This window comes from Vigna unguiculata, chromosome 6, assembly GCF_004118075.2.
Source record: "Vigna unguiculata cultivar IT97K-499-35 chromosome 6, ASM411807v1, whole genome shotgun sequence".
Classification (NCBI taxonomy): domain Eukaryota; kingdom Viridiplantae; phylum Streptophyta; class Magnoliopsida; order Fabales; family Fabaceae; genus Vigna; species Vigna unguiculata.
The window spans coordinates 15,924,107-15,996,195 of NC_040284.1; the positions used below are offsets into that span (position 1 = coordinate 15,924,107).

Below are 72,089 nucleotides of genomic sequence, written 5' to 3' on the forward strand. Positions count from 1 at the left end.
GTGATATTAGATAGAATTATAAAATCTAGGTTAAATTACTCTTGTGGTCCCTCTATTTGTCAAGAAATTTCAGTTTGGTTCTCAAGTTTTTCGTTGTCTTAATTTGGTCCCCATTTTCTTAAAATGATTCAATTTGGTCCTCACCATTAGTTTTGACTAGACGGTGTTAAAGTCAACGCCACGTGTCAATTTCTGGTTTTTTTGATTTTTTTTTTAAATTTTTAAATTTTATTTTTATTTTTTACATGTGTAACTTCATAGTTGTGCCACGTGTCAAAATGACTCAATTTGATCCTTATATTTGTTTTTAGTTTCAATTTAGTCTCAATTTTTGTAAAAGTGAAGCAATATTGTCCCTCCTTAGATTGACTCTCAATTTAATCTTTGTATACAACTTATGATTAGGGGTGGCAATGCGGGCCGGCCCGCCCCGTTTAGGCCCGCCCCGCATAAGGCCCGCATATCGCGGGCCGGCCCGCCCCGCCCCGCACATTTTATGCGGGCCGCATACTCTGGCCCGCCCCGCATACACGTTGGCCCGCGGGCCCGCGGGCCGGCCCGCTTTTTTTTTTAATTTTTTAATTAATTTATTTTTTTTATGATAAAACTTTCAATGTTTAAAAATTGGGAAACTTTAAGAAGTTCGCAAAATTAAGTAAAGACTTTAGGGAATTAGATGATAAATTGATAATTCAACATTTTCATCATATTCATACTATGACATACACAATGTATTCTTTAAATTTTAGCACATTAAAAATTACATAATACTTGTCTTTTCCAATTATACAAGAATTTGAAATATTAATGCAAGAGTCCATAAAAGAAGTAATTAATATACACAAGTACAAGTTTTTTTTTTTTTAAATTTTATGCGGGCTTGCGGGCCGGCCCGCGCGGGCCGCGAGCTAGCCCGTGCGGGCCGCGGGCTTATGCGGGCCGAGCCCGCGCGGGCCTGCGGGCTCAATATCTTGGCCCGCCCCGCGTTTTTTTTGCGGGCCTGCGGGCCGGGCCCGCGGGCCAGGCCCTAATTGCCATCCCTACTTATGATGATATTCTTAATAAAATTGACATTTTTATTAAATATTTGTAGAAATATTTTTAAACAAGCTTTTTTTTATTTATTATTATTAAACAAAGTAAAACCCCAAACTTAATTTCAAAAATTAACAATTTTGTGATCATATATAAAGGCATCAAATGTATCATATTATACAAACTTAGTGAAGATTCAAAATCAAATAACTTGTCACACATAAGTTTATGAACTAAATTTAAAGTTCAAAACAAAACCAAAGTCTAATGTTTTGTATAAAATTTAAATTTAATTTAAAATATTTATAGAAATATTTAGTAAAAACGTTGATTTTAGTAAGAATATCACTATAATATTTATAAATAAGTAAATTTAGTGTCAATTTAAGGAAGGACAATATTATTTCATTTTTACAAAAATCAGGACTAAATTGAAACTAAAAACAAATATAGGGACCAAATTGAGTCACTTTGACACGTGACACAACTATGAAGTGACATGTGTAAAAAATTAAAAAATTCAAAAAAATTCAAAAATAAATTCAAAAAAATTCAAAAAAAAATTTCAAAAAATTCAAAAAAAAAAAATTGACATGTGGCGTTGACTTTAACATCGTCTAGTCAAAATTAACGGCGAGGACCAAATTGAATCATTTTTAAGAAAATGAGGACCAAATTGAGACAACGAAAACTTGAGGACCAAACTGAAATTTATTGACAAATAGAGGGACCAAAAGAGTAATTTAACCTAAAATCTAAGTTGAACTATGAAAGATTGGTATACATATTGATAGTGTAGCAAAGTCAAACGAACTAGAGTCTTACTGTATAGTGGGATGGAGTATTATTTAGAAGTGGGAACTATGATTTGGAGTTGTTTAAGATGAATAGGAGATAACATTCTAGGATAAAGTCTAAGTATGATGTTACATGTAATTAACTGGTGATGGCTGTAATAATTGGAACCAAGGTTAAGAAAAAAGTAAAATGAGTGGGCTGTGGCATATTAGGAATGAGTAAGGTTGACCTTAAGGAAGCCTAATTCTAGTATACTTGAGTGGTTGAACTTAAATGGAAGTAGGAACCTTGATAATAGGTTAACCACTTGAAAAGTGATACAAATGAATTGGTATGAATTATCGTGAGTCTTGATGTCTTGAATGGGGAGTGGAGACTATTTGGGTGACTCTAAACCAATACTGCGAAGGTACTGATACGATGCCTGGCGGAGGTGTTAGACTATCAGACGATACTTGCCAAGTTAGAGAGGTATTGGATATGTGGCGCTTGGCGGTGAGGGTCATTTCGCTAGGCGACGCCTCAAGCAGTGGCACTAGAGGCACTTGGCGCCTGACGGCACGTATCCCCGGCCAAGCGGCCTAGAAGCATGGTTCGCCTGACGACTCAGGAGCAATGCTAGGCGATATTACTGGAACAGAAATTGTGTTTGCTTTCTTTAGATGTGTGTGGTCTACAAGGCTTAGATGATATCTGGAAGGTCGACTTGCTGGTGTTCCTTGAGTTGTGTCTCGGAACGTATCCCTTAAGTTGTGGCTCAAAATGACGTCTCTTAAGTTGTGGCTCAGGATGACGGATGAACACAAGGCACTCTTGAGTTGTGGCTCAGGTTGGCGAGTGTTGCTGGTGTGAGTATGCATGTTGTGGCGCGTATGGATGGGTCTAGTTAGATTGCCCTCCTCAGTATTAAGCCGATGAGTTTGGTAGTCTTGGGACGTTACGAATGTTATTCGTATTGGAAATTCCACCTGGTGTTACGGAGTGTGGTCCGTAACATGGTTTCCCGCACGTGGTCTACCAGTTGTGGCTGGTAGGTGTGACAGCAAGACATCTTGAGGTACTCATCAGAAGACGCAGAACACGGGTAACATGGTGGTGGCCATGTGACATGAAATCAAAGGATGAAATTCCTTTGGTGTACTTGTATGGTTTATCTGATGTATATATGTGTGTAATTATATATTTTTGTGTAATTGTAAGTTCACCCTATTTGTTTGTGTTTGGCGATGATCGTGTACGCGGTACACGAGAGCCAATGATGTTGTAGGTGGATTCGGTGAGGTATGTGACACCCCGACTACTATACTAAATAATTATTATTTGATAAAAAGATATGGAATTAATTTTTTTTCCCATAAGATTATCCTTGAGAGAACATTAATAATAACATAACTTCATATTCATATATATAGTATACATCTCTATAATTGTTCATGAAATGTTACAAAATATGTATTTGTAAAATATTAAGAGTTCTACATCAGAATAAAAGATTATCTATATTTTTAATATCTCCTAAATATATTAATAGAAATTATCCATGAGTCAATCTTCAGAAGATCCACCAATAATATCCCGAACAACTCTCACTGAGCAGGTTCCTCTTCTGCTCATGCAACAGGTACATATGAAAGAAAAATATGAAAGGAGTGAGGTCTTTATAAGCCTTAAATATCAATCTTAATAAACTCAACAAATAATGCAGACACCGGGGGCCTAGATTTGGACCTATAACCACCAAACTTGATCTTGTTTTACCAGACATATGGATCCATATTCCACTTCTGATGATCCAATCTGGACATCAAAAGTTGCTTTGGGAAGTGATTAGGTAGTTGAGTATTTCTCATAAAATATTGGTACAATCATAATTATTTCTTTCTCGAGAATATTAGCCATTCATCGGCTCACAAAAGAGATATATACTCACTACCTAACCTTGGCGATGCCGAGCAGGTATCGGATAGTCCCAAGTTTGGCCTATGAATATCCTAGCCCAGGGCGCTATTCTGAACTATCCAGATATTCACCTACTTGGTAAAACTTCCTTAGACCCCACCATGGTCCCTGCCTTTCATCCCGCAATGTACCAAACTGTGACTTCCCAAATACAAACACTTTGACACTGGTTTAATCTCAACTTATTGAAACCAGACTTAACTCTTACTTAACTGACACACTCTTGGGTATTTTCAAAGGTCATAAAATGTGATGACTATCAATTCATGTCATTGTATAAACAATATACAAAGAATATAAAACAACGATAAAATGGATATGCAATTTTCTTCTATCCAAGCTCACTAAATAAAATAATATTTACTTTCACTTCACATTTTTTTTTTATTTTTAATTATAAAATAATGATAAAATAAGAATCAAAGCAAGAACTTTAAGTAAATAATTAGATAAGGATTAGAACATTATAATTAAATATAAAAATATAAATTAAACGGGACCAGTGCATAACTTGAGATATATTAATTGAAATAAATAAACAGGACCAGTGCATAACTGGAGATAAAAATAAAATAAATAAATAGGACCAGTGCGTAACTGGAGGTAAATAAAATAAAATAAATAAATAGGACCAGTGCGTAACTGGAGATAAATAAAATAAAATAAATAAATAGGACCAGTGCGTAACTGGAGGTAAATAAAATAAAGTAAATAAATAGGACCAGTGCGTAACTGGAGATTAATAAAATAAAATAAATAAATAGATAGGACCAGTGCGTAACTGGAGGTAAATAAAATAAAGTAAATAAATAGGACCAGTGCGTAACTGGAGATAAATAAAATAAAATAAATAAATAGATAGGACCAGTGCGTAACTGGAGGTAAATAAAATAAAATAAATAAATAGGACCAGTGCGTAAATAGAGGTAAATAAAATAAAATAAATAAATAAATAGGACCAGTGCGTAACTGGAGATAAAAATAAAATAAATAAATAGGATCAATATATAATTGGAGATTAAATAAAATAAATATAAGAGGATAATAAATGAAAGTAAATAGAATAATATATGAGTCAAAATAAATAAAAGATTAATATAAAACCCATGAGCTTATCAAGATTAATATATAAGAGCTTAACCTCACTCCCCCTTACCTTATTGATTGAAGGGCACACTAATAATCTTTGAAGAAGACTAAGATATCTTTGAATCTTTGCTCTATACTTTCTTTCCCTCTCTTCTTTCTCTTCCTCTTTCTCTCTCTCTCTCCTTTCTTTCTCTTTCTCCTTTTTTTTCTCTCTCTCCCTCCTTTCTTTCTTTCTTTCTTTCTTTCTTTCTCACTTTCTCACTTTCTCACCTCACCGTAACTTCTCTCATTCCATATATATATATATATATAAAGCAAAGCATGTGCATGTTTATCGAAATCATCATTATCCTCCTTTTTTTTTTCTTCTTATCTTTTCTTCTTATCTTTTCTTCTTATCTTCTTATCCTTTCCTATTCTTTTCTTTTTTTTTTCTTTTTCTTTTCTATATTATTTTTTTTTCTCTTTTAAAAATTCTTCATATATATTTTATTTTTATTTTTTTTACACACACCTATTTAATTAAAATATTTTTACCTAATATATACATATATATATATACATATTTTATTAGTTTTGTTTTCTTCTTATAATTATTTTTAATAAGTAAAAAGTATATCATGATAAAATATATTTTTACTGTTTAAACTACATTTAGATAAAATATGAAACGTTAGTAAAAATAGAATATTTTCTAAATGTTTTATTTAAAATAAATAATATATTTTATTAAAAATAGGGATGTTACATTTCTCCCCTCCTTTTAGGAATTTCGTCCTCGAAATTCACGTTGTTGTAAAAAGATGGGGATACATCTCTCTCATATTACTTTCTAATTCCCAAGTTGCATCACCTTCATCTTGTTGATTCCACAATACCTTTACCAAAGGTATGTCCTTTCCTCGAAGTTGTTTAATCCTTCGGTCTCCAATCCTCACAGGAAGCACATCATAAGTAAGGTTTTCTCGTATTTGTACTATATCAGGTTCTATCACATGAAAAGGGTCTTGAATATATTTACGAAGTTGAGACACATGAAAAACATTATGAAGTTTTGAAAGGTTTGGAGGTAAAGCAATTTGGTATGCGACAAAACCAATTCTTTTAAGGATTTGATAAGGACCTATGAATTTAGGTGTAAGTTTTCTAGATTTGAGAGCTCTACCAACCCCAGTTACAGGTGTAACTTTCAAGAAAACATGATCTCCTTCTTCAAACTCAATGGGTTTCCTTCGTTTGTCATAGTAACTTTTCTGCCTATCTTGAGAAGTTTTCATCTTTTCCCTTATCATTTTAATCTTCTCAGTTGCTTGTTGAATTACCTCTGGACCCAAAACTAAGGAATTTCCATTCTCATACCAACACAACGGGGTTCTACATCTTCTCCCATATAGAGCCTCATATGGAGCCATTCCTATGCTTGAGTGGAAACTGTTGTTATAAGTGAACTCTATAAGTGGTAGAAATTTCTCCCAACTTTCAGTTTGTTCTAAAACACAGGCTCTCAACAAGTCTTCTAAAGATTGAATAGTCCTTTCTGATTGTCCATCAGTTTGAGGGTGATAAGCTGAACTAAGCCTAACTTTTGTTCCCAAGGATTTTTGTAAGTTATCCCAAAATCTAGATGTGAAACGAGGGTCTCTATCAGAAATTATACTAGAAGGTACTCCATGCAGCTTGATTTTATGTACAAATGAGCTAACTTTTCTAAGGAAAATCTAATGTTAATGGGTAGAAAGTGAGCAGATTTTGTTAACCTATCCACAATGACCCAAATTGCATCATGACCAGACACAGTCTTTGGTAAACCTGTCACAAAATCCATGGATATGCTTTCCCATTTCCATTCTGGTACATCTAAGGATTGTAGTTCCCCATAAGGCTTTCTATGTTCAACTTTTGTTTTCTGACACACTAGACAACGTGCAACAAACTCCACCACTTCTTTCTTCATCCCAGACCACCAAAACATTTTCTTCAAGTCTTGATACATCTTTGTAGTACCCGGATGAATACTTAAGCTACTCTTATGAGCTTCCTCCATTATCAACTTTCTCAATTCTTCTTTTGTAGGTATGCAAATTCTATCTCTAAACGATGATTCCATTTGAATCCTTGTGAAATTCTGATTCCTTTCCTTCAACTTTTGCTATCAACTTTTCTTGTAAAAATTTATCTATTTCTTGAGCTCTTTTTATTTCTTCTAAGAATTCACTTGATATTTTTAACATTCCTAAGCATATGCTATTAGGTCTAAGTTTTACAGCTAAGTTCAAGTCTCTGAATGATTCTATCAGATCCAATTCCTTCACCATCATCATGGATGCATGTATAGACTTTCGACTCAAAGCATCTGCAACAACATTTGCTTTCCCAGGGTGATATTGCAGCTCAAAGTCATAATCCTTAAGAAATTCCATCCATCTACGTTGTCTCATATTTAGTTCTTTCTGATCAAAAAGGTACTTCAAACTTTTATGGTCACTAAAAACTTCAAACCTTGCCCCATACAAGTAATGTCTCCATATTTTCAATGCAAACACCACTGCAGCTAATTCCAAATCATGTGTAGGATAATTAAGCTCATGTTGCTTGAGTTGTCGTGAAGCATAAGCTGCAACTTTTCTTTCTTGCATCAACACACATCCTAATCCTTGTCCGCATGCATCACAATATACCTCAAAATTTTTTGTAGGGTCAGGAAGGATTAAAACAGGTGCAGATGTTAATTTTTTCTTCAACTCTTGAAAACTAAACTCACATGCTTCATTCCATTCGAAAGGTTGTCCCTTACGTGTTAACTTAGTCAAAGGCAATGCTAATTTAGAAAATCCTTCAATGAATTTTCTATAGTAGCCTGCTAATCTTAAGAAACTACGTATTTCTGTGATATTCTTTGGTTGTTCCCAAAGCAATACTGCTTGAACCTTTGAGGGGTCAACTGCAATGCCATTTTGTGATATCACATGACCCAAAAATTGAACTTCTCTCAACCAGAATTCACACTTTGACCATTTTCCATACAATTGTCTCTCTCTTAGAATTTGTAACACAATCCTCAAATGTCTCTCATGTTCTTCATGATTTTTGGAATAAATTAAAATGTCGTCAATGAAAACAACCACAAATTTATCCAAAAATTCATGAAAAATACGGTTCATATAATCCATAAAAATGGCAGGAGCATTGGTCACACCAAAAGGCATTACCAAGTACTCATAATGACCGTATCTTGTCCTAAAAGCTGTCTTTTGAATATCTTCCGCCTTGACTCGAATCTGATGATAACCAGATTTTAAGTCAATTTTGGAATATACCACAGCACCTCTCAATTGATCCATCAAATCATCAATCCTTGGTAGAGGGTATTTGTTCTTAATGGTGATTTTGTTAAGCTGACGATAATCCACACACAACCTCATAGTGCCATCCTTTTTCTTGACTAACAATACTGGCGCACCCCAGGGAGAAACACTAGGTCTGATGAATTGTTTATCCAACAATTCTTCTATTTGTTTTTTCAACTCTACTAACTCTAGAGGTGACATCCTATAAGGGGCTATAGACACAGGTCTTGATCCTGGTACCAAGTCTATAGTGAATTCTATTTCTCTTTGTGGAGGTAACCCAGGAACATCCTCAGGGAAAACATCAAGATACTCACAAACAACAGGAAACTTATTAATGTCTGGAATTTCCTTGACTTTTAAAGAAGTTAAGATCATGTATACTTGAGATCCTTTTGGGATTTCATTGTGGTTGGTAGTACTCTCTTTTAATTCTTTTGAGTCAAAAACTTCACCTATGTGTGATTCAAAAATTAAAGTCTTATCGTGACAGTTTAGGAGAACATGGTTGGAAGATAACCAGTCCATTCCAAGAACAATATCCAAATGAGACAAGGGTAGACATATAAGATTTACAGAAAATTTTATATTCCCTATAGAAATATTGCAATTTGTACATGCAAGTGAAGTCGTGACTGGAACATTGGTAGGAGTAGACACAGTTAAATCATATGGTAATAAAGAGATAGGTAACTTTAAATGTTTGACACACTCATGTGATATGAAAGAATGAGTAGCACCTGAATCATATAGTACATTAACGAGGTGACCATTTATGATACATTTACCTTGGATTAGATCTTCAGATTGAACAGCTTCAGTACCATTCATCGTGAAGACTCTCCCGGTTGTCTTTGGTCTTCCAAGTTGATTATTTCCTTTGTTGTTGCTTCCCCCACTTCCTTGCTCCTTAATTAACTCTTTGCATTCATTACGATAATGACCCAACTTCCCACAATTGAAGCAAGTTACAGTCCTTGTGGCGCAGTTTCTTGACAGATGAGGTCCTCCACAGTGGAAACATTTGATAGGGTGGGTTGCGCCTGAATTATTGGCAGCAGAGGAATGTCTTTGTCCTGAAGAATTCCACAAAGTATGAGATGGACGTTGGTAGGGTTTCTTATTATTAAAATCATTTCTTTTGTGCCTCAAAGGCCCTCCTTGCCTCCATTGAGTTTGTCTTGCCTTAATATCATCCTCAAAAATCCTACAACGGTTTACAAGAGTGGGAAAGGAAGAAATCTCTAAATAACCAACTGCTTGTTTAATATCAGGTCTCAGTCCACTTTCAAACTTGGAACAACGGGAACGTTCATCAATTCTATCATGAAAGTAAGGACAAAACTTTGACAACTCGTCAAACTTTGCTGCATATTCTCCTACAGACATGATTCCTTGACGAAGATTAAGGAATTCAACTTCTTTCCTCCTCCGAAGATCCTCTGGAAAATATTTTTCCAGAAACTTTTGTTTGAAGGTTTCCCAAGTAATTTGTCTCCCTTCATCCTCCAATTGTTGTTTTGTAAATCTCCACCAGTTTTCAGCTTCTTCAACGAGCATAAATGTAGCAAATGTGACTCTATTTGCATCTGCACACGTCATTGCGATGAAAATTTTCTCAATTTCTGCTATCCATGATTGAGCACCTTCAGGATTAAATCCCCCTTTAAATTTTTGTGGATTATTCCTGCGAAAAGTTTCTAATCCTTGATTTTCCATGGGTTCAACATTTTGTTTTTGGCTCATATTTTCCAGGACAATTGTCATTCTTTCCAACAACTCATTGGTAATGTTTGGTCCATTATCCATCTTTTCCTGAAAGAATGAACAATTTCCTTAGTTTTCTTTAGATTTTTTTTTTTAACTATTGTTAAAACTTATCCTTACTACAAGTATTAATTGTTGTTATTACTTACTTTTATTAGTCTACTTATCTTGCATTTCTCCTTTACAAGAAAAATGTAAGAACAAACAACTTGCACCTCTACTTACTAGTAGAGACTACAAACATGGAAGACACCATACCCAAGGTCTTGACAGAAGGAACTGCTCTGATACCACTCAATGTGACACCCCGACTACTATACTAAATAATTATTATTTGATAAAAAGATATGGAATTAATTTTTTTTCCCATAAGATTATCCTTGAGAGAACATTAATAATAACATAACTTCATATTCATATATATAGTATACATCTCTATAATTGTTCATGAAATGTTACAAAATATGTATTTGTAAAATATTAAGAGTTCTACATCAGAATAAAAGATTATCTATATTTTTAATATCTCCTAAATATATTAATAGAAATTATCCATGAGTCAATCTTCAGAAGATCCACCAATAATATCCCGAACAACTCTCACTGAGCAGGTTCCTCTTCTGCTCATGCAACAGGTACATATGAAAGAAAAATATGAAAGGAGTGAGGTCTTTATAAGCCTTAAATATCAATCTTAATAAACTCAACAAATAATGCAGACACCGGGGGCCTAGATTTGGACCTATAACCACCAAACTTGATCTTGTTTTACCAGACATATGGATCCATATTCCACTTCTGATGATCCAATCTGGACATCAAAAGTTGCTTTGGGAAGTGATTAGGTAGTTGAGTATTTCTCATAAAATATTGGTACAATCATAATTATTTCTTTCTCGAGAATATTAGCCATTCATCGGCTCACAAAAGAGATATATACTCACTACCTAACCTTGGCGATGCCGAGCAGGTATCGGATAGTCCCAAGTTTGGCCTATGAATATCCTAGCCCAGGGCGCTATTCTGAACTATCCAGATATTCACCTACTTGGTAAAACTTCCTTAGACCCCACCATGGTCCCTGCCTTTCATCCCGCAGTGTACCAAACTGTGACTTCCCAAATACAAACACTTTGACACTGGTTTAATCTCAACTTATTGAAACCAGACTTAACTCTTACTTAACTGACACACTCTTGGGTATTTTCAAAGGTCATAAAATGTGATGACTATCAATTCATGTCATTGTATAAACAATATACAAAGAATATAAAACAACGATAAAATGGATATGCAATTTTCTTCTATCCAAGCTCACTAAATAAAATAATATTTACTTTCACTTCACATTTTTTTTTTATTTTTAATTATAAAATAATGATAAAATAAGAATCAAAGCAAGAACTTTAAGTAAATAATTAGATAAGGATTAGAACATTATAATTAAATATAAAAATATAAATTAAACGGGACCAGTGCATAACTTGAGATATATTAATTGAAATAAATAAACAGGACCAGTGCATAACTGGAGATAAAAATAAAATAAATAAATAGGACCAGTGCGTAACTGGAGGTAAATAAAATAAAATAAATAAATAGGACCAGTGCGTAACTGGAGATAAATAAAATAAAATAAATAAATAGGACCAGTGCGTAACTGGAGGTAAATAAAATAAAGTAAATAAATAGGACCAGTGCGTAACTGGAGATTAATAAAATAAAATAAATAAATAGATAGGACCAGTGCGTAACTGGAGGTAAATAAAATAAAGTAAATAAATAGGACCAGTGCGTAACTGGAGATAAATAAAATAAAATAAATAAATAGATAGGACCAGTGCGTAACTGGAGGTAAATAAAATAAAATAAATAAATAGGACCAGTGCGTAAATAGAAGTAAATAAAATAAAATAAATAAATAAATAGGACCAGTGCGTAACTGGAGATAAAAATAAAATAAATAAATAGGATCAATATATAATTGGAGATTAAATAAAATAAATATAAGAGGATAATAAATGAAAGTAAATAGAATAATATATGAGTCAAAATAAATAAAAGATTAATATAAAACCCATGAGCTTATCAAGATTAATATATAAGAGCTTAACCTCACTCCCCCTTACCTTATTGATTGAAGGGCACACTAATAATCTTTGAAGAAGACTAAGATATCTTTGAATCTTTGCTCTATACTTTCTTTCCCTCTCTTCTTTCTCTTCCTCTTTCTCTCTCTCTCTCCTTTCTTTCTCTTTCTCCTTTTTTTTCTCTCTCTCCCTCCTTTCTTTCTTTCTTTCTTTCTTTCTTTCTTTCTCACTTTCTCACTTTCTCACCTCACCGTAACTTCTCTCATTCCATATATATATATATATATAAAGCAAAGCATGTGCATGTTTATCGAAATCATCATTATCCTCCTTTTTTTTTTCTTCTTATCTTTTCTTCTTATCTTTTCTTCTTATCTTCTTATCCTTTCCTATTCTTTTCTTTTTTTTTCTTTTTCTTTTCTATATTATTTTTTTTTTCTCTTTTAAAAATTCTTCATATATATTTTATTTTTATTTTTTTTACACACACCTATTTAATTAAAATATTTTTACCTAATATATACATATATATATATATATACATATTTTATTAGTTTTGTTTTCTTCTTATAATTATTTTTAATAAGTAAAAAGTATATCATGATAAAATATATTTTTACTGTTTAAACTACATTTAGATAAAATATGAAACGTTAGTAAAAATAGAATATTTTCTAAATGTTTTATTTAAAATAAATAATATATTTTATTAAAAATAGGGATGTTACATTTCTCCCCTCCTTTTAGGAATTTCGTCCTCGAAATTCACGTTGTTGTAAAAAGATGGGGATACATCTCTCTCATATTACTTTCTAATTCCCAAGTTGCATCACCTTCATCTTGTTGATTCCACAATACCTTTACCAAAGGTATGTCCTTTCCTCGAAGTTGTTTAATCCTTCGGTCTCCAATCCTCACAGGAAGCACATCATAAGTAAGGTTTTCTCGTATTTGTACTATATCAGGTTCTATCACATGAAAAGGGTCTTGAATATATTTACGAAGTTGAGACACATGAAAAACATTATGAAGTTTTGAAAGGTTTGGAGGTAAAGCAATTTGGTATGCGACAAAACCAATTCTTTTAAGGATTTGATAAGGACCTATGAATTTAGGTGTAAGTTTTCTAGATTTGAGAGCTCTACCAACCCCAGTTACAGGTGTAACTTTCAAGAAAACATGATCTCCTTCTTCAAACTCAATGGGTTTCCTTCGTTTGTCATAGTAACTTTTCTGCCTATCTTGAGAAGTTTTCATCTTTTCCCTTATCATTTTAATCTTCTCAGTTGCTTGTTGAATTACCTCTGGACCCAAAACTAAGGAATTTCCATTCTCATACCAACACAACGGGGTTCTACATCTTCTCCCATATAGAGCCTCATATGGAGCCATTCCTATGCTTGAGTGGAAACTGTTGTTATAAGTGAACTCTATAAGTGGTAGAAATTTCTCCCAACTTTCAGTTTGTTCTAAAACACAGGCTCTCAACAAGTCTTCTAAAGATTGAATAGTCCTTTCTGATTGTCCATCAGTTTGAGGGTGATAAGCTGAACTAAGCCTAACTTTTGTTCCCAAGGATTTTTGTAAGTTATCCCAAAATCTAGATGTGAAACGAGGGTCTCTATCAGAAATTATACTAGAAGGTACTCCATGCAGCTTGATTTTATGTACAAATGAGCTAACTTTTCTAAGGAAAATCTAATGTTAATGGGTAGAAAGTGAGCAGATTTTGTTAACCTATCCACAATGACCCAAATTGCATCATGACCAGACACAGTCTTTGGTAAACCTGTCACAAAATCCATGGATATGCTTTCCCATTTCCATTCTGGTACATCTAAGGATTGTAGTTCCCCATAAGGCTTTCTATGTTCAACTTTTGTTTTCTGACACACTAGACAACGTGCAACAAACTCCACCACTTCTTTCTTCATCCCAGACCACCAAAACATTTTCTTCAAGTCTTGATACATCTTTGTAGTACCCGGATGAATACTTAAGCTACTCTTATGAGCTTCCTCCATTATCAACTTTCTCAATTCTTCTTTTGTAGGTATGCAAATTCTATCTCTAAACGATGATTCCATTTGAATCCTTGTGAAATTCTGATTCCTTTCCTTCAACTTTTGCTATCAACTTTTCTTGTAAAAATTTATCTATTTCTTGAGCTCTTTTTATTTCTTCTAAGAATTCACTTGATATTTTTAACATTCCTAAGCATATGCTATTAGGTCTAAGTTTTACAGCTAAGTTCAAGTCTCTGAATGATTCTATCAGATCCAATTCCTTCACCATCATCATGGATGCATGTATAGACTTTCGACTCAAAGCATCTGCAACAACATTTGCTTTCCCAGGGTGATATTGCAGCTCAAAGTCATAATCCTTAAGAAATTCCATCCATCTACGTTGTCTCATATTTAGTTCTTTCTGATCAAAAAGGTACTTCAAACTTTTATGGTCACTAAAAACTTCAAACCTTGCCCCATACAAGTAATGTCTCCATATTTTCAATGCAAACACCACTGCAGCTAATTCCAAATCATGTGTAGGATAATTAAGCTCATGTTGCTTGAGTTGTCGTGAAGCATAAGCTGCAACTTTTCTTTCTTGCATCAACACACATCCTAATCCTTGTCCGCATGCATCACAATATACCTCAAAATTTTTTGTAGGGTCAGGAAGGATTAAAACAGGTGCAGATGTTAATTTTTTCTTCAACTCTTGAAAACTAAACTCACATGCTTCATTCCATTCGAAAGGTTGTCCCTTACGTGTTAACTTAGTCAAAGGCAATGCTAATTTAGAAAATCCTTCAATGAATTTTCTATAGTAGCCTGCTAATCTTAAGAAACTACGTATTTCTGTGATATTCTTTGGTTGTTCCCAAAGCAATACTGCTTGAACCTTTGAGGGGTCAACTGCAATGCCATTTTGTGATATCACATGACCCAAAAATTGAACTTCTCTCAACCAGAATTCACACTTTGACCATTTTCCATACAATTGTCTCTCTCTTAGAATTTGTAACACAATCCTCAAATGTCTCTCATGTTCTTCATGATTTTTGGAATAAATTAAAATGTCGTCAATGAAAACAACCACAAATTTATCCAAAAATTCATGAAAAATACGGTTCATATAATCCATAAAAATGGCAGGAGCATTGGTCACACCAAAAGGCATTACCAAGTACTCATAATGACCGTATCTTGTCCTAAAAGCTGTCTTTTGAATATCTTCCGCCTTGACTCGAATCTGATGATAACCAGATTTTAAGTCAATTTTGGAATATACCACAGCACCTCTCAATTGATCCATCAAATCATCAATCCTTGGTAGAGGGTATTTGTTCTTAATGGTGATTTTGTTAAGCTGACGATAATCCACACACAACCTCATAGTGCCATCCTTTTTCTTGACTAACAATACTGGCGCACCCCAGGGAGAAACACTAGGTCTGATGAATTGTTTATCCAACAATTCTTCTATTTGTTTTTTCAACTCTACTAACTCTAGAGGTGACATCCTATAAGGGGCTATAGACACAGGTCTTGATCCTGGTACCAAGTCTATAGTGAATTCTATTTCTCTTTGTGGAGGTAACCCAGGAACATCCTCAGGGAAAACATCAAGATACTCACAAACAACAGGAAACTTATTAATGTCTGGAATTTCCTTGACTTTTAAAGAAGTTAAGATCATGTATACTTGAGATCCTTTTGGGATTTCATTGTGGTTGGTAGTACTCTCTTTTAATTCTTTTGAGTCAAAAACTTCACCTATGTGTGATTCAAAAATTAAAGTCTTATCGTGACAGTTTAGGAGAACATGGTTGGAAGATAACCAGTCCATTCCAAGAACAATATCCAAATGAGACAAGGGTAGACATATAAGATTTACAGAAAATTTTATATTCCCTATAGAAATATTGCAATTTGTACATGCAAGTGAAGTCGTGACTGGAACATTGGTAGGAGTAGACACAGTTAAATCATATGGTAATAAAGAGATAGGTAACTTTAAATGTTTGACACACTCATGTGATATGAAAGAATGAGTAGCACCTGAATCATATAGTACATTAACGAGGTGACCATTTATGATACATTTACCTTGGATTAGATCTTCAGATTGAACAGCTTCAGTACCATTCATCGTGAAGACTCTCCCGGTTGTCTTTGGTCTTCCAAGTTGATTATTTCCTTTGTTGTTGCTTCCCCCACTTCCTTGCTCCTTAATTAACTCTTTGCATTCATTACGATAATGACCCAACTTCCCACAATTGAAGCAAGTTACAGTCCTTGTGGCGCAGTTTCTTGACAGATGAGGTCCTCCACAGTGGAAACATTTGATAGGGTGGGTTGCGCCTGAATTATTGGCAGCAGAGGAATGTCTTTGTCCTGAAGAATTCCACAAAGTATGAGATGGACGTTGGTAGGGTTTCTTATTATTAAAATCATTTCTTTTGTGCCTCAAAGGCCCTCCTTGCCTCCATTGAGTTTGTCTTGCCTTAATATCATCCTCAAAAATCCTACAACGGTTTACAAGAGTGGGAAAGGAAGAAATCTCTAAATAACCAACTGCTTGTTTAATATCAGGTCTCAGTCCACTTTCAAACTTGGAACAACGGGAACGTTCATCAATTCTATCATGAAAGTAAGGACAAAACTTTGACAACTCGTCAAACTTTGCTGCATATTCTCCTACAGACATGATTCCTTGACGAAGATTAAGGAATTCAACTTCTTTCCTCCTCCGAAGATCCTCTGGAAAATATTTTTCCAGAAACTTTTGTTTGAAGGTTTCCCAAGTAATTTGTCTCCCTTCATCCTCCAATTGTTGTTTTGTAAATCTCCACCAGTTTTCAGCTTCTTCAACGAGCATAAATGTAGCAAATGTGACTCTATTTGCATCTGCACACGTCATTGCGATGAAAATTTTCTCAATTTCTGCTATCCATGATTGAGCACCTTCAGGATTAAATCCCCCTTTAAATTTTTGTGGATTATTCCTGCGAAAAGTTTCTAATCCTTGATTTTCCATGGGTTCAACATTTTGTTTTTGGCTCATATTTTCCAGGACAATTGTCATTCTTTCCAACAACTCATTGGTAATGTTTGGTCCATTATCCATCTTTTCCTGAAAGAATGAACAATTTCCTTAGTTTTCTTTAGATTTTTTTTTTTAACTATTGTTAAAACTTATCCTTACTACAAGTATTAATTGTTGTTATTACTTACTTTTATTAGTCTACTTATCTTGCATTTCTCCTTTACAAGAAAAATGTAAGAACAAACAACTTGCACCTCTACTTACTAGTAGAGACTACAAACATGGAAGACACCATACCCAAGGTCTTGACAGAAGGAACTGCTCTGATACCACTCAATGTGACACCCCGACTACTATACTAAATAATTATTATTTGATAAAAAGATATGGAATTAATTTTTTTTTCCCATAAGATTATCCTTGAGAGAACATTAATAATAACATAACTTCATATTCATATATATAGTATACATCTCTATAATTGTTCATGAAATGTTACAAAATATGTATTTGTAAAATATTAAGAGTTCTACATCAGAATAAAAGATTATCTATATTTTTAATATCTCCTAAATATATTAATAGAAATTATCCATGAGTCAATCTTCAGAAGATCCACCAATAATATCCCGAACAACTCTCACTGAGCAGGTTCCTCTTCTGCTCATGCAACAGGTACATATGAAAGAAAAATATGAAAGGAGTGAGGTCTTTATAAGCCTTAAATATCAATCTTAATAAACTCAACAAATAATGCAGACACCGGGGGCCTAGATTTGGACCTATAACCACCAAACTTGATCTTGTTTTACCAGACATATGGATCCATATTCCACTTCTGATGATCCAATCTGGACATCAAAAGTTGCTTTGGGAAGTGATTAGGTAGTTGAGTATTTCTCATAAAATATTGGTACAATCATAATTATTTCTTTCTCGAGAATATTAGCCATTCATCGGCTCACAAAAGAGATATATACTCACTACCTAACCTTGGCGATGCCGAGCAGGTATCGGATAGTCCCAAGTTTGGCCTATGAATATCCTAGCCCAGGGCGCTATTCTGAACTATCCAGATATTCACCTACTTGGTAAAACTTCCTTAGACCCCACCATGGTCCCTGCCTTTCATCCCGCAGTGTACCAAACTGTGACTTCCCAAATACAAACACTTTGACACTGGTTTAATCTCAACTTATTGAAACCAGACTTAACTCTTACTTAACTGACACACTCTTGGGTATTTTCAAAGGTCATAAAATGTGATGACTATCAATTCATGTCATTGTATAAACAATATACAAAGAATATAAAACAACGATAAAATGGATATGCAATTTTCTTCTATCCAAGCTCACTAAATAAAATAATATTTACTTTCACTTCACATTTTTTTTTTTATTTTTAATTATAAAATAATGATAAAATAAGAATCAAAGCAAGAACTTTAAGTAAATAATTAGATAAGGATTAGAACATTATAATTAAATATAAAAATATAAATTAAACGGGACCAGTGCATAACTTGAGATATATTAATTGAAATAAATAAACAGGACCAGTGCATAACTGGAGATAAAAATAAAATAAATAAATAGGACCAGTGCGTAACTGGAGGTAAATAAAATAAAATAAATAAATAGGACCAGTGCGTAACTGGAGATAAATAAAATAAAATAAATAAATAGGACCAGTGCGTAACTGGAGGTAAATAAAATAAAGTAAATAAATAGGACCAGTGCGTAACTGGAGATTAATAAAATAAAATAAATAAATAGATAGGACCAGTGCGTAACTGGAGGTAAATAAAATAAAGTAAATAAATAGGACCAGTGCGTAACTGGAGATAAATAAAATAAAATAAATAAATAGATAGGACCAGTGCGTAACTGGAGGTAAATAAAATAAAATAAATAAATAGGACCAGTGCGTAAATAGAAGTAAATAAAATAAAATAAATAAATAAATAGGACCAGTGCGTAACTGGAGATAAAAATAAAATAAATAAATAGGATCAATATATAATTGGAGATTAAATAAAATAAATATAAGAGGATAATAAATGAAAGTAAATAGAATAATATATGAGTCAAAATAAATAAAAGATTAATATAAAACCCATGAGCTTATCAAGATTAATATATAAGAGCTTAACCTCACTCCCCCTTACCTTATTGATTGAAGGGCACACTAATAATCTTTGAAGAAGACTAAGATATCTTTGAATCTTTGCTCTATACTTTCTTTCCCTCTCTTCTTTCTCTTCCTCTTTCTCTTCCTCTTTCTCTCTCTCTCTCCTTTCTTTCTCTTTCTCCTTTTTTTTCTCTCTCTCCCTCCTTTCTTTCTTTCTTTCTTTCTCACTTTCTCACTTTCTCACCTCACCGTAACTTCTCTCATTCCATATGTATATATATAAAGCAAAGCATGTGCATGTTTATCCAAATCATCATTATCCTCCTTTTTTTTTTCTTCTTATCTTTTCTTCTTATCTTCTTATCCTTTCCTATTCTTTTCTTTTTTTTTTCTTTTTCTTTTCTATATTATTTTTTTTTCTCTTTTAAAAATTCTTCATATATATTTTATTTTTATTTTTTTTACACACACCTATTTAATTAAAATATTTTTACCTAATATATACATATATATATATATACATATTTTATTAGTTTTTTTTTCTTCTTATAATTATTTTTAATAAGTAAAAAGTATATCATGATAAAATATATTTTTACTGTTTAAACTACATTTAGATAAAATATGAAACGTTAGTAAAAATAGAATATTTTCTAAATGTTTTATTTAAAATAAATAATATATTTTATTAAAAATAGGGATGTTACAAGGTATAGAGCCGGAACGGGACTAGTCTTAGGAGAAAATTTTTTACTACAGTTTTATTATGTCTTGTATTAAATTGTAAAATTTTATATTATCAGATTTGAATATTTTTTTTGAATTTCCCTAAGTATGGATTTAAGAGTATTTGACGATGAAATAAAGTTTTTAAAATTCTCGCGTTTTTGGGAGATGAAATGATAATAAATGATGTTTAATTTTATTTCTTTTATATTTTATTTAAATCAGTAATATCCGGTCAGGATGTTACACTATGAAACCTAAGAAAACAAGTATTGTCAACTATCCACTTTCAAAGATGTTACGCAAAGAGGAGAAAACACATTTAATTTTTCATGGATTGCATTCAATGATTCTCTACGTCAAAGCTCTACAAACAATAACAACCAGAAATAGGCATCCAAGTAAATTGAAAGTTACTCAATGTAAAAACAGAGGGTTTACATTAGTCATCTCTCATAAAACTTATATAAAGACTTTTTAAAAAAAAAAAAAAAAAAAGATGAACCAGAGTGATCATTTTGTAAATACCAAAATTGTATTGAAATTTGTTATCCTAAAACTTTGCCAAATCACAACTAGTTTAGAGAGTCTAACTATTGGATCCTTTTTAATAAGTTGAAACTATGATTTGTTGATCACTCAAACCTTGTGTTTGTATAAAAAAAAGTTAAAATACCTTTTTGGTCCCAATTTTCGTCATGTTTTGTCAAATAAGTCATAATTCTGGTTTTGTGTTCAAATAGGTCCCAATTTTCGTCAATTTTGTTCGATTGGATCATTTTTTGCTAACACCGTTTAAATCATTAACGACCATGACTAGTGATTGTCACATGTTACTTTGTGGTTTTTTTGAATTTTTTATTTTTTTGATTTGTTTTAAAAAAATTTAATTTTTTTAAATTTTTTTTAAATGTCCACGTGTCAACCCAATAGCATGTCACGTGTCAAAGTTAATGTTCTATATACAATTTTGTCCCTATATTTGTTATTTTTGTTCCATTTAGTGCTAATTTTTTTTAACATGAACCAATTTGGTCCCTTTCCAAATTGAAACCAAATGTAATTTTTATATTAAAATTCACATTTTTTATTAAATAGTTTTATATAATATATGAAAATTCATATCATAACTTTGATATAAAAATTAAATTTGGTCACATCTTCGATAGGGACAAAATTGGTCAATTTTAAATAATTGGGACTAAATTGAACAAAAATAACAAATATAGGAACCAAATTGAATACAGAACATTGACTTTGACACGTGGCACGCTACTAGGTTGACACGTGGACATTTAAAAAAAATTCAAAAAAATTCAAAAGAATTCAAAAGAAAATTCAAAAAAATTCAAAAATATCACAAAAGTGACACGTGGTAGTCACTGTTCATGGCCGTTAATAATTTAAACGGTGTTAGCAAAAAAGGACCCAATTAAATTGATGAAAATTGGGATCTATTTGAACACAAAACCAAAATTAGGACTTATTTGACAAAACTTGACGAAAATTGGGACTAAAAAGATATTTTAACAAAAAAAAATGAATGGACTTGTCACAATAATACTTATTTAAGTCATCAGTGACTTATAGAAAATCTTTAAAAATCAAGTTAATTAAAAGCAGTGGCGGAGCACTTTATCAAGATATTTTTTTATTTTTTTATTTATTATGGTTTCAGTTTCTCACAAATTGTTCTCATATTCAATTCTTACCTGTTTTTTTCTTGATATTGAAGAGAAAAAGATTTATTATTTTTACTCTTATTTATCCTCTATCCTCTTCCTTCCATTCTCATGGAAGTAAAGAAGAAGGTAATTCTTTGGTATGAATTAATAGTGAAATATTAGTTTAATAATTTATTTAATGATCCTCTTTTACATTAATTGTTTATTTCATGAATATAGAAAAAAAAGATTGTACTGTGTGTTTTTTTCATAACCGAATCTTAATTGTGGTTCAATTATATGTCTTGAGTTTCTCACAAATTGTTCTCATATCTCATTCTCAACTGTTTTCTTTTGTTTTTGAAGAGAAAAAGATCTATCATTTTTGCTCTTATTTCTCCTCTGTTCTCTTCCATACTCGAGAGAAAAAAGAAGAAGAAGGTAATTCTTTGGTCTCAATTGATAGTGAAATATTAGTTTAATAATTTATTTAATGAGTCTGTTTTATATTAATTTTTTATTTTATGAACATAAAAGAAAAAATATTATAATGTGTGTTTTTTTATAACTGAATTTTAGTTGTAATTCCATTATATGTTTTGAGTTTCTCACAAATTGTTCTTATCTATCTTCTTTTGTCTTTTGTTTCCGAAGAGAAAAAGATCTATTATTTTTGCTCTCATCTTTCAACGATTTTCTTCCATTCTTGAAGAAATAAAGAAGAAGGTAATTCTCTCCTGTCTCACTTGATAGTAAAATATTAATTTAATCAGCTTCTTGTATATTAATTTTTTATTTTATGAAAATAGAGAAAAAATATTGTACTTTGTATTTTTTATAACTGGATTTTAAGTGCGGTTTGATTATTATTGAATTTTCTTTTGACAATTTTTTAGATATGTGTGATTTTTCTTTTAGTTATTGTTATACTAAATTATGTATTTAATTTTATTTTATTAGTGACAATAATTAAATTATAAATTTTTGATATATTATTTTGGCTCTTCCAATAATTCTTGTGAAGATTCACCACCGATTAAAAGTGACGAAGAGCAAAAAAAATATTGGGTTAAGCCAATAGTAATTTGTTGAAAAAAAATTTATTTAAGCTATAAATCATTTATGAAACTCTGTAGTGTGAGTTTTCATAATAAAACTTGACGTAATCTATATGATCAAACAAATTTGTATAAAACTATTGAATATCTTTGTTTTCTTTTAAACTATTATATTGGATGTTATAATTGTTTAACTAATAAAAAAAAGAAAAACATAAAATAAAATTTGTAAAAGCATTTTATTAATTATCTACATTCATTTCGGTGCACATGCGATACATGTAAAAGACTGATAAATTATCTACATTTATTCTATTTTTTATACCCACCATATACAAAAATAAAATAAAATAGTTTTTTTGATAAATTTAAAACAAATTTTCTTAAACTTGCATTGGAATACATCGAATGGGTCCGTGTTTAGGTTTGTTATTATAATTAAAAAATAATTATTAAAATTTATGTTAAAATGTAAAACAAAGGTAAGAATAAGCTTATAGATGAATTAACATTATTAACTTTTATAAATTACGAAAAAATTATCTTTTTAAATCACAGGCAATTTTATCTCAATCTCTAGAACATAGAAATTTAAATATTAAAATTAGAAAAACTTTATTTTAAAGGAATAAGAATAAGAATATATTAATAAGAATAAGAATATATTAAAATCATGAAAAAAAATCTTCAAAATTCCATCCTTCCAAGCATCTAATCTCCCACGTCATTGAGACTCTTCCCTGTACAAACCAATCATAGCCCACTTTCGAAACACGTGGCGAAAATGTGCTTAAACAAGCATGGACCGTAAGAGCCACAAACATCACAGTTCGTGACAACAGCGTGTGCCCCCGTGACTGTGTGGATTACTCAACCGCAGTCCACAAGCCATAGAAAAAAAACCGCTATATATATAAAGCTGAAGCGCGAGAAGTTGAAAAGGTTTGTGTGTGCGAAAAGGTTCCGTTTGTTTGATCAGAGTATTCTGGCTGAAAGGGATAGAAACTGCGACAAAATTTGCGGAGGGAGAAGAACGGGGAGTGAAAGAAGAAACATGAACGGCGGCGGAGAACACGTTGCAGCGGAGAGCGGCGTGCCGGTGGCAGCGGAGAAGGTGGTGCAGAGCGTGAAGGAGATCGTGGACTGCACGGAGCATGAGATCTACGCTGTGCTCGAGGAATGTGATATGGACGTAAACCGCGCCGTTGAGAAGCTTCTCTCTCAAGGTTTTACTCTTCGATACTGTGTTCCTTTGCTTGCTTTCGTTGTTGCAGTGGAACGTCTTGTTTTTTCCTTTTTCTCGTTGTTTTGTTGCATGAGAAATTGATGAAGATGAGAAAGTGTTTGCTTCCTTTTATATTTTAAGTTTGTGTTATGATTCTGTGGAGATTGATGTTTCCATACGCTATTTCAGAGATTGAAAGAAAGAAAGAATAGTCTAAAAGTGATTTCTCTGACTTCATTTTGTGCATTATGATTTCTCTGCATTATTTATCTATGAAATTAATTATAACGTGTCGGCACTTTTATAATGACTATCCTAGAAGTTTTAGTTCATGCGGCTACAGAACTAAAATCATTGCACGGATGGTGCATGAAAATTAAATTGTTGGTTTTTATATATTGTTTTTGGTAGATAACATGTGTATTTTCCGTGATTGGCAATTCTGCATCCTTTTATTTATTTGAATCTAATTAGGATGCATTGACATTGTGAATGATTACCAAGTACCACAATGCCATCCAATTATGGATTCTCGTATAATTAAAGTAATTGGCTTATGTAATAATTATTTTGTAAGTTATATCTAGAGTGGCGGCTTAAAAACCCTACTCTGAGAGTTATGATCTATGAATTGTTGGCATGATTTATATATCTTAAGCTTGGTAGTTTCCAATATCTCATCTGCAGATACATTTCATGAGGTGAAAAGTAAACGTGAAAAGAAAAAAGAGGTATTCCTCGTATGACATTGTTCATGATCATTGAGATAAGGTTGAATGTTGGAGGAATGATCTGTTTACTTTTTAAACTTCAAATGAAGGGGGCCTTCAATTCAAGGACTAGGGGTAAGAATGTAGGGTTGAGTCGCGGAGGCAAAACTAGCAGTGGCAGAGATTGCAGTGTTGTGCAAAGTGGATTAACACATATGACTTATAACGGTATCTTCTCTGATTGCGGAACATCATGCAATTTCTGGTACACGCACCTATTTTATTGACGTGGTTTTTTACTATTGCATTGCCTTACCTTGTCAAATATGTGTAACTTAATGTCAGAGCATTATAAAGCTAATGGCAAGGGGGAGGGTGGGTCAGTATGTGTTAGTGCTTCAGTTATGGGTCCTACAACTCATGATTTGATGAAAAGTATTAACAGGTGAGTTTTCTCATGCAATTTGGTAGCTTATGTGAATTCAAATTGTTAATGTTGATGGAGTGTGGTTTAATGTCACAATTTATTCCACAGGATAATCCATGTGTTGTTTTCTTGACATAGATTTGAGCATGTTTTTTATTGTGGTTTTGATGATTTTAGCCTATGATTGATTGTTCTGTCCATTTTTTCCTTCCTTTGAATTTTTTTTTCTTTTGCTTGTTATAGTGGAAATGATTTTTTTTTCCAAATTGGTGTATTGGAAAGGGTATTCAATATGTACATGTATTAGAGATGAAAGGAAGTTAAATGTGACTAGGCCCAAACCCTCCCAAGCAAGAGAGAACACTCTTTGCACCTAATTTTCAACAACGACCCTCCTGGATGATTCTACAATCAAATGGACCCCTTTATAACAAAAGCACACACGTATGTATTGAACATTGCCAAGTAAGCAGCCAATCTAACTAAGCAAGTGTCACTACTTACCATACTTGGGCCTACGAGAATAGACCAACATAGGCTTATTTCTATTTGGGTGTTGCTTCCTAACAATACTTGCCCCTAATAGATTAGTACTCAAGGCTAAGCATAGGAATATTGTTCGGAATGGAGGAAGCAATCTCCCAAGTGGCCTTTTCAATGGGTTTGGACCTCCACAAAACTTGGCACTCATCACAGTTGCTAAAAGCCTCGCCCCACACAAGTGGCTAACACAACTTAAAGTAAGGGGGCATTGAAGGTCTCTAAAGTCAAACTTGGGGTAAAATTGGCTACTTGAGTGCTAGACGCGAGGGATCAGTTGAGTTATGAGACATGGGAGCTTGAGTTGTTAGACCACCTCGTCAACGTGTGCCATAATTTATAATGATCCAAAGTAATATGGGGAGAGTTTGTAGACCACCTCAACCTTTTTATACTTGCCTTTCGTCTATTTCTTTGGTGTCAATTCCAAAATCTGTAGGTGATGTCTTAGCTCATCCTGGTTGGTGTAAGGCCGTGCTTGATGAAATAAGTGTTCTTCAAAAAAGTAGATCTTGGGAGCTTGTCCCATCATCATTTGGAAAATTTGTTGTAGGATGTAGGTGGATTTTTGCTATCAAAGTTGGGCTTGGTGGTACTTTTGATCATCTTAAAGCTTGCCTTGTGGCTAAAGGTTACACACAAATTTTTGTTTTGTATTATGGTGATGCTTTTTCTCTAGTGGCAAAGATGGTTTTTGCTCACTTATTTATAGTCATGTCTAATCTTCAAAATGACCTCTTTCGCAACTAGATGTCAAAAATGTTTTTCTTAATGGGCGTAGTGAAGTGTCTGTCAATAGGGGAACCTACCCAATCAATATCATAGTACCCAGAGACTTGGAGATTTTCTTTATCTTCATATAGTAAACCTTGTCCTGGAGTCTTTTTGACGTATCTTAAAATACGAATGATAACATTCCAATGACAATACATGGAGCTTGCATGAACTAACTAACAACTCCAACTGCAAAAGATAGATAAAGTCTTGTAATAGTAAGATAAATTAGTTTTCCAACTAGCCTCCTATATAATTCTGCAGTAGAGAATGATTCACCTTCTTCTGTCATTAATTTTTGATTTGGGTCCATAGGACTATCTACTGGTCTATAGTTAAACATACTTGTTTCTTGTAGGATATCAATAACATAATTCTTTTGAGAGATTACAAATAAAAAAATCATGGACTAAGCGACTTCAATACTACAAAAGTATTGAAGCTCCCAAGATCTTTGGTTTGAAAGTGTTTACACAACAAGTATCCTTCAATTGAGTTATTTCAGCAACATCATTTCCTGTAATAACTATATTATCAACATATACTATTAAGAGAGGTATTACAATGAAAAACTGAATGATCTGCCTCATTGCGTTTTAGCCCAAACTTTTGAACTACTGAGCTAAATTTACCAAACCAAGCATGTGGTTATTTTTTGAGGCCATAAAGAGAGCGACACAACTTACAGATCTTACCAGACTCCCTGGAGCAACAAATCGAAGAGGTTGCTTCATGTAGACTTCTTTTTCAAGATCGCCATGAAGAGAGACATTTTTGATATCCAATTGATGGAGTGACCAATGATGAGTTGATGCCATGGCAAAGAAGAGATGAATCGTTGTCATCTTGGCCACTGGAGAGAAAGTATCACTATAATTAAGGCATAAATTTGAGTGTATCCTTTTGCAACTAATCTTGGCCTGAGGCGATCAACTTCACCATTCTAACAAACTTTTATGGCATAAACCCACCGACATCCCTAGGTGGAAGGGGAACTAATTCCAAGTATTATTTTAGTTGAGAGCCTGCATTTCTACAATCATGGTTTGTTGCCATCCAAGATGATCATTCATTTGCTTGTTTGGGAATAGTAATAGAAGACACTTGGACATAAAAGAACAATAGGAAGGCAAAAATCTATGGTAACTAAGAAAGTTATAAGTAGGATGTGGGTTTTGAGTGGAACGGGTACCTTTTCTAAGAGCCATGGGCTAGCCTGAATCATCATCACTCGGAGTCGTGGTATTGGGTGACAGTGGAGGAGAACTTATATAAATGGACTAGTTATTTGGGTTTCTTGTTGGTGGATGTCAATGGGTGGTGATGATGGATCATGAGGATTTTGATCAAGACTGGGATTGGAAAAAGCACTGGGAATTGTGGACTCAACTAATGGTATAAGAAGGACCTGTTGAATGAAATGAACATCTTGAACGAATGAAGAAGAGTAAGGAGTTTGTTAAGAAGTGAACTTTAAGCCTAACTCAACCCCACAAAACCAACTTGTAAGGTGAGGTTTGCACCCACTTATATACTCTAAACTGGTCTTATCACTAGTCGATGTGAGACTTCTAATACCTTCTCTCACGTTGAGGTATACACATCTCAAGCGTGAAATTTGACATTAATGGGTGGTTTGATAGTGGCCTGATAGGGGAAGGATATAATAGACCCAATAAAGATCAAATTTCGCTAGGATAGGTTTTAACCCATGGCTTTGATACCATATTAAGAAGTGAACTTTAAGTCTATTTCAACCCGACAAAACTAGCTTTTAAGGTGAGGTTTGCACCTATTTATATACTCTAAACTGGCCTTTCACTAGTTGATGTGGGACTTCGAACAAAGTCTATTAAAAAATTGTAACACTAGCATACATGTAGTACTTCTTGGTTTCAGGAGAGTAACATCCGTACTCTTTCGAAGCCGATAATAGCCTAAGAAGAAACATTTGATAACATGAGCAAAAAGTTTGTCTAACTCTGGAGACATGTCATGAACAAAACATACATAACCAAACACACAAGGAGAAACATGTAAGAGAGGATCATTTGGAAAAGGTATGGAAAAAGGATCCCTTTTATTGAGAGAAGAGGATGACATCCTATTAATAAAAGAACATGCAGTTAAGATGACATCTCCCATTGATGGACGAAAGTATTTGCACCAAGCAATAGGTACAAGTAGTCTCAACCAAGTGTTCGTATTGATTCTTGATTTCATTAAAAAATGATGTGAAGATAGGCAACAATCCAGTAGGGTCTTTCATAAAATAAATCCAAGTACATCTCGAATATTTATCAATGAACGTGACAAAATATCTAAAACCAAAGGATGAGACACGACTTGTCCCAAATATCAGAACGGATAATAGAAAAAGTAGAATTACACATTGATTTAGTCCTTTTAGGAAAAGATCTAACACATTGATTTAGTTGACATGACTTACATTCTAAAGTTTGAGGCCATTTTTTTTTTAATTTTGACAAATTGGGATGACCTAACTGATCATGTAAAAGTTTAGGACTTCGAGATGCAAACCATGACACATGTGGATTAGATCGAAAATAGTATAACCCTCTTGATTCATATGCTTCTCCAATTTGTCATCCTGTAACAAACTTCTGTATAACAAAGGAAGTGTCCTCAAAGGTTATTGAACAATTTAACGTTTTGATTAATTGGCTTAATGAGATTAGATTGAAAGGACAATTAGCATTGAAAAGCACAAATTTTAGATTTAAGGAAGGAGAAAGGAAACTTGACCAACTCCCTTTTGAGAAAATTTTAGAGCCATTAGCCAAAGTTATGAAATGATGTTTTTTTTTTTTTGAAAAGAAAGGGATGAGAATAAAGAGGTATCACAATAGAGGTGATCAGAAGCACTTGAGTAAACTATCCATGAATTTTAACCCTCAATGGATTACGAAATACAAGTTGTTAAAGAGCTGGGATTCCCAGATGTTTGTGCCAAGTTGTTAGACTTCACCTCATATAATCTTGATATTCTTCATCAAAAAATTTGTAGTCAGCTCTTTTAGCCTTAAAGACATTGGCTGTCTTGTTAGGAAAATTATTCAAGGAGAAACAATTTTCTTGAGTGTGACCCATCCTCTTACATATGTGCATTGAGGACGTCCTCAAACTCCATGTCCTCTTCTAGTATTTCGTGCTCCTCTTCCTCGTGTGGCAACACAACAAATTTCCAGTGACAGAAAGGCGACACGTGGGTGACGTGCGACTAGCAATGGCAGACAAAGATGGGGTGTGATGAGGAGAGATAGGCTCCAAGACCACTGGGCTTGGCTGTCGCTCATAGAGGTGATCCAAATTCGGTGACCGTTGGAGAAAACTTGTGACGGTGGTTGGTGGCACCAAACGACAAAAGAAGGCAACCATAGTGAAAAATATACTGGAGACAATTGAGACTAGCAGAGTAGGATCAACCCGCTCCTATACCAACTTATGATTAAAAAGAGAAAAAATATATTTTGGATGGCTGGAAAAGCCCCCTATTATGATCTTTTGTTTATAATGATGGAAATCTGATACCAAAGAAGATGGAAGATAAAAAATTTGCACTAGACACCTAGGTACAAAACTAGATATAGCTGGAAGAGGTTTTCAACACTCTACTCCCTACTTAGACTTAATAATTACTCTAACATACTTAGATTTAATAATTATCCTAACAAGGTTGATTATCATTTTATTCAAGAAAAGATTATATTTAGGGACATCAAGAATGAATTTGTTAGCTCAAATAATCAATTAGCATTAGATTTTCTGTAAGTCTTTACAATAAGACCTATAATTGATGATATTTGTAATGAGTTTGGTACATACAATTTATATGTATCATTTTGATGGGGATTGTTAGATATTGTTAAGATATCATTAGAAATAGTTAGTTACAATATCATTTGTATTTGGGCTTAGCCCATATTTTTTTGTATGAATTTTTGTTATAAATACATTACCTATGTGTATATTTTACACAAGGAAATTAATCCTATACTTAGTTTTTAACTATTTTCACGTATACAAATTAAATAGTTAATATGACGTGTAAATGCTAAAAATAAAAAATTCTTGATAATTCAAAAGAGAATAGAGAACAAAGCAAAAGATTGGCAAGAAGAGTCTGAATAGTGAAATGATCATTGTTGCATTGAGAGAAGAGGCTGCCAGACACTAGAAAACGTTGAAATTGTGGGAACAGAGAACAAAGCATACAAAAGTAACGGAGAAAGAGAACATGATAAAGCATTATCACAAGGATGAAGAAAGCAGTCATCAATTAACTGAAAATCACCATGTCATGGAGTGCGCTAGAGTGCCAAAGAATGATGGGTGGTTCATCCAAAGAGTTGTGTCCAAATGAGAGTGCAAAAACAAGGGTTTCAATTGAAGCCTTTGTTTCAACCCTTTGTTTAAATGAAAGTGGCTGGAGAAATTATAAGATTGCTTGCCTAAAATACCCATTATTTTTGGTGCAAAAGTGGCTGCAACAGATGTGAATAGCCAGGTTCAACTATAGTGATGTTGGGCCATGATGTTATGGTGTAATAGCCAGCTCGAATGTATGAAATTGACTAGGATGCATAGGTGGTACAATTTTGTTCCTTCTCTTGCGTTTTAACCTATGCTGTTGGAGAGAACCCTGTCCATTAAACTCTTAAACTCTTGTTATCATGTTTTATGGCCAAGACTTTACCTTCCTTTATCTTGTTTTCATTGCACCTTGTTATGTCTCAAGTATTTTTTTCTCCACCTATAGCAATCATGTGAATATATTCGGTGGCTTTGATGCCTAGGATCTATGTTATTGTGTAAGCTCTTACTGCCATTGCAGTATCTTTATTAGTTACCAAATTCATGGTATAAACCAAATTGATAGTATAAGGTGAAAATATTTGTTTTATTTGCCTGCCTTTTATACATATTGATATTGCTTTGATTAGATTGTTACTGTTAATGATTAGTTTTTTAAATAAAATTTCTAACTACTCTCTATATGTTTTATTTTAAATTTAATGCAGTGATTATTTTAGTAATGATAATGGAAGACAGTCCCTAATAACAAGACATTCTGTGTTGGATTCTGTCCAAGCCTCTTCAGGACCTCAACCCTCCATCACAGGAGTGAAAAAAGGACATCTTTCAATGGCAGACATTGTAAGAATGGGTAGAACATCATCACAAGATGTTGTGAACAACTTTAATACCTCAGGAGTTTCTGCATGTAGAAATTTGGAGTCAAGCTTAGGTCTTCCCCGTCAAAATCATTCTGAGCAACAAGTTTTTCATGATGAATGGCCTGTAATTGAGCATCCAATTGCTAGAGATTCACAGGCACCAAATATGTATGCTTCAAATTCTAATGGGCCACTTGAGCATCCTAGCTTGCATGTAGCTGCATTATGTTCACACAGGAATAGTGATTTAGATGTAGCCCCAGTTTCATGGAGGGATGTTACTTGTGATGATGTTGTTTCCGAAGAAACTGAATCTGCTTTTATGTCTACCAAACATGCTCTTTTGAGCAGCAACACTGGACTACAATCTCATTCGAATCCTAACTTTGGGAATACTCTTTTCCCTGATCATCGTAGTTCGAATAAGCATCATGAAGGTAACTCTTCATTATTCTCATGTGTGGGAATATATAACAAGGTTAGACTATTCATTTGGTCCCTATTACTCTTCCTGTTTCCAATAAGTTTTAGTTCCTACATGAGAATTCTATAAATTTAGTCCCTCAACAGTTTTTTGGAGTTTGTCATAGCCAGAAAGTCCTTGCTGTGGTTTTACACCGCAGAAATTTTTTTCTGGTGTTAGCACTGACGACCAAAGTTTAACTTTTATACATTTGTAGGGAATAAAACTTATAGTTTCCTCATTAGAGACTAAAATGTGGACAACTATATATATAGTAGGGACTAAGTGAATGGTTTAACCTATATTTGAGAATACAAGTATAAAATTTGTAGACTACAGCTAGGAGTATCTGAAATGTTGTCATGTAAATGCACAATTATAAATTTGAAGTGTTCGGGCTTCTTTCTATGTAGTCAGATTAAAAACAGGTGTGGAGAGACTAAAATTAACTTTTTGAGAAACCACTTAAAAGGCCCACCCTAAATGGGTTTTTTGGTATTGTTATAATTATTGAAATAAGGGATATCTAGATTACATGTATACATAGATATACTCACACATCTATGTAGATATTATTATTATTATTATTAGAAATGTTTTTATTTATTATATCATATTTTTATTATTAGAAGATACGAAATCTCCTCTATTTATTTTTATTAATTTCATTTTCTCAATATAAATGAAACATTCTTGCTGTTCAAAAACACACGGTTTCAGGTCAATGACTCTCTTTTCTATAGTTTAAATAATACTTTGTTTTTTATAGAACCTATTGGTGGCATAATTGCATTTGATTCATGTAGGTGACTGCATTAGTGAGAGGATTTGGTTGTTTCTGTGCGATGATTGGCTTTTTCATTTTTTGGAGTATTGGAATTTGGAAGAGATATTTTTATAACAAACTATTGCAGTGTCTAACTGGGTATTCACATTTCTTTCCTAACGACTATGAAGTTGGTGTTGGAACCTAAATATTAAACCACCTTTTTATTGTCATTTTTTGTTAACCAGTGAATTGGATTACATAGTAGATCACGCACCTGACATTTGAATTGTGAATGTTTTCAATGTTGATGATTATAATTCCTTTTCCTCACTTCTGTAAATGTTTTTCTAGGAAGTTGTGTTGTCCTTGTATCAGAATCTGTAGTAAGTAATGAAACCAATATTTGGATATACTGCATTATTCATTCTTGAAAAATGGGAAAACGTTGTCTCATGAAATATTTATTAATCTTTCAGTTTTTTTTTTCTTTCTCAAAAGCTAGTAATGGATCGCTATTATTCTATTAAGATTATTCAAATAAATTTACTGGTGGTGTCTTTGTAGACGTGTCATCTTCTGCTTCAATGTTCCAGCGATTAAGTATAGGAGAGTCTAAACCAGAAGTGCCAACATTTGAAGATGACCCTTCAGTGGTTATTCCAATTCATTTACAAGCATTGGGTGCCGACTGTTCACATTTGAGTTTTGGTACATATAATAGCGGCAGTAATTCTGCATCTGTGGTTCTTACTTCTACTCATCTTTCTAAAAATGTCATGGAAGTGAAGTCTGCAGCTGTAGATGATTCTTCAGCTGAGTTCCTGGATGCAAGGCAATTCTTTTTTTTTTTTCATTTCCTGTTTTGCGATATATAGTCTGTTTTGTCTATGGTACAACTCATTTTATTTTGTTATGTCTCTATTAGTTCTGTAGACTATGGTGATAAGCAGCTTGGATTTGATGTTCCTAAAAAAGCAGCAGGTGATAAAAACAGTGACTTCCTTTCATCTCCTAAGCAATGGCCTGTGAACCATATTATTCCTCAGGAAATTGTTGAGCATGAACACAACATTGCAGCATCTTTCTCAGACCTTAGTTTCCTAACATCTCGTTGGGTGAATACGTCACTGCCTTTGAAGCAGCCAGGCTTGGGGAGCCGAAACCATTCTACTTTTCCAAGAGAACAGGTGACACTAAAGCCTTTCATCCTTGAGTTCTTTATTTTGGTTTTCTTATTGATATTGATGGGCTTTCTATATGGAATATATCTGTGCACATGATGTACATGATTCTATTCTCTAATAGCTGTTTACTTGTTCATGCTTACTTTTTAAAATTGCTTGGGTTATATAGTTAAAAATTTTGATATTTATTTATTCTTTTTTTACCTTGATGCAGTATGCTGACCCAAATTCAATACCTGGTGATTTGTTGGCATATCTTACGTCACAGTCACAACCCGCAAGGCACAGTAATGAAGTATCATCTATAAGCAATCCTGCCATCTCCATGTCCAATGTAGAGTATTCACCTGTTCTTTCATTTTTGGTATTTTTGCCTAAGGCCATATGCTAATGACTTCACAGAACAGATATTCTTTGGTAGGAATAGTCATTTAATGATGTTTATATCTCTGGAACATTGTTGGTTGAAGAATAACCAAAAAGAGATGGTTCAAGTCTTACATGTTGCTTGGACTACTCAGAAGTTAATGATCCCCAAAATTTGTTTCATTATTTCTTATTAATCCAAATACTGTGTTAATTTTCTTTTGTGATGCGCACGGATTCTGTATCTATTAAAAATGGATTAGGGGAAATACCTGCTGGGTTTCTTGGATATATCAAGTTGAGTTGTTTCTGATGATCCTCTACTGGCAAATGCATTGATTTAGCGGGAAGTGGCTGCTTTAGGAGGAACGGGGACTTCTTCTAACAGAAATTGGGCTATTATGTTAATGGCAATCTGTTTACATGTTTAGGCTTAAAACCAAGTTACAAGTTCATTATGATTGTTAGATAACCTATCCAATAAATATCCTATGATAATTTTTTCAACTTATAACCGTGTATAACTGACTGGGTAGTCTTAATGTAGATGAGAAATGCCAAAAGAATAAGAGTTAACATTGATGGAAAAAGTTCAATAATGTCATTTACCTAAAGTTTAAAGGTTCCAAATCAGTGCCCTAAAATCTAAGTCATCGATAAATTGGACCTAACAGTTAGTCATTGAGATACTTGACAGTTGTTGAACCTTGCAGGTCATTGAGCCAAGCGCCTTTTCTCTACCTATGAGATCCGCACTTCCCCATGATCCTACAATTCAATCCTCAACACATTTTCATCAATTTCTTGACAAGAAAGGATATCTTTCCCTGCCCTCTCCGCAAGCATTTTCGGGCCATACTGCACATGAATATCCTGCAGATATGAAGTACAACCTTGTGCAAAATGGAAATGAATTTCTTATAAATAGATTGCCTCCCCGGGCCACTGCCAGAGATGCATTTGGTTACGGAAATCTTGGCTCTTCAGTTTATAGTTCTGAAAGCTTTCTGGCTAATCTATCTCCTTCTCATGTGATACCTTCAAGTAACTTAAACGAGACTTTATCTTCTCAGTATAGAGGTGGACATAACCTTAGCTCTCTTCATCAGGTATGTTGTAGTTTTTTTCTGGTGAAGAATGATCTTTTCCATACACAGAGCTTTTGACTGTTCGATTTTATTATGAGAAAAATGCTATGTAAAGTTAGCCATCTTTGCTTCATCTGCAACCAGAAAATTTAAGAAGTGACATTCAACTGTTCTTCACATCTGACGGATGGTTATTATCCTAAAGTGTGATCATCGTTGACTAGATTTATTTGAATAAACTTTTCGATAAACACTTAAGAAAAAGAAAATAAGAAAAACTAAAATTAGTTTTTGGTACAAATATTAGCATAAATATAAACTAATTTGTAAACTTTATTTCATATTTACTTTTCCAAAAACTGATTTTTAACTTCAGAATTATTCCCAAAGTCTGATCACTGACCTTGACATAATCTACGCTATAGAAGTCTTTTATATAATTTAATCATTTAGGTTAATGGTTTTTTGTCGTTCTTTTAAGCAGCATGACAGTTTTTCTCACTGGGACTATGGGTCTGAGTCAAGATCTTCGTTTATCCCTGAGAGAACCCAGTCTAACTTTCTGGGGCACCCAAATCAGGCTTCCTTGTTACAGTATGCTAGTCCTGGATATTTTAACCTTAATCATGCTCAGCCACGTGTTTTGGAAGAACATCAGCACCCAGGTAGTTTTAAAGATTTGTCATCCAAGCACTTGCATCAATTTTGGCAGCACAACAACTAACACCCTTCTGCTTGTTTTATCTTATCTGTTTTGGCAAGAAATTATTCTTGTAGGTTTAGGTGAATTAATTTCATGGTGGTATTTTCATTCAGAGCTTGAGCGTCAATTCAATATGTACATACCTTTATAACATGTCTTCTGTAGTTCTGGTTTTCCGTTAATTTTACTGTGTATTACTGGGGCACCCTTTTCTTAGGGAAGGTTTATTTAATATACATTTTCGACCCAGCAAAATTGTTTTATGAAGCTGCAAGCATAAGTTAATTTGCAGTTTTATACATATATTTCATGGGAATGGGGACCCCAAACATGATGATGATGAAAACGTAGGCGTGGAGTGGAGCAATTATGACATTAGGTATCTGTCGTGGGAGAAAATTAACACGAGGTTAAGTTAGTGTTGAGTTAGGCATCGAGATTAGCGCAAAATTAAAACAATAATTTTTGGTGGGGATGGTATTGCACTGTTCCCCAACTCCGTTCTAAAAGCTAATAATTTTTTTAGATTGTAGTAAGTTTCTTGTCGTAATGCACTTACTCAAGCTTCTATGTGGCCGAAAGTTGCTTGGTGCTGGCCACTGTTCACTTTGGCAGAGGCAATATAGATCGAGTGACTTCAAATGGACCCAAAAAGAGATATTTAAATATAGTATATACATTGATGGTAATCTAGTATCTCCTCAACCCAGAGTCTCGGAAGTACTTAACCACTTCCTTCTCATCATGTGGCCACATAGCAGCCTAGCTATCTCTTAGTGCTACTGCCCTCATCATTCTTCCCATGCAAACATTATGGAATTGTCCTTTTCACACAACATTTTACCCACCTTCTTCACTAAACTCAGATTTTATCCTTCATAACTCGACCACTTTTTTTTTTCTTTCTAATATTCGAGATTTTTTTTTTGTTGATGAAACTTAGTTTATGCTCAAAATTATGTATAAGATAATTTTACCTTGTTGAGAACCTATTTTTTTTAATCTAAAATTAGTTATGTAAAAACTTACCTATATATAATATTGAAGAATGTACTACCAATGTTTGTGTATATATTGAATAAAAAATATAACTTCATTAAGAATTATATGTTTTGTCATATTAACAATTAAAAAAAATCATCTATCATTAAATTCAGAATGTCACTTGCCAAAGAATCAACACTTGTTCAAATGTATGATGAAGAACTTCTCATATCTCACAATGACCTTAAAGGATTTACAATAACTCTTTTCTTCCATCCTCTCTATATTATAAAAGATATTTTTTGAAGCAAAAAGGTTGGTGACAATGACAATAAAATTCTTAGCACTCTTGTAATCTTAAGCAACTCCCAAGTCTTAATTTGTGATCAAAAACATTTTTTATCAACATTAATTTAAAAAAGCAAATTTTATTGTATTTGTCTTATGATTTTATCGCTTTTTTAGTAAGTGAACCCTGTGATCTATGATATCACATTTTTTAACTAAAGTTGTTTAAGTAGGAGTGACTTTGTTTCAAATAATACTTGAACTTAGCTAAGAATAGTTGCTTTCAAAATATACTTAGTTTTATTAAGAACAATTATATTTCAAATACTACTCGATCTTATCTAGGAGTAGTTGTGTTCTAAAGAATGCTCTATATCACAATCCAAAGAATATCTAGTGTTAGCAAAATGTGGTTGTAGTCCAAATAATACTCACATGTTAGTCAAGATTAGTAGTCCAAAAAATGCTTGTATTTATTAGTGTTAGTTTGCCTGTGAAACTTGATTGTATTGATCAAGAACCGAACATGGATCGAGTTTTTAGAAAAATCAATATAAAACATCTACTAAAAATCTTTCTTTGAATTGCATATTATTAATTTGTAGTTAACTTGAGGAGAGTTTTGCTAATTTTGAATTTTACTATGTATTTTTTACACTACATATATCAATTTAAATTTGAATATGAGTGTGTTTATTAGAGCGTTTATTAGACATTCTCTCACAAAAGCTCCTTAACTAGACATTTGTCAAGTTAAAACTTCGTGTAATAACTTATATTAGATATTCATTTTTCAAAATTGTTTAAAAGTTTTAAATACATAATTATATCATTCCTTCTTATGTATTGCGTTTGTTTTTCACAATACCTCTTGTTTGTTATTTTTTTGCTCGAGTGACAATTTGTTGCTCAATTGAAAGTGTTGAATTAGGTTGAGAATAATCCTTTTTCTCTTTAAGCAAAATTAGTTGCTCAAGTGACATTTTTGGTATAAAATTAATACAAAATTATGTATCTATAATTATATATAAAGAGGATTCTCTCTTTTGTGTTCACATTTCATAATTTCAATTTTACCCTTTACAATGTAATTATTTGTTAAATTTTTTTCAATTAATGGTTACTTTTACAAATTTTTATAAAACTATTTACTTATCTCCTTCTTTTTTCTCCTATTCATCAACAATTATTTTCTCATATTTTCTCTATACATTTCACTTTATTTTTTATAAATATAATTTTATTTTGTTTATTAACTTAATAATATTACAATATCATCCATTACTAATATAATATCATGCATATTCAAAAAATGCGTACACAGGTACGATAGCACCTGTGTTTATGCTCGTGTTACTTGTATGACCCTTTTTGGATGTTGTTGCTTTAGTATGGGTGTTATGGTGATGATACCTATTGTGCCTTAAAGGATATCCTACTTTTCTAATAACTTGAACATAGACTATGATATAGTACGTGCAATGTACCTCCAAGAATAAGGAGTTGAAACATGCTTAATACTATTTTTTCAACTATGGGTGAAAATATTAATGATTGAATTGTGCATGTGATTGTGAATTGAAATGAGTTATATATATATATATATATATATATATATATATATATATATACGTGTTTTGTAAATGATGAATATTATATTATTAGCTCACTTAGAGGTAGGGTGGGCATGGATTAAATTTTTAATGATTCAATCCACATACATTTTAGATCCAAATAGTTGGATTAGATTTTCAACCCAAATCTATTTTTTTATCAAAACTAGTTTGGATTTTTTTAAAATCTAGATCCAAATATTTGGATCAAGATTTAAATCCAGTCCAGATATTTAGATCAAGTTCAAAATCCAGAATCCATTTTTTATAAAAGAAATTTAAATTGAATTTTTTAAAATTTGTGTCCTTAAGGCTAATATGACTCAGTCCGTACAGGTCGTCGGGCACAACTCGTCTGAGTTGTCAGGCTGACCCATTCTAGTCCATCTGAGTCTTCGAGCCTGCCGGGCCCGTTTTGGCCATCGAGTCTTCCTAGCTAGTTCGGTTCTATGGGTCTGCCTAGTCCGTTCAGTTCTTCGAGCCTGCTTGGCCAGTTCAGTTTTTTGGCCCCGTTTGGCCCGTTCGGGTCTTCGGGTCCGCCTGACCTATTTTGGTCATCGGGCCCGCCAGACCTCTTTTGGTCATCGAGCCCGCCTAGCCCGTTCGGTCTTTGGGCCCGCCTAACTCATTAAGGTCTTCGGGCTTGGCTAGCCCATTTGGGTCTTCGGGTCCGCTTGTTCCGTTTGGGTCTTTGGGCCCGTTTATCCCGCTCGGGTCTTTGGGCCCGCCTAGCCCGTTCAGGTCTTCGGGCCCGCCTAGCCCGTTCGGGTCATCGGGTCCGCCTGGCTCGTTCGAGTCATCAGGCTCATTCGAATTTTTCGTGTCGTTGGGCCTGATCGACTCGTCTGGTTTGTCAAGCCCACCTAGCCCGTTCATATATTTAGGCTCGTCCAATCTCTTATGGTCGTCGGGCTCGCCCAACCCTTCAGGGTCATCGGGCATGTCCGGTCCGTAGAAGTCGTCGAGCAAGGTCCGTCCTAGTCTGAATTTAGCCTAGTCTATCTCAACCTTTAGCCTAACCCAACTAAAAATTTAAACTTAAAATTTGGATTGGATTTTTTGGACTATACATATTTGAAAATCTTGATTTATAGAATGGAAATCCAATCCATAAAATATATAAAATGTAGATTAGATTGAAATCCAGATCCATTAAATGGATTGGATTTTTAATAAAATAGATTTTAAATGGATTGAATCAAAGGAAAAGCGGATTGGATCAAGAAAATTAGATTTTTTGCCCACCCCTACTCAAAAGATATAAATTTATCATTGTTCCTATTACACATAATCGTCTCACATTGCTTAGAAGTTGATGGTTAAAACGGTTTAAATATCTCTTCCTCCTTCTACCTTCTGAAGCGTCTTTTAAAAACAAAATAGTGACATAATCGACGCTTCAAAGTGGATGATACCTCGGATGAGGGATGATTGACCCTAATGATGTTACTCGACGGATTTGGGATATGAGCAATCGTTACTTTGAATGATTTTTATTCAAACAAAAATTAGTTGATCAAGTGACATTTTTAGGATGACTTTATACACATATATTCGAAGTTTATATGTATTTAGGGTTTTAATATTTATGTATAATATGTATGAAAAAATGTGATGACATTAATATAGAATCATGTTGTGGCTTTAGTATGGGTGTTTAGGTTATGATACCTACAAGGTATTATGCCCGTAAAAATATAGGTATTAAGCATACCATTCATTAAGGAAAAAAAGATATCCTACTTTTCTAATAGCTAGATCATAGACTATGACATAGTATGTTCAATGTACGACCAAAAATAAGGAGTGGAGAAAACGTATTCTAACATGATTAATACTAGTTTTTCAAGAGCATGAGTATGAGTGAAATTGATGATTGAATTGTGCATTCAAAGGGTAGAAATTTGTCATGTTTTATTTTTTTCTTGAGTGAAAACATCATATGCTTCATTTCAAATAGGTACCAACTAATTTATATATTCCAAATAAGTAATTTTCTAGTATTACCCACAAACAAACTTAAAATGATTACCTTAAAATCCTTATTTAAACTTTAACATTGATAGATTCAAATATAACTATCATTTTAAAATAATCACAACATATAATAATTCACTTCAATTTAATTCAAGTTATTTAAATCAACTTAATTAACTAACTATAATTCATTAGTTCTCTACTCTAATCATGTGCTCGTTCAGGAGAAGATCTAAAAAAGTTAAGCAACAGTAAGAAAATTGCAACTTACATTTAAGAATCCTATTTTACAAATAACAATATCAATATGGATCTAATAGCAAAGATAAATTTATTCAATTCATAGTTTACATGTAAGTATAAAACTTAGGCATGTCAAAACGGGCCAGGCTCGCCAACCCTTCAAGAAAAGGACGGCCTAGATTGGAGTTTCCAACCTGTCAATCCGCTAACCCACAAACCCACTATGGCTCGGCCCACCTAACCTGCCAAACTGGCGGGCCAACCCGCCTTGGCCCGCCTGTAACATCCCTTTTTTTATAATAAACTGTATTATTTATTTTAAATAAAGCAATTAGAAAATCTTATATTTTTACTAATGTTTCATATTTTATCTAAATGCATTTTAAACATTAAAAATATATTTTATCATGATGTAATTTTACTTATTGAAAATAACAATAAGAATAAAACAAAACAAATATTATATATATATATATATATATGTATATATTAGGTAAAAATATTTTATTTAAATAGGTGTGTGTAAAATATATATATATATATATATATATATATATATATATATATATATATATATATATATATATATATATATATATATATATATATATATATGAAGAATTTTTAAAAGAGAAAAAAAAAATAATATAGAAAAGAAAAAGAAAAAAGAAAAGAATAAGAAAGGATAAGAAGATAAGAAGAAAAGATAAGAAGAAAAAAAAAAAAGGAGGATAATGATGATTTGGATAAACATGCACATGCTTTGCTTTATATATATATATAGAATGAGAGAAGTTACGGTGAGGTGAGAAAGTGAGAAAGTGAGAAAGTGAGAAAGAAAGAAAGAAAGAAAGGAGAGAGAGAGAAAGAAAGGAGAAAGAAAAAGAGAAAGAGAAAGAAAGGAGAGAGAGAGAAAGAGGAAGAGAAAGAAGAGAGGGAAATAAAGTATAGAGCAAAGATTCAAAGATATCTTAGTCTTCTTCAAAGATTATTAGTTTGCTCTTCAATCAATAAGGTAAGGGGGAGTGAGGTTAAGCTCTTATATATTAATCTTGATAAGCTCATGGGTTTTATATTAATCTTTTATTTATTTTGACTCATATATTATTCTATTTACTTTTATTTAACTTATTTTCATTTATTATCCTCTTATATTTATTTTATTTAATCTCTAATTATACACGGATCTTGTTTACTTATTTATTTTATTTAATCTCCAAATATGTATTGATCCTATTTATTTATTTTATTTTATTTATCTTCAATTACGCACTGGTCCTATTTATTTATTTTATTTTATTTATCTTCAGTTACGCACTGGTCCTATTTATTTATTTTATTTTATTTACCTCCAGTTACGCACTGGTCCTATTTATTTATTTTATTTTATTTATCTCCAGTTACGCACCGGTCTTATTTATTTATTTTATTTTATTTATCTCTAGTTACGCACCGGTCCTATTTATTTATTTTATTTTATTTATCTCCAGTTACGCACTGGTCCTGTTTATTTAGCTTATTTTATTTATCTCCAGTTACGCACTGGTCCTATTTATTTATTTAATTTAATTTAATTTATCTCCAGTTATGCACTGGTCCTGTTTATTTATTTTATTTAATCTTCAATTACGTACTGGTCCTGTTTAATTTATATTTTTGTTTATTTATAACGTTCTTACCCTTATCTAATTATTTATTTAAAGTTCTTGCTTTGATTCTTATTTTATCATTATCTTATGATTAAAAAAAAATGAAGTGAAAGTAAATATTATTTTATTAAGTGAGCTTGATAGAAGAAAATTTCATGTACATTTTATCGTTGTTTTATATTCTTTGTGTATAGTTTATACAATGACATGACTTGATAGTCATCACATTTTATGACCTTTGAAAATATCCAAGAGTATGTCAGTTAAGTAAGAGTTAAGTCTGGTTTCAATAAGTTGAGATTAAACCAGTGTCAGAGTGTTTGTATTTGGGAAGTCACAGTTTGGTACACTGCGGGATGAAAGGCAGGGACCATGGTGGGGTCTAAGGAAGTTTTACCAAGTAGGTGAATATCTGGATAGTTCAGAATAGCGCACTGGACTAGGATATTCATAGGCCAAACTTGGGACTATCCGATACCTGCTCGGCATCGCCAAGGTTAGGTAGTGAGTATACATCTCTTTTGTGAGCCGATGAATGGCTAATATTCTCGAGAAAGAAATAATTATGATTGTACCATGTTTTATGAGAAATACTCAACTACCTAATCACTTCCCAAAGTAACTTTTGATGTTCAGATTGGATCATCAGAAGTGGAATATGGATCCATTGTCTGGTAAAACAAGATCAAGTTTTGTGGTTGTAGGTCCAAATCTAGGCCCCCGGTGTCTGCATTGTTTGTTGAGTTTATTAAGATTGATATTTAAGGCTTATAAAGACCTCACTCCTTTCATATTTTTCTTTCATATGTACCTGTTGCATGAGCAGAAGAGGAACCTGCTCAGTGAGAGTTGTTCGGGATATTATTGGTGGATCTTCTGAAGATTGACTCATGGATAATTTCTATTAATATCTTTAGGAGATGTTAAAAATATAGAAAATCTTCTATTCTGATGTAGGACTCTTAATATTTAACAAATATATATTTTTGTAATATTTTATGAACAATTACATAGATGCAAACTACATATATGAATATGAAGTTATGTTATTATTAATGTTCTCTCAAGGATAATCTCTAAAAAAAAAATTGATTCCATATCTTTTTATCAAATAATAATTATTTAGTATAATAGTCAGGGTGTCACACCGCCAACCCCTTTTTTTTGTTTAAAAATAAAAAATATTTAAAATAAATAAATTTTCTATATTACATAAACAAATTTATATATAAACAAAATTTTATAAACAAATTTTTTTTTAAAAATTAAAAGATTAAAAAAAATTTAATTATTTTTTTTTTAAAAAAGTGGTAGGTCAGCTCGTCCTAAGACGGGACGAGATACAGTATCCAACCTGTTTCGTTGTGACGGACCAGTCCGATCGACCCATTTTAGTCAGGTCAGAGACAGGGCAGACTAAACCGTTTTAACGCCCCTAATAAAAGCTCTTTGTACATGCAAACAACAATAAAAGTGAAAAACTTAAGATTCATCGAAAAAAAACTAACTCAAAACAAAACCTAATTAGATCAGATTATCTTCTAAACTGGGTCATTTGATAAAGAAAGGACAGAAAAATCACATAATTAAAAAAATAAGAAAACCCATAAATTCTAATTTATGTATTAAACCTAATTTTTATATTTATTCTTTTAAAAGTCATCCTTACAAAACATAAATTGTTCTTATATTTATTATTTTGTACAAATAAATAAGAAAAAAAAACTAATCATTACGGCTTCCTTGCCTTTAATAGTCTACAGGTTTTAAACTTTAATTCGTTTAACAAAAAAAGAATTATTTCAATATGTTTTAACTTTTATCTTTTGTTCATTTTTTTAAATTGTTCTATCACATTTTATTTTTTATTTTGTGAAAATAAAAGCAAAATGTATTTATGGATTAATTTTTAATATTTTGTTCACATTTCATACCATATATGAAAGAAGTTTAAATGATGAAAAAAGAGAGTGAAGGAGCATATCATTGGTGACCTATATCTAAAGAAAAGCACAATTTAATGGGAAAAAAAGTTTAACTACTTAAATTTTAAAATGAAAGAATGTAAATAAATATATAAGAATGTCAATAATCTCACTCAATAAACAACCTTGTGCTGATTTTAATTATAAGCCTTATTTTTCAGTATCTTCATCCACTAAATGTGCTTCTTTTTTTCAATAAACTATTTTTCAAATGTAATAAGAAAATCAAACTTCTATTATCTACTAATGGATTCTGCTGAAAGTTGTTGTTAAAGTGATACTAAGAAATATTGAAAACGCTTATATGAATGTAATTAATACAGATTTTTGAATCAAAATCAAATAATTACACTTTTCTCTCATCTTTAAGAACGGATCATAGTCCTCTAATAATTACACTTTTCTCTCATCTTTAAAAACATTATAACACAATTTTTATATATATATATGGAAGAAAGTTCAAGAAGTGCCTTTATTAAGAAGTTGGAGAAGACCATGATTATATTATCCCCTTAGGCATGTCTTTCTTCTTCAATTGGTCTAAAGTGCATATTAGGAAAAGATCTTTGGAGGGTCACTTTTAGGGTGAACTTTCACCTCAAATCAATTCAATTTCTATCCAAATGCATGAGATAATGTTCTATTAGGAGACAAACACATGTTTAACGAAAACTAATTAAAATATTAGTTCAAAGTTGAAAAGCTAATTGGTAATTATGTTAAACTAAAGTATTATATCATATTTGGTAAAATTATTAAATAATGTAATCGACAAATATAAAGTGATAAAATAAGCCATGTTGTGCAATATTTTTGTACTAATTTTAATTTATGTTATAGATAAAATATATTTTGAGGTATTTTTGAGCCTTGTGCTTATTTAGTTAATGAACCTTCATTTGAATTCAAGAGGACTTTTTTTTTCAGCAAAAATAATTGTAAACACTCTTGGCACGTTATTCTAGGTATGTCATGATCATGTATGAAAGTTTTGTGTGGTGAGGATTGATTCTGAACTATACTCAACCAAGTTAAATATGTTCTTATTTTACTTATTTTTTGCTCCATTAAGTCATTTAAATTTTAACTTTTTTTAAAAAAATACAAAAAATTTACAAGATTCATATTTTATAATATTTTATTACTATAATCCAAAAATAGATCTCTTGGTGAGTACTACACATTTTCATACTTGGGTCAGTTCAAAGATTTGATTCATTCAACGAAAAAGGTTCAAAGAGATTTTGACTTATCCGAGGAAAAAATTGTGACATGTTACATGAAAAAGGCTGCATTCTTATGGTTGGAACAAAACATGGAATCACTTAAAAGGGATTTTTTTTTTTGAAAAGATGGTAGCACAAACAAAAATAAAATAAAAGCAATGATTTTGATTAAATTTTGAAACATCTCAGCTACAATTACAAGTATCAAACACACCTTATTTATAGATGCTATTATCTAATAATCAGTTCCTTTAAAGCACTAAATAAAAACACAATATATTTCTTTTATTGAATAGTACATTAAAGTTGCAATAGAAGTCACGACAAATTTTCATTGAAGAGATATTTAAAAAAAAAAATTATTTTATGTGACATCGCATTTAAATATAATAAATCTACTAAATAAAACATCACATAAATATAATACGAAATAGAGCCTAAGACAAGAGTATATATGTATCAACCATTACAGTTATCCATACATATACTTAGAAAGAAAAACTAAGGCACACCATGATGCCATGAACCCAAAATCAGAATTTAAGAGTTTGGCAGTTAATGTTTGCTCATAAAGCAAGATTTACAAAACAACAAAGCCTCATAAGATACTTTATAGAGTGTGATCCAAACCATGCATGCTACACTATATCGGTCCCATCATCCTGACGACCACGTGGGGTTTTCACATCTGTTTACACCAATAAATTGATGATCATCGCAAAAGGAAAAAAACCACACACAAGACAAACACAAGCAACAAGGGTAAGTTAGAGTAAAAAATAATAATTTGAACATGTTATAGCAAGCAGATACTTAAAACAAATCATAAACATGCAAAACAGTAGGCATACAAGCATGTGATAGCAAACAAACAAGATACTATGACTCAATTATCCGAATACATATAATAAGATCAGATTCACTGGATGCTTGCACTTGTGGTGGCCTCTACTGCTCCACAGAGTCATTGCCAATGGGTTTAACCCGACCACACACAAGGTTAACCTTCAAACATCTAAGGCCATTATCTTGCCAAAGACTAGGGCATTCCGCTACTCTCACCACTTGAATTAGTCTGCTCTATGTGAGACTAACAGATTCTTTAGAGCTTTGGAATGCAATCCTTACTTGAATCCTTATATAATTATATACACTACACACCACCATGAGATCTCCCCACGAGACTCATGGAATTACGTCTATCTCACACTAGATTCATGTTCCTCACACCATAACCATAACTTTTATCTCAAGCATTATAATTTCATGCCAATGCTCAACTAACCAACTAATCCATATTTCACTTCATGCCAAACACAACATATAACAACTCCATTTCATCCTATTAAACATATGCAACATCATACTTCAAGCTTTTATAGTAAATCATTCAATCATGTAACCAAACACCCAAAACACAGAAGAGAACAGCGCTGGAACACGTCCCTGCACCAATCTCGTTCAAGCTAGGAGCCCTCACTCAGGCGAGATAAGTCTTCTCACTCAAGCTACAAGCTCTTGCTTAGGCAAGACTGCAAACATAGAGCACTGGAAAGCTTTGTGGGTTCTCGCTTGGGCGGGACCTTCTCGCCTAAGCGAGATTGCTCGTCGCTCAAAGCTAAGGTCTCCTGCCTGAGCAACAACTCAAGCAGAGAACCCACCAAGTTCCACGAATTCTCGCTTAGGTGAGACCCTCTTGCTTGAGCAAGATGATTCATCGCTTAAAGCGAAGGCTCTAAGCGAGAGCTCGAGCAGAAACCAGGGCGAGCTTCTACTATTCTTGCCTAGGCGAGATAAGCTCGCTTAGGCGAAAATACCAGTTCTCCCCCATTGTTCCACGCATGCAAAATCAGAAACTCACTCAGAACAACATATAGTGTATTTTCATACCATCATAAGCATCATACAATCATCAAGAGCACGAAACAAAACTAAAAACAAGCAAGATAAATTAAAAACGTGAAACCCTAACTTTTCTTACCTGGACAAATGCTAGCAAGGGCACCAAACAAATGAGCACCACAAATCCAGGAACAAATTTGTGAGCTGAAAATACTGACACCAGAATGAAAATGAGGTTACTAAGATGAATCCTAATCGAAACTACGACAACAAAGCTAGAGAAGAGAAAGAATGAGTTGATGATCAACTTACATGGACTAAATGGAGCTTAGCTAGCTCGGATAAGAACGGGTCCAAGTCCTAACAGAACTTCTGAAAGGAGAGAAGAGAGAAGTGATGAAGGAAACTTTCTTGCAGAATAAAGGCAGAATGGAACACCAAGAAGCTGGAAGGGAGTCTTGGGATCCCTAATAGGTTGATTTTGGGCCCTCTAGTTAGGCCAGGTCCAAAGTCTCCTTTTAGAGCTGAAAAATGGGACTTACATTATATCAAATTTAGAAAAAAATAAAATGTTAGCTAATAAAATTTTGTTAGTTTTAATTTGTTTAAAATTTTCGAATTTTATGTACTTTTAAAATCAAACTAATTTAATAAAGCAGATTGATTTAGTTTGAATTAGTAAAAGTAATTGTTGTAAAGACGTGCAAAGTTTTATTTAAAAAATATTACTTTAAAAAAAATTATATATAATCCTGCCATTTAAAAGTTATATTTTGATATAATTGACTTCTATAAACTAATATAATTGAAAAACAAAACTATAAAATAAGTACACGGTCTTATTGTAAAATTAATTACATAATAATTAACAATTAAAAAATTTTCTTCATTTATTTAATTTGGAGTTATTGGATTGATAAATTATAAATCTAATACTTAAATTAATTATCATCAAATTTAATTGATTTGATTTAAGTTTTTGAATTTTTCAAGTGAGCGAGACAAAAACAATAATAGAATGATAATTATTGAAATAACATATGTTTACACAATACATGCCCCAATTACAAAAACCACCACTTGCAATTTAAATCCTTGCATAACCAAAGCACACAGAATTATATATTCAATTTATGCATCTTATTATTGGTTAATGATCAATCAGAGAGCCAAGTTTTTGACACAATTGGAGCAAGTTTTATATTGAGCAAAGGATAAAGGGAATGGAAAAGAAAAAGAAAAAGAAAGTGATGAAGAAGAATAATAAATACCATCAATAATAAGTCCTATAAAACACAGTAAAAAGAAAAGCATAGAACAGATAAAGGTAGCAGCAACTCACATCAGCACCATCATTACACTGATCACTAACACTCACTCACTCTAAACTCCAAACACTTTCATTTTTTCTTCACTTTCTTTTCAACCCTTTTGACACATATTTTCCCTCCTTCTCTCACACTTCACATACTCTATAAATTCATGTGTGTGTTTTCATTCACATGAATAGCCCTAAAAAAACCTTTCACTGAAGCCACACACACACACCATCTCTAGTTTATGATATCTTCATTTCTCTGTAGCTGTTTCAAGGGAAGAACAAGTGTTATTTGGGAGCCACATTGAAGAAGAAGGAACAAGAAAAAGTATACCAAAGAGTGCAAATGGAAAGAAGTGTGATTTACTATGTGCTACTTCTTCTACTTGCTTATTTCCTTTGTTCAGGTAATATAGTTTTTTCCATTTTTCTTTCTTTGCTCTCTTTCTGCTTCTCCCCTTTTGTTCATGTGCCTCCTTTCTCTCTATTCTTCTATTCTATGGATATACAGTATAAAGCTATGTTGCTTCTGCTTTAAGACAATGTTCCTCTCTGCTCATTTTCTTCTGCTTTGAACTGCTTCCTTTTCTGTTCTTTATCTTTTTGGTGTATTGTTTTCTGCTTTTCCCTTTTAGTCCTAGATTCTTTGGACCACTTGGATAGTGTTTTTGAATTCTGTAACCCCAAAAATGCATTTTCTGCACCAGAGTTTAGGATTTCAACAGCTTCAGTCCTTTTTGTTTCAACTTTTGTTGTTGTTGTTGTTCAAGTTTATCAGATAAACATGTTGGATCAGTTGGGTGCAGTTTTCTTTTCTAAATTCATTTTCCCCTCTATCTTGCTGTTTATGTTGCACTATAGTTTACCAGTTGAGCAGTTTTCTTCTTTTATCCATGATTTTTTAAATAACAATAATAATACTCGTTGAATTAAAAGTGTTACCTTTTCTGCATTTTGGTTGATATTGCAGTTTTTCACATGGAATAGAGTTGTTGTATTGTGTTCAATCTTTCTCCAGTTCTACCGTTTCCTGAAAAGATGCAAAGGGTCCAACTTTTTTGGCTCATGTCTCTATGCAAAAGATACCCTACTTGTCTCTAGTGCCCTTTCTAGATCCACTCTAATAACAGGATAAGGGTCTAATAATTACTATTTTCTATGCAATTATGCAAAAATTTTTGAATATAAGTACAGTTTTGGCTTCATTCATGCTAAGTTGAATGCTGTAGGAACAATTTGAATTCACTCAGCACTTATAAGTTTTACCCCCTAAAATTTTATCTGTTTATTCTAGTAGTTGTAGAAAAACTATTCTTCACTTCAGAACACTATTCTTTATGCAGATATATAGTGTAAAAATATGCTGCAAGATGTGAGATTTACATAAAATTTTAAGTGATTTCATTTTAAGTAAAAAATTGCTGAAGTTTTAAGTTTAAAGAACAAAAAGGGTTCACCATTACAGATGCAGAATCACATGCTCACAGTGATAAAATAGTATAATAATAATAATAATAATAATAAAAAACATAGATAACCTTGTCACTGCTATCTGAAATACAGGTTCAAGTAGGCCACAGAAGGAAGCAGTAAGACATGTGAATGCAGAAAAAGAAGCAGAATTCACCACTCAAAGGGACATCACAACACCAATCACTACAATTCCAAACTTAGTTCCAATCACTTCATCATCTCCAATTCTGAATCCCAATTCCAACCCTGATTCAGTGTCTCCAGCTTCAACACTCCCAATCACCACACCAAATAATTCCTCAATTTATTCCTCCTCAGGTGCAAGCTGGTGCACTGCAAGTCCTACTGCATCACAGAGAGCATTGCAAGTTGCATTGGACTATGCTTGTGGATATGGTGCCACTGATTGTTCTGCTATTCAACCTGGTGGAACCTGTTACTTCCCAAATTCTGTTAGAGACCATGCCTCTTATGCCTTCAATAAGTACTATCAGAAGAACCCTGTTCCTAATAGCTGCAATTTTGGTGGAGTTGCTGTCATCACTAACACTAATCCAAGTAAGCCTTCTACTTATGATTCTAAGTCTTGTTCTTATTCTCAGTGTGATGCTTAAGAGTTAATACTATTTTTATAAACATATCAGACATGTTTGGTTTGGTTTGAGGATATAAATTTTGTTTTTACTATCTTTTTTCACAAAGTTTAATATTTTGATAAAGGTTTATGGTAGGTGACTCTTAATTTTAAGAATTTTAAGAATAATAGAGAAATGAAAATGTGCAAGTCAAGAACAGTGGCACTGTTACAGGGACATTGCCTCTGATTGGTGTGATCAGAAGTATCTCTGGTGGATTCTAGGGTTCCACTCTGCACAGACAGCAGAAAAATAAAATAAGCTTTTACTGCATCATCTTTTATGGAAATGTTTTACTGCATCTTTGAATACACTTTCAAACTGCATTGGGGGAATACATAGGAACTAAAAAAGTATCCCAAGCTTTTTTCTTTTTCTTACTTTATTACAAAAAGTATCTCAAAAAGCCTCCTATTTATTCTCAGTATCTAAGGTAATCAATCCTTTTTATCACAATTTGTTTTCCGAGAAAACATTGTGTGTATAGTAACAAATGTGTCTCTACTTTTGTAAGAACCGTTAAAAGGACATCTAATACTCAGGACACAAACATATTTAATTTTTTTTTTAATTTGATAAATCAATCGGTTTTAATATCTATATTATATAAAACTTGGTTGATTATAAACTCTTAGTGATCAATTAATGCGTTGCATTGCAGGTAGTGGAACATGTCAGTATGCATCCACCAGGTGACAATCTTTAACCATGTTATCTTTGTTTCTCTCTTTCTGCAACAAAAAATTGTGAGAAATCTGAAAACATATATATGATGATGCTTGAATTGAAATTGCAGTATCAGTTCATCAGTGTTGAACACAACAAACACAAGTGGTGCAAATGTTTTTGGTTCAGTACCTGTGCCTAAGGACCCTTCTGCCTCTGCTGCTGCACCTGCAACATCAGCTACATTTCTACAGTTTTTCTTCATTCTGTGGCCATTATTAGCAATTTTGGAAAAAAATTATGTTTAAGATTAATGTTTAGATTTTGCATGGATTTGGTGTTTATTTTATTTGAGGTTTGTGTACTAGAAAAGGAGATAGGTACAAAACCATTAATGTGACATACATGCTATGATAGAAAACACTTTGTAAAAAAAAGTAGCAATTATATGAAGCCTTTCAGTACATATTTATACCTTACAACAGTGCTTTTCTTTTTCCCTTTTAAGTTTATGCACTGCTTTTACCGTAAAGAGAAAAAGAAAATATAGGTGAAGAATAAGAAAAAAAGGAAATAGCTGAAAAGAAATGGAATCGCGAAGCAGAGTTCACACAAATAGAAAATATTGAAAAACGTTATTTTTTTTTTCTATTAGTTCATAAGTTTGATCTTACATTTAAGGAAAACGATAGTTAACAAGGTTTTTTTAACAAAATTTGACAAATTACTAAATAAAGTAAAAAAGTACCATTTTTATTATTTCATTTTTATTAAAAAATAAAAAAAGTATCTACTTTAATCCTATTTACAAAAAGTTTGTCAATTTTTTTTTTCAAAAACTCATTTTCCTACATTTAATAAACAACGTGTATGAAAGTATAGAAGAAAAAATATTCACAAAAATATTTATTTTTATGTAGTGCACTCGTTTGTTTATCTATCTTTAATTCCTCTATTACAAATAAATTTGAATTTAAATACATGATCATGCCTCGTGTACAGAGATGGCAAATAAATTTATTTTCGTGGGTATTATCCAAACTCGTTTCCGTTTTGACAGGAAATCCCCGCATTGATTGAGTATGGGTATGCAACTTTTTCAATTGGATATGGGCATGGTTATAGGGATGTACATATTCTCGTCATAAATAATACCCGTCCCCGTCATATCTCCGTCATCATTTAAATTATTAAAATATTCACAATTAATTAAGTAACCATATATATATATATATATATATATATATATATATATATATATTCAACTTTTTATTTTTTTCTAATTATTTGGTTTGTCATGAAACTCATTTGCATCTCCAATATATTTTTCATCTTATCATAACATTTATGTAATTATGTTAAAATGATGTATGTCAATTGAAATTTTTTATGTCTCATATTTGAATATTTCTATTATTTTTTAATATTTTTATTTATTGTATATTTTCCTTTCACATGAGTATGTTTAATACTCTCAATTTAAGTGTTTAATAACATAAACTTTTCATTTATTAGGTAATATAAACAAATTTTTACTTATTTTTATTAATTTTTGTTTCATTTGAAGAATTATTTTGTTTCGCTAAAACAATTATTTCTCAACCATTGAGTATATATGTTGATATTTGAAAAGTGTTATTAGATGTCTAAGGTATTTTTCATCTTCTCGTATCCTTAAATATACATTTGTTTTCCTTTGTGCGATTTCTTTCAATAGTTTCTCAAATTATTTCTAAGACATACATTTGTTAATTTTTTAATATTTTTATTCGTTGTTTATTTTCATAATGTAGAATACTATTTCAGTATATTTTATCTAATTATTTTTTATTTTCTAACTCATTATATCAATCATACTGTAATTTTTCACTATAATTGTATAAATAACTTTTATTTACTACAATATCAAAATTTAATGTAATTGCCATGAATATTTTTTATCACCATCCAACATATATTGGAGTTCAAAAGATACAATATCCATGCTAAATTTTTTTTATTATGTTTATTATTTGTTATTTGCGTCATTTTGATTAAGTAATGTATTATCATTTTTAGTATAAAAAAGAGATTTATTATAATTTAAAAATTGAAGTAAACAAACATTTAAAATATATTTTAATTTGAATAGTTGTTTTCCTTTAAAAAAATGTTTTACTTGTCATGAAATTTTATTTGGTATTCCAATATAAAATGTAAACAATTATAATTTATTTCAAGGTACTTGATATCGAAGAAACAATCATCCTCCTAATATTAATATTTGATAATATTATGTTTCCTTTACCGTAATTTTTATTATTTTTTATTATTTTATAAAAATTAATTAAAATTTATATTGAAGTAGTAAGGAAACGGGTACGTGTATGAGTACGAGATTATATCCGTTATTGGGTAGGGATGAGGATGGGATAAAACTTTGATACCCGTTGGGTTTGGGTATGGGGATGATATGAATTTTGTTTTCGAGGATGAGTATGAGATAGTGAAACTCATCCCCATCCCGCCCCATTGCCATCCCTACTCGCGTACACCAACATATCACACACATCATATTAAATTATACATATATTATATTCAATTTATTTATTAAAAAATTATAAAATTTCAAGTGTCTAAATCTCATCCTATTAAAATCAAATTTTATTTGTATATTAGATGATTTACCACGCTGGTATCAATAAAATAACTTTGATCTACTTAATTTTGCAGAATATAATAACGGGTAAACATGCAAAAGTAAAAGTAAAAATAAAAATACTTTAGGTTTTTTAAAAATATATTAATTTTTTAAAACTTTTGTAAATCTATCAATTTCTTTCAAACATTACGATTCTATATTTTAGAGATTCCATAAAACTAAAATTACAAATTTAAAAAAAAATTAAAATCTAAGAAAATTTTACTTATTTTTTTTTCTTTAAATCCTTTATTACATCAGACATTACATATTCTAATCATATTTTTTCAAAAATACTTGTGTAAAGATTAATGTTAAATTTTGTAGGCATCACTAAGACCCTTATATTTGCTTATTATTTTTCATTCTACTTTGATATGGATAAAAAACTGTTTTATTGCTTTTTACTTTCTAACTATTTTTTATTTCCAAAAGAATATATAAGTTTTATCCATAAAGTTGTAGGGAATTAATATAATGGTTTCTTTTGTTCAATTCCAAAGAGTCTTAATTATATAAAATGAAAGGGATAAAGAAAAGAAGAAGAAAAGTCCTTAAAGTGTTCTCTTTTCCAATCCTGTGATGAAGATTACATACATAATGTGAGAATTTTGATTCATTTTTTTAGCTTTTCCCTCCCTAAAATCACGGTGTAAACAGTTAATACCAAAAGCTTTCATTTTCACTATTCGTATCTTGTCACATTATCAAATTTTAAATAATTTCTCCTTATAATAAAGTTGATAATATAATATGTTGAGCATATGACTCAACATATTACTAAACCATACAAATTTAATAAATCTTTAATATCTATATAATATTTGGATTTTTAGCTTTTGGACTAATATAATTTTTTTCAAACTAATTGAACGATGGGGTCATTTACACTGTGAATTGGTACATTACTTACTTTTGAGATATTTTAATCAGGATTAACCTAATGACCTGATATTTTTTTTTTATAATATATATAGAGTTAAGTATGTTTTTAGTTCATAAACTTTGATTTAAAATAAAATTCGTTTTTGTATGAAACTTTAATATATTTTCGTCCCTAAACTTTAAAAATTAATGAATATAGTCCTTTTAACTCAATTACATTAACTTTTTTTTTTAAGTGTTGAACATATTTCTCAGTAGATATTGAACTAGAAATGTGTCAAACAATGTAAAAAATTTCAATACTAATATAAAAAACGTTCTACATGTTAAAAAAGTTAACATAATTGAGTTAAAAAGATTATATTCATTCATTTCTAAAGTTTAGGGACCAAAATGTATCGAAGTTTTAGACAGAGACGAATTCCAATTTTGGATCAAAGTTCAAGGATTAAAAACATACTTAATATATATATATATATATATATATATATATATATATATATATATATATATATATATATATTCATTTTGCAATGAAAAGTAATTGACCAACGTTCAGCAAAGGAGTCTCGTAAAAAAATGTAAGTAAAAGAAAATTTCAAACACATGAATATAATTAATGAACAAAGGTACACAATGAAAAAAGTAAGGAAACTGGTGCTTAATTTAAATTAAAATATCTTACAAAGTTAAAACTTTAAATTAAAAAAAGAAAACGTCTTTATCTTCTTATTTTATTCACTTATTTTTCTAAGGAAATAAATGCCTCAACTCAAATACACAAAGGACAGAATAATTTATTAATAAACATTTTTAGAAGAGAAAAATAGAAATTTTAAAAATATTTTATGTATAAATTAAATTGTAAAACTTACTTTTTATATATTTTTAATTTGTAATTTTAAATTATATATACATGAATTTTAGTTTATAAAAACATATTTTGAATTTTCCTTATCCTTTGTAAAAGTCTGTGTTAAAAGCCTTTTTCAAACAAATTGAGCACCAAGCAATCACATTTTATTATTCGATCTACCCTTAAATGCTTATGTCTCTTGAGTTATTAAAAAGAAAAAACTGATTATCATAGGTCTCACAGCCATGTTTGGTCTTTTATTTATTTGGTAACCTTCCAAAAAGCACTTTCCGAAAGACACCATGTCGGCTTAATAAGTGATTCTGCAATGATTACTCCTTGATACGACAACGACACTGAATAAAATTTATCAAAAATCCACTTTCAATTACAGGATGAGGCCTTTACTCAATTTTCGCATAACAAGGTCTCTCGCCAAGTCAAGCTATTCTTTTACATGATTCTAGAAAGTTTAACACAATTTTAATTATGGACTGAACTATTAAGCTTCACATTTCTTAAAGTTAAGTTTTGAGACTCTGTGATGATAGGTCTAATGGTCAATCCGATCATTAATAGATCTAATGATTGACTGGATCCTTAATAAGATAAGGTTGCACTGTTCCTTTAAGGAAGGAGGATTTAAGGTTGCTTATGGCTAGTAAAGATAAGCAACGTTAGATAACCAAAAGGACAAAGAGTAAAATGTTATAATGAGACAGTTTCAGGAAGAGAAAGGAAAAGACAGAAAAAGAGGTGGTTAAAAGGGACGTGGGATGAGCAGTAGGATAGATTCACTAAATGTTTCTGGCTGACCAGTTCTAACACAGTTGGTTAGAACATTCTGACGCTGACCATGGGGAAGGTAAAATTATTCCTATGCCACAAACAAAAAGAAAGTGCAACCACTAGGTGGAGAAGCAACAAAATGAGAAGAATCAAACACTACAATTGTTGAGGTTAATGGAAATGATCGGGATTTGATGCGGCAAAATAAGGAGACCAAGAGAAGGGCATGAGAGTTTGAGAGAAGCAAGAGAAACTCAGGAGAGAGAATGAGCAATCCAGGCAACTGTTGGAGAAATTCGTAAGGACAATACAACACAATGGAGGATGCAGAGGACTTAACATGGAAGGAGATTTGGTACTAAAAAAGGTAACTTATTCTCATACTTAGGATAAACTATCTCCAAAATGCGTCAGGTGTTGCAGGGTATGTTGTGTAGTGACAAAGGAGCTTACGAATTAGAGACATTTGATGGAGGTAAAGTACCTCAAACGTGGAATGTTGGTAACGTTTTTATTATAGTTAATCAATTGTCAAGTGTACTATTTTCCTTATGTAATGTGGGGTTTTTAACGAGGCACCCATGAATAAAATTTGATGAGTTCTTTTTTAAAGATCATGTCTTCTCATTGTTATTAATTAGGGCCAAGTTTTTATCTCCCCATGAAGAATGTTAACTAGGGTGAGTTATTATCTCCCCATGACGATTGTTAATTAGGATCGAGTTATTATCTCATATGAAGATTGTTAACAAGAGTCGAGTTATTATCTCTCCATGAAGATTGGTAATTAGGATCGAGTTAATATCTTCCAATGAAGATTTTTAACAAGGGTTGAGTTATTATTTCCCCATGAAGATTGTTAACAAGGGTCGAGTTATTATCTCCCATGAAGATTGTTAATTAGGGTCGAGTTTTTATCTCCTCATGAAGACTATTAACTAGGGTGAGTTATTATCTCCCCATAACGATTATTAACTAGGGTCGAGTTATTATCTCTCCATGACGATTGTTAACTAGGGTCGAGTTATTATCCCCCATGAAGATTGTTAATTATGGTCGAGTTTTTATCTCCCCATGAAGACTATTAACTAGGGTGAGTTATTAACTTGTTAACTAGGGTTAAGTTATTATCTTCCCATGAAGATTGTTAACAAGGATCGAGTTATTATCTCCTCATGAAGATTGTTAACAAGGATCAAGTTATTATCTCCCCATGAAGATTGTTAATTAGGGTCAAGTTATTATCTTCCCATAAAGATTGTTAACAAAGATCGAGTTATTTCCCCATGAAGATTGGTAACAAGCGTCGAGTTATTATCTCTCCATGAAGATTGTTAATTATGGTCGAGTTATTATTTCCCCATGAAGATTGTTAACAAAGGTCAAGTTATTATCTTCCCATGAAGATTATTAACTAGGGTCAAGTTTTTATCTCCCCTTGAAGACTGTTAACTAGGGTGAGTTATTACATCCCCATGACGATTGTTAACTAGGGTCGAGTTATTATCTCCTCATGAAGATTTTTAACAAGGGTTGAGTTATTATCTCCCCATGAAGATTGTTAATTATGGTCGAGTTTTTATCTCCCCATGAAGACTATTAACTAGGGTGAGTTATTAACTTGTTAACTAGGGTTAAGTTATTATCTTCCCATGAAGATTGTTAACAAGGATCGAGTTATTATCTCCTCATGAAGATTGTTAACAAGGATCAAGTTATTATCTCCCCATGAAGATTGTTAATTAGGGTCGAGTTTTTATCTCACCACAAAGACTGTTAACTAGGGTGAGCATACATCTCCCCACAACGACTGTTTACGAGGGTCGAGTTTATATGCCCCCTCGAAGACTGTTTACTAGGGTGAGTGTGTGTCTCCTTGTGCTTCTTGTTAATTAAAATGAAGTTTATGTTTTTTCCAAATTCTTATACGTAGAATTTGTGCTTCCATAAAGCTTTTTGTTCAAGTGAAGGTAAACTTTAGGATCTTCTCAAAGGGGGTACTAATTGCCTAGGATTTCCCTAAGGTCATTGCTACAAGAAGGCTGCTTGCTAATTTCTACAAAATTGGTGTACGAATAAATTTTTCCATAGGGAACTTGATAGCGGAAGGCTATGCATTGTCACGCACGAATCGTGCCCCTTTTTCGTTTGTGAAGTTATATTTTGTTCGTTCATAAAAGTATGCTTTTGAGAAACTAATCGTTAAAGATAATGGGAAATATTTTTCCTAAATGTTCTTTCGAAACTTGGTTCATCGACGAGTAAGCTTTCGAGTAAGTAGTCTAATTGTTATTAATATTCAAAAGAAAGATTTTAGTCTGTATGAGTGAAGCACATCGAAGTAAAGGGAAAGTTTTAATTCAAGTCCAAAGGGGTTGTTTAAGCATAGATAATAAGGGGCATAAAGCAGCTACTCGTCCACTATCTAGCCATCAACGACTATGTTTGCAGGATCCAAGGAGGAAAAGTCAAGGGGGGATGAAGGACCATAGCTTGGTCAATCACTCCTTGAAAGCCATTAGTAAAACCTTGTTATTTCATCCTTGATTTTGTCTAAGGTGACCAAGGCTTCATCTTTTTCTCGTACTATTTGAGCTTTTCTCATCCAACCAGGCTCATAATTCAAGCCTCACGCTTCTTAAAGTTAAGACTTAGGGATTTGTTTGGTGATAGGCCCAATGGCCGATATGATCACCAATGGAACAAGGGCTGAACTATCAAGTCATGCTTCTTGAAGCTAAGACTTGAGGGACTTTGTGGTGATAAGCCCAATAATCGATCCGATCAGTAGTGGAACATAGGCTAAACTATCAAGCCTTACGCTTCTTAAAGCTAAGGCTTGGGAGTTGTATAGTGATAGACCCAATGACCGATCTGATCACTAATAGGCCCAATGATTGACTAGATCGCTAATAGGATAAGGATTGTGCCGTTTGTTTAAGGAAGGGTGTTTATGACTAGTAAAGATAAGCAACATTGGGTAATAAAAAAGGAGGAGAGTAAAAGGCCATAATGAGACAGTTTCAGGAGGAGAGGAAAAGACAAGAAAATAGGTGGTTAAAAGGAGAACACGAGATGAGATAAGTAATAAAACTAATTTACTAAATGCTTCTCACTGATTAATCGTGATCCAGTTAGCTAGAACAATTATAAACAAATTATAACCATTGACTTTTTATTAGAACTTTATTTAAGTCACGAGTCATAATTATATATAATTTTTGAATTATATATATATATATATATATATATTAGTAAAAATTTAAAGTTTGGGCAAGAGAAACTAATGTAATTTTTTTAGTGTGAACGAACATGTTTCTGTAATAATATTATTGTTTAAATTTTAAATTTTTATAGAAAATATAAAATTCTATAGTATATATGAGATTATAGAACTATGTATTAGTTTCAAGCTTATTAGTTTCAAGCTTAATATTGTTGTTTGTGAATTCATCTAGTGCTTCTAGAACTTGTGTGTGGTAAATAAGTGTATCGCTGAATTGTTATAAGAATATGCACGTGATGAATGTTAAAGTGCAGTAAAGATTTCATTAAGAGAAAGTAATACCTAAATTCATTCAAATAATCGATTATATTGATAATAAACTCTAAGTGAATTATTAATATCATACAATGCAAAAAATCGTAAAACATTCATATCACAAAAAATTGATAGATTTTCAACATTCAAGCCCATATTCTATTTAGCATAATATACAGACAACACAGTGTCATCAGCTCATCCATTCTGATCAAGTCATAAAAGGCATTCATAAAAATTCCTCGCCATAACTTATGCAAATCACTAGGATGGGCAAAGTTAGTGTAACCATACTGAATTACAGTTAACTATACTATAAAAATTAGAAATAATTGAACTACTTATAATATTAACTGACCTGAATTGTAATTCAGTTCAGTTTTAAAAACTGTACTATTATTGGTTAATTAGACACTAAATTGAATTGAAGTCCATCTATAATTTTTTCAATTTTTCTTCTACAATGTTTGATTAGCGAGCTGCACGATTCATTGTTCTTTGACTATGAAGGATTATTGTGTGGCAGACTAACAAGACTCCGATGCTTATGAAGCTATTGAATACCTTAAACAACTTTAGCTACAAGTACATGTCTGTTCATTATTATTCTGATTCCTCTTCGGGGCATAATTTATTCTTAAACATCCTTTCTTAGATTACAAAATTCTGTGGCATTTCATAAAATAGAATCTGAGACTTTATCTTAAGCTAGAGAAAGGACAAGTAACATACTTATTTGGAGAAAAAGAAACATGATTGTTGGTCAAGTGTAAAAACCAAAAACATTATGTTGTTTATCGTTTCATGCAGGGATGGGAATTTATGATCTATAACTTGTTGCTGAGGAGAAGGAACTTTTTCTTGGAAAAATTAATGTGAGTTCTGCCTATTGTTAATTCAATTTCATTTATGAACCTTTGTTGTTTGATGTTGTTGCTTATCAAATTCAATTTCATTTCTGAAAAATAATTTATGTTGTGAGCTTAGTTGACATTCTATTGAGTAGTCTTGTACCCAAGTCCAAAATTTTGGACTTGCATACTTTCCCTCAATAGTATCATGGTTTTTCTTTCTTGTGGTTTTAGAGCAATGATTTTAAATTAACATAAAAACTTGTGCACACATAATGTTTGTAAAAAGATATTCAATAAAATTGGTGCAATCTAAAATGCTATGATGACATGATGTTATTATGGAAAAATCTAAGTACCCATCACATCTAAAATTAATTTGTAAAAACATATTTACATAAATTCATTTTAACTTATAAAAAATTGACCCCTTTTAAGTTTATCTAAATAACCATGTAAAAGATTTAAGGAGGTGAAACTGAAGGTGGTTAAAGAGTTGAAAGATTGTGGAAGCAATCATTGCATTGCTTAGCAGATGAAGTGTACTTGTGAGATATAAATACATATACATATGAGAAATTCTTTAATTCGGTTTGTAATAGGTTTATAAATTTTCTAGTTATATATTAGTCCTTCATTTGGATATGAAATTCTAACGGTAAACAAATTCATATAATATAATAAATCATAAGATCACTTTTTAGTAAAACCTTAAAAACATTTCTATCTAAAACCTTAAAACAATTCTTTTCACTTACATATTAATCATATTCATTTTTATTCAATATAAAGCTTTTAACTCACATTAAATTTCTAACACCACATCTAAAAATCATTCAAAACCTTAAAATTTTTTACTTTTGCTCTTGTATGTAGAATCTAACTGCTTGAATATGTGAACTTAAAGAGACAATTGTAAAGCTTTCATGCATATCATATTTATAAACTATTGTGTTGAATTGATTAAGATGATTTTTTTAATATTTTGTCTGCATATTGTTATCAGAAGCTTACATTTAAATATCCTATGCATATTGTAGGCATTGATTGATAATATAAGAACTCAACATGATGATGGAACTGCTACTGTCTTAAGTGTAGTATTGGAGGCAACAAAAACTGTAGAGAAAAAAGTGAAAAAGGAGAATTCGGGTGAACCAGATTCCTTGCTTTATGATTGGTTTTTTTTCACTGTTGAAAAAGAATAAATGGAAAACACAAAAGGCCTTTGAGAAAATTATTAAAAGGGATCTTGTTAGGTGAAAAATGACAAGTGCACCGGTCGCACGTAGCAAGTAATAAATATACCATTCTCTCTACAAGGACTTGTGCAACACATGACAAATTTTACAATTCACAACTCAAATAGACAACAAAGCTCAAAAAAACACAAAGAAACTCCTTTTGGTATTTTATCAAACAGTTGGTGTGCAACAGAAATTTAACATATTATATACAATTGTCAAGACTAGATTTCATTCACTTTATTCTCATTCATTCACAAACATCTCAATTCCAATTTCATGTCAAAATAAACTTACAAGAATACTCAAATCCTATTCCAAGTGACTTTGAGTGTATAATAACTCATCAAGTTCCAATTCCTTGAATCCTCAACAAGTGAAATCATGCATTAAGATCAAGAGTCTTAAGCTTACTAATGAATCATATATTATCCCTAGATACAAGCTCCATTAGGCATTCAATTTTTGTTCTAGATTCAAAAGACATTTTCAACACCTTAAAAACCACAAATCATGCATGGGTGGCCAAACCAAAGCAAACATTAAGCATGAAAATCAAATACTAACATAAAAATGGAAAATCATATGGATTAACATCACACAATACACAAAAAATCAGTTCATTACATCTAATCTCAACAAATAGGTATAGCTCTCCATGGTGGAGAACCTAGGTTTTACAAATTGAAGAGATAGGGAAGAAATGGAAACCAAAGAGAAGATGCAAGCCCTCTCCCAAGGTTCTTGGCAACTGCTCCATGCTCCAATTGCGCCTCCCATTCGCGTCTCGATCTTCAATTCGCAACCCATCTTCCTCTCCAACCCCAAAAAGGGGGAAAACCGCCATGAATGGAGAAGAAGACCCAAGGAGGAGTGGGAGAGATTCCCAACACTCCTAGCAACCTTCAAGAGGCTCTCCAAGCACTCAAAAGTGTTTCTCCAAGATTAAAAACCCATTTTTTTGACATGTCAACGATGCCGATGCTCAATCTTGTCTCAGCAACGCTTAGGGCCAAGTTTTACGAATTGAATGGCGTTCAGCCCCACTTTCCAGCACTCAGCCTTGTAGCGCTGAACCTCAGTTTTCATCACTCGGCCTTGGGTAGTTTGACAACATTATGTATTTGAAGCACTGGGCGTGATTCCAGTGGTGCCCGACGCGAGTATTTGCTTTAAAATCAATACTCCCTTGAGTTCTTACTTGTTTTCCTCCACCACAAATGTTTCCTATTAACTTATTTAACACACTTAAAAGAGATACTAGAGGCAAAACAAACATAAAACAACTAAAACACAAAACAAAACAAAATACACTAACTTGAGGATATAACAAGATAAAAGCTAGGAAAGAGTTTATTTATTCATGACAATAAACACACAAAAAGAAGTAAAAATGGGCATTATCAGATCTCATGGTGAGATATACTTGGTAATTTAGTTTTTAACTCAATCTATGTAGCTGACCCACATGGTGTGACAAGGTTGTTGTTGTGGGTTTCCCTAGTAGATATGTTGGATCATGTAGCTTGTTCCGTTGATTCTCTCTCCCTTGTTCTTTGTTTTATTCTTTTGTTAAGAAGGATTCCATACTTTTGCTCTTGCTTAATGCAAACCAATACACTACAAACAATCATGTAAATTGTGACGATTTTAATATGACAGTTGTTTAAAACCGTCGCTTTTTACAACATAATACGACAATTTAAGAATTGTCACATTTTACATGTAAAATATGACGATTTTAACTATCAGTCTTTAAACCGCCCTATATTACATGTAAAATATTGCAATTGTAACTATCATTATTTTAATTATTTTAATAAATCTTAATATTGTTTTTTCCTCTCAATCATTTTCCAACTTAGTCTAAACCACTTCCCTCTGAATTTTATTCTCCCGCCTTTGATATTTTATCCTTCATATTTTCCCACACCCTTTGAGATATTATACACTGTGGAACCCTAGTCTAAGTGGGAGTTCATCCAGAGGACATTCATCGTCGACATCCCGTTCATCACCTTCCTTGACCAGCAGCCCCACGACCCACCTGCAGCCCCATGACTAGCATGATAATTAGGTTTTTTATTCACCTTGCTTCCCATTACATTCATATGTTTTCCACTTTCCCCTTAGGTTTTCCCCTTTTTACTCCTCTCATTCGCCATTTGGCCAAAAAGAACAATGCCGCTATCAGAGCCACTTCATATCCCTCACGCACATTTGCAATAGAGGACTCCCACCCTGCATTCGTAGTAGAGGAAGGACTTCCACTCTGTGTTGTGGTTGTCGGTCGCCAGGTGAGTCTCCTTCACCTTTACATAATCAATTACAATATCGCTAGCAAAATTCTCTTTTTTCTAATCTTTAATCTGAAATTAAACTCCTCTTTCCTATGAAGTCGTACAAAATAATGCATGGAGAAGAAGGGTTCTCTGACACTACCTCCACGATTCTTCACTATCTTTTCCTAATTGATGTTTTCCTCTTGTCGTGGGTCCTCGTGTTTGTTGAATTGTGTTCATTGTTGGGTTAATTATCGATTTCTTTTTGGTTTATTGAATGATAGGTGTAGGTTGATATAGTGGAAATATATGAAGCATAACTGAATTGCTACTTGTTCCAGCTCCAAGGTACTACCTAACTAACCCTTTTCCTTCTTTCTTTGGAGTTTATTCAGTTTTGTGCTTGGTTCAAATCATGCATTACATACTAATTAAATCCCATTTTTGTATTGGACTCTTAAAACCATGTCGATTTGCCTTTGGTATGGTCACATTAGTTTGTTTCTTGTTTTTTTTTTTCTAATTGAACTAATAAATAAGGTTCAATTCAAGGTCTGTGTGGGTAAAACATCAGTGGCATCACTAGAATGTTAAGAAAAGAAATAAATCTAAGTATACATAAATGTTAATCTTTAAGGGTGATTTGCTTTATTGTGTGGTTTTGTTTTTGCTTAATTCTCCTTTGTTTTGGATCTAGTTTCAATTTTCCAGTTGAGTTTATGTCCACCGTCTGATGGGATAGAATAAATATTCCATTTTTGTTGGTATAGTTTTGCCAATTATTTTCGTGTTGCAGGTGAGGTGATTCTCCTCCATTGGAATCATATGTGGTAGCCAATTAGACCCCCTGGGTAAATGATATGCCCCAAAAATATATAGAATTATCCTTAGTCATTTTATGGTTGATATTAGCTATTGTTGAATGCTATCTACTTAGTCATTTCAAGTTGTACCCATTTCTACTACCATAGAAGACACAATGTATTCATTTCTCCTTGGAAATCTCTTGACTTATACCATCATTCATCATTATCCTCTTCTTTTGCAGATAGAATATGAAGCATCTTATATGCAAGGTATGGTTGGTGTTTTAATTGTTATCCCGAGTGATTGTTTGAACTCATTAAAGATATATTTTCTATTGACATTAGAGGAGATTACACTAAAGCAATAGAAAAGCTCGAGGATCTTGAAGAATTAACCAATTCTTATTTGGGAGTTTCAGGTAATCCACCTATTTTGTTGGTTACTATTATTGTTTATTATTATTCTTATTGGTATTATTATTTGAGAAATGACATCACCTTCTTTCTACCGCATTAGAATATTGACTAAAATTTGTGAGATTCACAAAATTATGTGGGCTGCAGTCCTTATGTAATTATGTGGGTTCCACTCCTTATTAGATTCATCATTGTTTACTAAAATCATCTTATATATAACTATTCAATAAGATATTATATTGCAATAAAATACTAATTTATCCATTAGTGTGAACCTAGAAAAAGAAGGGGTCTTTTGAGACTGGATTGATGTTCTATTTTTTATGAAATACCAATCTACTCTTTTTACCACTTACTTTTGTTTTGTCTTTATGTGTTCTTTTTAGATACCTTCTTTCATCTATCCTTTAATTAGTTTTAATCCTTCTAAAGGTGTAGTGTTTCTTAAGCAATTACTACGGGCTTCAAGGACGTTTCTTTAGTCATGGTATCTATGCTAGCAAGGAAGGGTGCCATATATAATCAACATTTTTTCTTCAAAGCATTCAATTTTTGCTTAACCCTCACCACCCTTCATACTAAAGACGTTGAAGCTTGCATTCATTATCTAGTGGTATCCGAAAACTAAGGTAAGAATATAAATGTGAAGAGGATGCCTCTTAGATCCTTTTAGCTTGTTTTTCTTTACGTTGCATTTGTTTGCTGCTTTTAATTTGTTTGTTTACTAAGGAAGGCTATTAGACTTTGCCTACAAGTCTTATTTTTAGATAGTTTAGACTCGTGGTTTTATATTTCATTTTAGGTTTAATCATACGCAAAGTCCTCGTTTTGGTTAAGAAATCTCAATTGGGTGCTCAACTTCGAATTTGTCCCAATTGAGTCCTTTAATTTGAAAATGTGTATTAAATAAACCATTTCCGTCAGGTACTATGAAATGACATTTGATGTTGATGTGTTGTAATATTGAATAGTGCATGTGTAATTGGTTTATAAATTTAACTGTTGTTGACGTGTATATAGGAAGAGACAATGCTCATGACTTTGCCCTAACATTTAAAGAAAGAAGAAGTAAAGTAGCTATGTCATTTTCAAATTTGTTTGGATCTTACACATGTGGGGCGAAGCTTCCTAGTGGTGGGTCTGTTGCTCGTGGTTCATCTGACGGTGGTGGATCTTCCCATGGTTGTGGCGCGAGGATTTTTGGTATTAAGCCCATGTGCTACTGTGGTCAGTCAGTTGTATTGAGAATGACAAAAACCCCTAAGCATAGGGGCAAACAATTTTGAGGATGCCTTAAGTTTAAGGTAAGATGTGGGAAAAATTCTTTTTTTGTTCAATTTAACTTTTCTGGCAAGAAAATATGATAATGTGATTGTGGCTTTTTGTGGAACATAGTGGGTCTCAAGATTTGGGTGGCTGCAATTTTTTCCAATGGTTTATTCAATAGGAAATCGAAGAAGAAGTGTGTGTGTGTGAAGAAAAATCTAATTAATCGAGATGTGGTGAAGATGGAAGAAAGAGATTCTGGAGGGATTGAAGTGCTGAAATTAGAGAAGATTGAAGAAAAAAGATGTTGTGAATATGAGAGAAAAAGATGGTGGATGGATCGTAACTGAGAAACTAGATAAGGCTATAGTTAGTTTGCAAAAGTGGATGAAGTTGATGTTAGGGATGATGGTTGTTTTATGCAATAGTTATATCACTGTTGTTGTAAAGGCCTCATGTGTTGTAATGAGATGGTTGAACTTTTGTGTTTTTTAATGTTTCCAAATGAATTAAACAGATTTGGTTCTGAATTATGCGTTATGAGTCATGTTTTTTGTGTAATAGGAAAACTAAAGTTTGCTTAACTCATAAAATTACATATAACAGTTTTCTTTCATCCTGCTAAACTGAAAGTGCACTAAAATACATAATCATTCATCCTGTTAATGGTTTGAATCCAGCAATTGTACTTAAACATGAAAGTGCACCAAATACAATACATTAATCAAAGCCCACAAAAGAGACGTCATAACAGACGCACAAAATAAAGGCATCCAAACAAAAGAAATGCTCACAAAATAAAGGTCTAAAGAGACCCATCCACAAAAAAGGCACTTCCAGTACACAACTACAATTGGTGTGATTCAAACAAGACCCCTCTTGGGCTTTAGTTTTTCCCTCATTTGTGGTGTGGGTGTAGGCTGTCTTGATGATGTTGGATAAGGTGATGGTCATGGCTGGATGGATGCTCCTACTTTGGTGTATGGTGTTGCCTGGGTTGAGGGTGTTGATGCAGTTGGTTGTGGTCCAGATAATGTAGCTTTACAGTTGATTGAGCCAGTCTGGGTGGATGGTCCTGGCTGCGTGGGTTGTCCTGTCTGCTTGGATGGTCCTGTTGTAGATTTTGTTGATTGAGGCTCCTTTGACTGAGTGTTATGGGGGCAGAATGTTTTGTTGTGTCTAACACCCTTGCACACAATACATATTTTCTTGTAACCTCCCTTTATTAACTGAGTGTCATCCTTAATTTCCCAAGCCTCTAGTCTCTTATTCTTTTTAGGCCTTCTTGGCATCACTCTTTTTTGTGGGGGAAATACATCTGGATATGGAGTTCTTTCCCATGCTTGTTGATCGTTGATTGGGTAGATGATAGAATTGTAAGTTTCTTCATATGTGGTCTTTCTAAACCAGTCAGACATGAAGTCCTCTCCATTTAAGTTGAGAAATTTCATTGCAGTAAGGGCGTGACAACAGGGCATGCCACTAATGGCCCACTTTCTGCATGTGCAGTTCCTTTTGTTAATGTTCACAACAAACTGCTCCCCAATTTGAGAAACATGCCTAACTTCGAATAACTTTTTCGCTGACCATCTGATTTGGAATAAGAAAATGTTGAGTACAGGTAATGTTAAGTTAAAGCACAATATGGACCAGATATTAAAACTGACCTTGGTATCCAATATCTTGTTACCATGATTCTTTATCTTGCCTGTTTTGAACTTTTAGGCAGATTGAGCCTTGACGTGATTTGAGCTTTGTTCTTTTGTATGCCCATCTTTTCATTATGTAAACTCTAATATCCTCCAACATGCTAATGATGGGATTACTTCTGGTATGAACTATTGCACTATTGAATCCCTCACACATATTGTTCACTAATGTGTCACAATGAGATCTTGAAGTGAACCTTGACCTTGACCAAAACCTGATATAGTGATATATGATTACACTAAAATTTCAAAATCAATTTAGGAAACTAAAAATACAAAGTATATGGAGGATGACGTGCCTTGGTGGAATTGCAATCAAATGTTTGAAAGCATCGAGATTGACCTCCTTAATGTTCCTCATGTAGGCCTCCCAAGCTTGTGGATATGTAGCTCTTGCAGCCTTCCACATGAGTTGATGCAGTTTTTTTCCTGGGATTTCTTTCTGAAGTTGGAGTATAAGTGCCTGACACAAAAGCACTGGTCCACTCCTGGTAAAAGCTCTTGTATTGCAGGTAACAGACCCTTACATGTCAAAATTAAAAGCATTAAAAATCAGATCATGAAAAAAATTGACTAAAATATGAGATAAAAAATTCACTTTTTGTTGGTCTGAAATAAAGGTGCATGCTGCAACCACTATTTACACACCTATGTCTTCAATGAGTAGCTCCAAAAATCATGACCAAGAGTCCTTATTCTCGACCTCTACAACAGTGTAACATCCTTAATGAATATTACTTAATTAAAATAAACAAATATATATAGTGAAATTCAAAAGTCGTAATTTTATTATTTCCAAAGTGGAAAATTTAAAATGTGTCAGCACGCGCCAAATTTTATATGAGATTAAATCATAATGTTGTTACAATTCCAAAATTTCAAAACTTAATGAAAGCATAATAGTAATATCCCTAGCTCTAGTCCCAACTAGCCCTCACTCCATCGCTTGTGAGTAACTGGATATGAACATTTCCGCTCATATCATCACGTGTTTCTCACCATCCATGAACCTACCCGCTCATGGCACAACATCCCCTGATCCAAGTTCGCATCAAATGCAACCAAACAACACGCACAACCTAAAAATCTCGCTTAGGCTAGGAGCTTTAGCTCAAGCGATCAGGCCTGACTCGCTTAAGCTGGGCTCCCTCGCCTGAGCGAGCCTGTAACAGTGACAAGGTACGAAAACTCGCTTAGGCGAGGCCCTATTCGCTTAGGCGAGGGCTCCCTTCACTTAAACCCAAATCTCTCGCCTAGGCGGCGAGTTCTGCAACCACCAGCAACCCCTCATGATTTCTCACTTAAGTGAGCCTCTCTCGCCTGAGCGAGATGCTCTATTGCCCAAAACCTAGACTTCCCACTTAAGAGAGATGCTCAAACAGAAACAGATTCGAGTCTCTGCTATCTGCCTATTCACGCACACAGATCATCAGCCTCTCTGCCTGTTCACGCACACAGATCATCAGACTCTCTGCCTGTTCACGCACACAGATCAATTAAAGGCTCCTATTACCCGTATTAATTAAATAATTCTTTAATTAACTATTTAATTTTCTCGGGTCTTACAAACAGCATATGCAATAGGTAATATTTGTTCATTGTCGTCTCTTCCAATTGCTTTTAATAACTCACCTCCATATTTACTTTTCAGGAAGCACCCATCTAACCCAATGAAAGGCCTACAGCTTGTGAAACTATCCTTGCATGCCTTCAAACATGTATAGAATCTCCTGAAAATTAATTCACCATGTACTTCCTCAACTTTGATCTTCACTGTTGACCCTGGATTGGTTCTCAAGAGCTCGTGTGCATAGTCATAGATTCTCTTGAATTGCTCTTTACATGAACTCTCCACATTTTGTGCTGTCATTACTTTAGCCCTATCCGCCATATTCCTAGATGTTCCTATATTCCATTTTCTGCTAACTTTCTCACGCATATCAATAACGTTCATATGTGGATTTTCTCTAACAGTTTTCTCCATATGCTTACTTAACCATTTTGAATTCATCAATTTTAAGTTGAAATCTTTGCTATAGGTATGAATATCAATTATTGTTCTTAGTTGCCATGTGTTTATGGCAAACATGTATGCACAATAAGCATACCATGTGCATTTTCCACCTACACCCACACATTTCATTGAAACTCTCTTCTTATCATTCTTAACAAAGTTCAAATTTTTCCCATTTTGAAATGAATAAGTGTGCATGGCATCTGTGAAGTCCTTCTTCTCAATAAAATAAGTTCCTACTTCCCATTTGAAATCATACATTTTTTTTGGCATAGAAAACGTAGGAAACCTATCATAACTTTCTTTATTAAAGGTATCCTCCCACTATCTGATGCACTAATCAACTCATCAGAATGCCACTCATTATCAGAAACAGGACTGTCTTCAACACTATCTGAATCACTCTGTTGATGTTTCACATTTTTCCTAGAGGACCGTTGTGGTTTTCTTCTATCTTTTGCCTTTGCACTCCCACCATCCTGCTGTGAAACTTTTTGAACTTCACATTCAATATCACCTACCCAGTCATCTTCCATATCATTGTGAACTTCACATTCAATGCTAACATCAATTAGTCCCTCATCACTAAAAGTTTCAGATTCAGTATCCTTCACCAGAAGTACATCATCAACATATACATCATCTTCCTCCTCTTCTTCATAAACATCTACATTTTCTTTTC

The 72,089-nt window shown here is 32.6% G+C and overlaps 2 protein-coding genes and 1 long non-coding RNA gene across 3 annotated transcripts; all 3 read left to right on the plus strand.

Annotated features, from left to right (window-relative positions):
• The first annotated feature begins 23,627 nt into the window (after positions 1–23,627).
• LOC114188832 lies at positions 23,628–36,350 on the plus strand. The gene is made up of 11 exons (XM_028077485.1): positions 23,628–23,947; positions 24,634–24,677; positions 24,767–24,884; positions 25,002–25,101; positions 31,440–32,032; positions 33,392–33,659; positions 33,753–34,014; positions 34,226–34,345; positions 35,091–35,486; positions 35,950–36,130; positions 36,228–36,350. Exons 1-11 carry the CDS (start codon positions 23,776–23,778, stop codon positions 36,317–36,319), a joined length of 2,346 nt encoding a protein of 781 aa, XP_027933286.1. The 5' UTR covers positions 23,628–23,775; the 3' UTR covers positions 36,320–36,350.
• A 12,963-nt stretch (positions 36,351–49,313) lies between these two features.
• Positions 49,314–52,546, plus strand: LOC114187120 (PLASMODESMATA CALLOSE-BINDING PROTEIN 1-like). The gene is made up of 4 exons (XM_028075253.1): positions 49,314–49,700; positions 50,857–51,324; positions 52,063–52,093; positions 52,198–52,546. Exons 1-4 carry the CDS (start codon positions 49,640–49,642, stop codon positions 52,373–52,375), a joined length of 738 nt encoding a protein of 245 aa, XP_027931054.1. The 5' UTR covers positions 49,314–49,639; the 3' UTR covers positions 52,376–52,546.
• A 14,317-nt stretch (positions 52,547–66,863) lies between these two features.
• LOC114186615 lies at positions 66,864–68,185 on the plus strand. Its single transcript, XR_003605121.1, has 3 exons — positions 66,864–67,047; positions 67,439–67,722; positions 67,814–68,185. It is a non-coding gene; the product is annotated as an uncharacterized LOC114186615 (long non-coding RNA).
• Positions 68,186–72,089: the final 3,904 nt, after the last annotated feature.

Excerpts from the sequence above, each read along its gene's own strand:
- LOC114188832 (XM_028077485.1), top strand. The coding sequence starts at position 23,776 with ATGAACGGCGGCGGAGAACACGTTGCAGCGGAGAGCGGCGTGCCGGTG. Across the intron at positions 25,102-31,439 it reads TTGATGAAAAGTATTAACAG|TGATTATTTTAGTAATGATA; the intron begins GTGAGTTTTCTC and ends AATTTAATGCAG. Across the intron at positions 34,015-34,225 it reads CTACTTTTCCAAGAGAACAG|TATGCTGACCCAAATTCAAT; the intron begins GTGACACTAAAG and ends ACCTTGATGCAG.
- LOC114187120 (XM_028075253.1), top strand. The coding sequence starts at position 49,640 with ATGGAAAGAAGTGTGATTTACTATGTGCTACTTCTTCTACTTGCTTAT. Across the intron at positions 49,701-50,856 it reads TGCTTATTTCCTTTGTTCAG|GTTCAAGTAGGCCACAGAAG; the intron begins GTAATATAGTTT and ends TCTGAAATACAG. Across the intron at positions 52,094-52,197 it reads TGTCAGTATGCATCCACCAG|TATCAGTTCATCAGTGTTGA; the intron begins GTGACAATCTTT and ends TTGAAATTGCAG.